The 57,062-nt window shown below is 38.7% G+C and overlaps 1 protein-coding gene across 8 annotated transcripts; it reads left to right on the plus strand.

Annotated features, from left to right (window-relative positions):
• Nucleotides 1-24,810: 24,810 nt before the first annotated feature.
• On the plus strand, nt 24,811-55,971 carry LOC100710239 (LIM domain only protein 7). 8 transcript variants are annotated; one of them, XM_025905678.1, is made up of 30 exons: nt 24,811-24,962; nt 25,236-25,323; nt 29,247-29,317; nt 29,769-29,838; nt 32,479-32,585; nt 33,145-33,175; nt 35,418-35,531; nt 35,614-35,767; nt 36,480-36,627; nt 40,991-41,050; nt 41,771-41,939; nt 42,680-42,816; nt 43,840-44,020; nt 44,221-44,817; nt 45,477-45,791; nt 47,008-47,122; nt 47,786-47,947; nt 48,038-48,216; nt 48,325-48,388; nt 51,091-51,116; nt 51,243-51,350; nt 51,441-51,524; nt 51,791-51,981; nt 52,166-52,210; nt 52,487-52,539; nt 52,623-52,794; nt 52,905-53,087; nt 53,195-53,303; nt 55,044-55,146; nt 55,431-55,971. In XM_025905678.1, exons 2-30 carry the CDS (start codon nt 25,255-25,257, stop codon nt 55,442-55,444), a joined length of 3,831 nt encoding a protein of 1,276 aa, XP_025761463.1. In that variant the 5' UTR covers nt 24,811-24,962; nt 25,236-25,254; the 3' UTR covers nt 55,445-55,971. The 8 variants fall into 8 exon arrangements, with proteins under 8 accessions (XP_025761463.1, XP_025761455.1, XP_005466949.1 ...); XM_025905670.1 differs by having other exon boundaries at nt 24,833-24,987; XM_005466892.4 differs by having other exon boundaries at nt 24,853-25,014.
• The last annotated feature ends 1,091 nt before the right edge of the window (nt 55,972-57,062 follow it).

Raw genomic sequence — 57,062 nt, forward strand, 5'->3', positions numbered from 1 at the left:
GGTGCAGCATGGGGCAAAGAATCACAGATATAATTTGTGTTGCTAGTGCCTGTAGATTTTTCTTTGTGAACAGGCTATAGTCAGCCGATGATAAAATTCACTGCTTTTTATGGATTGAGCCTGCTGAACATTAGCAGATGTTACATGAGCTATTATGGCTGCTAAAGAAGGAATTTGGCAAATCAAACTAAAAAGCATCATCACTTTAAATTTAAATTGATGACTTACATAATCTAAGAGTGAAAGTGGACACCACATATGCGCCATCCAATATAGCCCATTACTGTAAATTTTTCCTGCACTAACACACCAGCATAAACTAACCAGTTTGGCATGTACCACACTACAAAAAAACTGCCTAGTATTGTAGTATAATACACATTATTATTCAAAATAGTTATAAATACATCTTTTTACAGACATGTCCCAATATGAAGTAACCAGATACCCATCATGTACAGATTAACAGCCTTATTCTAAAAAGCTTTGTATTTCACTTGCTGAGCAGTTCTTACCTTTAAAAGTAATCTCTCTATCTTGATCCTGTCCTCTTTTCTCCATTTCTGAGAGTTAATTTAAGACACACTACATTTTTTCCATCCCTGGGGAAATAAAGCCTCTTTACAGCTTTAGCTAGCAGATACATAGTGTACTAAACTACACAAAAACAGCATGTCCTTGCATTTGTTGGGCTGCTTACAAAGTTGTATCTGACATTATTTGATGCTTATGCTCACACCTGTTACTGCTAGCTAGATGCTGAAGTACTTGACTACAACTTTATTGACATCTGCAGCATGAACATCACAGAGATGAGAAGAAAGAAAACAAGCATTGAGGTTGTTGACACACCGATGTGACTGACAGTCACTCAACTTTGTAGAATGAGCGTCTCCATGGCATCAGCTTGAAGCTGATCAGCACATAATTTTTATTATCAGGTTTAGCCACACATTAGGTGTCAGAAGTCTTTTCTTTCTCTCTTCATTTTTTTACTTTTCTTGATCTTTCCACCACACGTTAACCCATGCCAGAGTCCAACCTGCGCAGAGTTTAGGCTGAACAAGCTCTTTGAAAATTCTTCTACTACCAAAAGAACCTGTAATGGTTTTTGGAGTAAGGTTTAAATAAATGACAGTTTCCAAAATCCTTCAAAGTGTAGATTCATTACCTCACAGCCAATGCATAATATGCAACCAAGGCATGTACCATCTTAAGAAATAATCGATGCTTAACCTTATTTTTATACAAAGCTCAGTTCTCCCCCGCATTGTTTTCTGTTTCCTTAATTGTCTCTTTTAATCACATAGAATAAAAACAAATTATGATGTAAATGAAGGAAATTAAGTTATATTGTTGCTGTAGCTTGTTAAAAGCTGAGTGTAGAGTGAGAGGGCAGATACCCCCACATCTTCTGCAGATGTAATCCCCACCAGCTGTTGAAGAAAATAAAATAGAGAAAAGAAAAGATGGGAGAAAGATGTTAAAATTATATTTCCAATTAAATAGTGTTTGGGTACCATCTGCTGTTTCTGACAAATCCATAGCATAGTTGGATCTTTTAAAGTAGGACCTTTCTAAGAGCCGTAGCTCAATCAGGACGGCTTGCCTAGAACTTTAAAGGAATATTTAGAGAGCTGCATTAAGCTGGGAAAGGCTTCAAATCTGTTGAGGGTTCATTAATTCACCATAAGACAAGAAAAAGAGAAAATTCAGGATTCCTGCAAAGATCACACTAATATCATAAATCTATCCTGAAACAACCACATTTTCACATTTTAAGACAAAAGAAACTTGTTATCAGTATAAAATCATTACTGCGTTTTAGACAGAAGAATATTTGCCTTATTGATATGATAGCATTAAATTACGAGATTAATTAAAATTCAATTTATAACAATACTGAGGTCTGGTGTGTTACTACTTCACATGAGCAAGTCTTCAGGCAAATGAATAATATTCTAATATATTTCTGGCCAGAACTGCTTTTTAAGGTATGATAATATAATAATAATAACTTTATTTATATAGCACTCTTCACAGGATAAGAACCACAAAGTGCTTCACAATAATATAAAATAGATGCACATAAAAAACCACAATCGATCATATAGCACATATCTAGTTAAAAGCCAGTCTAAATAAACGAGTCTTTAGCTGCTGTTTAAAAGAATACATACAATGAAGGCAACTTAAAGATGGAGGCATTCAAAGCCTTCCACAACCTGGGGCCACAGCTCTAAAAGATCTTTCTCCTCTGGTCTTAAAACGTGTTCGTGGGACTACCAACAGCCTTTGATTAGATGATCTCAGGCTGTGAGAGGGAGCGTAGGGGTTCTAGAAGATCCCCCACGCTGTGACTGATCTCATTTAAAGTACTCCCTGATTTTGGTGTTGGAACAATAATCTACAGCACATGAACTGTTCCCTCACAGAACAACAGCTAAAATAGTAAAAACAAGAAACAGAGCAAACTAACTGAAGCATGAAGGAACACTGGATAACGGAGGATGTTGGGGATAGATGGCTGCACAATTAATTTAAATTAAACATGCAATACTAAAATATGCATTGCATCTTGTACCACTGATTAACACGTGTCCCTATTTTCCAGATCTGGACCAAGTATTTACTGTTGTCTGATATTTCACTTAAAAATGGAACTATAAATTATAATATAAAAAAAGCAATGACAATATAGATGGTTTGAGTGAGAGTATCATATCATAATTAAAAATTACTGATGTGGTTAAATGGTGGTTAAGGGCTTTAAGCAGCTGCTTGAAAAGCTAAACCCAAGATAAAACATCCCAGAGAGAAAATATGTTTTAAATTTCACGTTTAGTATGTGTAAGTGAAGTAGTGGCTCCATTGTGTAGTGGTTTACATATTATCCTGTCAAGTGAAAGGTCATTGGTTTAATTTCAGCCAGAGACACAAATTCCCTTTGGGATGATGTTAGGAAGGGCATCTGGCATTTAAAAAAAGAAACAGCCGAATCAAACATGTGGAACTACCCTCTATAGCAAGGGAGTAGCCAAAAGTCGCTTCGCTATTGTGTAACTGAAGAGTTACAAAGTTACAGTAATGTATTTTTCTTATTGTTAAAATAAAGTGTTAATCTGCTATCTTATGCTGTTATTTAAAATTCCCAGGGAAAAGACAACATTGGGCACATTTGACTTATGCTCTGTCACTGGATATATTGCTGTGTCACTACTATTGCACTCTAATCCTGCTGCTGCTGGCACCTTGTTACAATAGATTCACACTTTGAATCATGCAATCTCTCATCAGTGACAGTAGCTCATTGGAAAAGAAGGAGCGAAAATGCCCTTCATTTTGTTTGCACTAACACATTCTGCTGCCTGTGAGCTGCAATCACCGATAAAACATCCGGCTTTTTTTTTTCCTTATCATCATAAACATCATTATCGCAAATTTACTTGAACATTTTGAGTCTATACTGCCCAGCCGTAGGTGGGACAACATATTGCTGTAGAAATTCATACAAATCTGTTCTACACATTGTGCTAAATAATACAATAAAGAGTGTCCCTGCTGAATCTTGGGTAATGCTTTGTTTTTCCCTCTGTCTCAGTGGAAGTAGTAACTGTTGCACTCCTCAGGGAAGGACATCTTCAGCTAAGGCCTGTTCATTACCTTGCTACTGTTCTGAGAGCTGTCTGGTAAATGGCTTTATAATGGCTCTTTGCTTCCACTGTGATCTCCCTGCCCATTTCTCTGAATTCTGATGCTTCACCGTGCAAAGAAACGTGTGACTCGAAACTGTTATTATTCTACTAATATGCGTCAACCTTTTATCTTTACTTCAAATTATCTGCCTGTGTAACCCTGTGCAAAGCCCCCGTTGTGCTGGGTGAGAGTGGTCAGAATAACCTGAATATTTCACAGTCATTTGTTGCATTTTTTGGTTAAATAGAATCTGAAGCCAGAATTGAGTCAGTTCTCTATTTCCCAAGGCAACATAAGCAAGAGCAAGCTTACATGTAACAGCTCAGTATCAATGATGATCATTTTACCATGCCTCGTGTTACTCACACATGCACTGTGAATACAGCAGCATCGTTCTACCACCGTCTAACACCATCCACCCACACAGCCACTGACCTCTGGATCACCTTGTGTGATGTATTCATCAGTCAGGTGGTTATTGCCAACTATTGGTGAAGCTTTTTATGTGTGTTGTATGAGAAATATATGATGTGCTTTAGTCGCAAGTTCAAAGTGATGGATCCTGAGCACGTGAAAACCCATTCAGCATTTCTGGGTCTATGATGATAAAAGGTCATAACATAAGGACATCAAACTGAGGAAGTGTAGATGTAAATGTTCTCACCAACTATGAGTGAAAGTATTTTTATTATTTATTTGGTCATGTGAGCTGGTTATTTGTCCATTTGAATCATTTTCTGTGTTGTGGAGCATCTCTCATCTCTTCTTTCACTGCAAGGCTAGATGAGAGAAGCAATCACAGGAACAAAGAGAAGACAAGAAAAAGCTTCATGGGAGTGACTAACATTTTCTTTTCACAGTTGTACTCCTACGCTGAAGTTCCTAACAACTTGTGTGAAGCAATTTGATTTGACCGAGGTGTAAACATTTGAATGTTTTTCAATATTGTTCAATATGAATTGGAGCACAATTTCATTCAAATGGTCCAAAGGATCTATCATTTCCATGCTTCCCATTCACCCATTACCATCCATGTCCATTTTTATGCAAATCACAAGCATCCACTGTAACTTCCCCGCTATGGAAACTCCCAAAAAAATGTAGAGAGATTCAGCAGCTGATCCTCAGATCTTTTTGAAAATATCCTTCGGTGAACAATATAGGAAAAGAGCTGCCATGTTGGTCCAGTTTAAAATCAAGAATCAGACTAAAGGAACTGTTCATCCGTTCAGGTGCAGCCGGCTCGTAGGATGCTGTAAGAGGAGAGCACTTGTCAATCATCTTTCCAGATGCTGCTCAGCGGCCCACCCATGGCCCCCACGACCACGTACCATTACAGTCTTCCTCATGAATATAAATCTAGGAACAGGAAGAGCTTCCAACTTCCAAACCACAGTAAGCGGTTTTTAAAGTTTTAAAGACTTTGAAGTCAGCAATGGGATGGAGCTGCACACTGAATTCCTGATTGACTTGTTATCATTCAGAGGTTACTGTATAGTGCTTAATGTTATCTCACGCTGACTTGCACTTTATGTTTGCTCAAAACTGGGGTGCTGATGCTTTTTTCATGTCAAAATGTCAATTCAACAGTTAAAGTACTGCATTTATTCATGAAAGTTTTAAAAGATGGCACAAAACTTTTTCAATCTTATGGATTACTACTTTTATCTATATTACATGGTTTTTCTGAGTGAATGCATTAAATATTCTGCTGTTATAAGTTATTAACTGTGGTTAGAGGTATATAATTTCATCTTTTTTTATTTTGTCCACTTTGTTATTTCCCTGAAACACTAAATCCTATTTCACTGGTGAAGGAAAAAAAAAAACAATAAAAGATAATATTTCTTAATGCCTAATGTAATCACTAATGGAGCAGATTGTAATACTATTAATGTTCTATACAATATAGAAAAATGCTGTTGTCAAACACTGAAACAAGCTTTGCACAATAAGGTTTATATTCTATATAAATAAAGATATATAGTACTGTTCAAAGTTTTTATATTATGATTACGAGTAGCCTTTCTGGTCATTTTTAAAGTGCTCTTGAGCAACAGTTCTCCAGGCTTTCTGGAGGTCTTTAAATCTTTTTGCTTAAAACAATTAACTGCTTTTTCACTCATTTTCAGTCCAGTCCTTGAAACTGATCATTTTTCAGAGGAACTCTTTTGTTAATTTGTTAAGCAACCTATTGATGACGTATAATGACCCATTTAAAAGGCATAGGAATGAACCAGTGTATAACAGACAACATAATAAAGAGACAATTTTTAATTGTATCTTTAGCCACTTTGGTACTAGCAGCCTCTAACAAAAACACTGAATCTTTTGGTTGAACCCTTAAGTTGATCCATGTACTGTTCACTGAAGCCTCATCATAAATGATTTTAGTGGGTGACTGTCAAGAAGCCATTCTTAGGGAAAGGTAACAGGGACAGGGAGAAAAGGCTCAGATATGCCAAATGACACAAGAACTGGACTGAAAATCAGTGGTGACAGGTCTTATAAAGCGATGAATTCAGATTTGAAATTTTGGTTCAAATATGGTTCAAAATCTATGGAGGAGGTGGGAGAAGTACAACAGTGAGTGACTACAGAAATCACAGTGGATGCTCTGTGATGGTTTTTTGGGGCTGCATTTCACTAGATTATCAAAATTGATGCAATTATGGGTTTGATTCACCATGCAATATCATCCATAAAAGTCTTCATGACCTGGCGATAAAAGCAGAAAAACACACAGTGGAACACTATTAGTCATGGATTGGCCTCCCCAGAGCCAGGACGGAGTGAAGCAGTGTGGGATCATCTAGACAGACAACAGAACAAAAGGCAGCCAACATTCAAAGAGCTTTGAATGTCCTTCAGGAACCCTGGAGAACTATACCTGAAGACTATTTAAAGGAATTACATGAGACTTGATTGAGAGAGTTTAGGCTGTGAATAAAGGTAGTCATACCACCAGCACATGACCCATCAAAGATGCATCTGATTGGTCCCAAACTTAGTCTGCAGAATGAAAATGACCTCAAAATAAAGACTCATGAACCAGTAGAGAAGACATTTTATATCATCAGACATTTTATTTTGCACATACTGCACCTCTGCACTTTTCTCTAGATTCTCAATTCTCTGAAGAAATCTTCAAATTATGACATATGATAGGTAATAATGACAAGTCAAAATATAACCTTAACAAAAAGAAAATGAAAGTTCAAATAATGCTTGCAACAAAGCTGACCATAACAAAGTAATAATCAGCAAAAAGGTACAAAAGGAGACTTCAAACTAAAAAATACAAATACACAAGGAGCAAACAATGCAACCAATCACCTTTCCTACTCCTGTAGAAAAAGGCAGGCACTCAAGACATGGAAGAAAATGACACAAGTTAATGACACACAAAAGAATCAAACCTCAAAACCACAACAATATCCACCGTCCTTCTTTAGTTTTAACTTTCCTTTCTGACTGTAATGGAGCCAAATCATGGTAGTTTCTAAGAGAGCCCATACCTCGATTTATTCCACTCTTGTAAATATTCAGACTGGGTAGATAAAATTCTGTTTTAATCTACTTTGGTATGAATACAGCCTCCATTTCCTCACAATGCAAACTGTACTAATATCATAATAATGATAATAATGGACACATTAAAAAAAAAAGGCAAGCCATCCCTAACACACAGGGGAGCATTTCTTGTGAAGCAGCAGGCTCCATGTATAATGGAACTGGCAAGTCATTGATGCACATTTTTTTTTCTTTTAAGTACACATTCAATATTCTGGTTACACTGTACAACTCCTGCTGCTTAGTGAGCCGCATGGATTTATTTCTGCTTCAATTTTGGATTTGCTTTGCAAGCTTCACTACCTTTAAAGGAAGTATGGGCCCAAGTTCTTTGTACAGTCAGTCGAAAAAAATTTACCAATTTAGACTAGCTCTCCACTAATGCATATTCCCTTTTAACATTAGACAGAGAGCTATAGATAAGTAGCAACTGGAGTAAACCCCAGCAGTTAAAAAGCATTAATTAGGGGTAAAGTATCTAAAGCCACTCACCACCCCAAGAGAATTTCTATATTTCTGTTTAAAGGGCGTTCCAGTTGATGATACACCAGGTAATGTTAGTTTGAAATTTAGATCATTTTGGTGAACATGTAGTTCAGTGCAGACTTCCGAGGACACCTTTTTGTAGCAGAAGAGCTGAGGCACATTGGCTTTCCTGTACACGACAAATAGTGCATCATCGAAATTTCACTCTTCTCATGATAAGTTGTCATTTTTATCATTTTTGAATGGTTGCAAACAGCAATTAGTGTGCGTATATGGCCTGTACACGTGCTTTATTAGGTGCACATGTTCAGCTACTTGTTATTGCAAATATCTAATCAGCCAATCACATGGAAGCAGCTGTATTTACACATATAGACATGGCAAAGATAACTTAATGAAGTTAAAACTGAGCTTCAAAATGGTTAAGAAAGGTGATTTAAGTGACTCTGAATGTAGCAGAGTTGTTGGTGCCAAACAGGCTGGTCTGGGTATTTCAGATCTACTGGATCTACTGGGATTTTCCACCAAAACCTCAGGGGTTAATAGAGAATACTCCAAAAAAAAAAGAGGAAGTCCATTAAACAGCTGTTTTCTGGGCAAAAATGCCTTGTTCGTACCAGATGTCATAGGGAGAATGGCCAGATGTCTTCAGGCTGATATGAGAACCAGTTACTTAAATAACTACTCGTAACAACCAAGGTATGCAGAAGAACAACTCTGGAACCATAAACATGTCAAACCTTGAAGTATGTAACAGAAGACCACACCAGGTCTTAAGAACAGAAGACTGAAGTGATTCTGTTGTCAAACTCTGACAAGAGTGGTTTTATTTTGTTGCTTCCTGTTTTCAAAATAAAACAGGAAGTAACACACACGAACCTGATAGAGAAACTGGTGATAAACAAACATGGATATATGACTGACTGCAGGGATCACAAAGATTACATAACCTAATGAGAAACACAGACTGGAAGCAAAAAGAAACTACGAAGCACAAGGAAACAGTATTGCAACGAAAGGACTAGATACAGAGCTAGAACATAAACCACATCTCAAATCCAAAAGAACAAATCATGAGCTCTGAGAAAACTCAAACCATCCCAGAACTCAAAACTCTGGATCAAAGACCCAGGATTGTGACAGAGAGATTCTCATCATGGATGTGCAGCCGACAAATCTGCAAAAACTGTGCGATCCTGTAATGTCAGTATGGACCAGATTCTCTGAGGAATGTTTCCAGCACCTTGTTGAATATGCACCACGAAGAATTATGGGAGCGCTGAAGGCAAAAGGCATCCAAAGCAGTGCTAGCAAGGTATACCTAATGAAGTGAGTGTATATTTAAACAGACGCAGCTGATTCATTAATCCCTTTTTCAAACCTTTTTCAGACAAAATCAGCATAAAGGACTGTAGAAACAGTTTTTTTCTACCATGCAAATAGCACAAGGTCAATCTGGGGGATAATCAACAGACCGGTGACTGGATTTTCTGTAGCCATTCAAAGATTTACATTATACGCCCACAGAAAAACGATGACAGCAGACTACTGTTAATCATAGGCCTGACCAATATGGGAAACAGACAGTACATACATATACAGTACAGTAGTGTTCATTCCAGTGATATGACCAAGAAATATTTATGATTCATTCACTCAGAAAAATCACAAAGTGATTGATTTGCTAAATGATAAATGGACTGGTTTTTGTATGGTGCTTTTCTGCTCTATCTGAGCACTCAAAGCGACAGTAGTCCAGTAGTTTTATGCTGTTCGATGTTCCCCTTCAGAGGATGGGTGTAAATATCACCTTTGCATTTGGATTGTAGCAACTGGGCTAGGTTTAGCTGTTCTGTTTTGGGGGTTGTTTTTTGTGGGTTTTTGTGTTTTTTTGTCAGGCAGCCCTGCTTTTTTCTGCGAGAGCTCTCTGTCTCACCACCTTCACTGCGCCAATAGATGTGTCACAATGAAATGAAGGCAGGTGCTGCATTTTTGCCTTTCTTCTCACTTAGCGATGCTGTCTGTGTGGCCAGAGGTATCATTCAGTTTGCACTTGGGAAAAAGAAAGGTATTTTTATTGGTTGACTTTTTAAAAATATACATTAGACAGTGACACATAACATTTTACATGTTAAATACATAGCATGTAAAAATGCCTAAGAGCTGCAAAGAATGCTGTAGTGCCACATAGAAGCAAGTGGCCAATTTCAATGTGTCCGTGTTACATTACTACATTTCACAAAGCACAAACCTCTGTGCAGAACAATACTAACTACCAACACTCATGGTCAGTCAGGTCTACAAAGCCTGTGATCATGCGGCTGGGACACCTACAATTAACTGGAAATTGGTGTGCAGAATATAATGGACAAAGAAGGAAAAATGTACTACAGTATAAACCACAAGGACTCTTTCTAGTGTTGGTTTAGTGGTACAGATGAACCGAAGTATTGAAATAGTATATGTGTTGTGCAAACGATTCATCTTTTATTAAGTGCTGTCCACTGTGTTTTAGTCTGTTAGACAGCTACGAATGTGCGTGACTTTTTATGACCAATATTTTGTGCACTGTATTACTGACTGACCATCTCGAATGAATCATTTGCCTCTGAATCTAAAAGATGAACTCTTGTAGCTGAAACAGTAAAATAACTATTGACTTATATTTAACTAAACCCAGACCAAAGGTGCTGACGCATCTTAGTGCCTCCTCTGCTCTTCTTCCCAGGTCCTCTATTATCATATTGAATTTGCATCAATTCCTTGCTGTCCCAGAGCACGAGCAGCACCTTTATCACCATTCCAAACATGTTCTCTCCCAAGCAAATCCTTGCATTAATCTCTGCCCACTAACTCAGAGATGTCACCACTCTCTGTCTTTGTATATGGACTTCAGTACAGCCACATGAATCTTTACTGTACATGCCAACTAGTAAGCATGAATGATAAGACTTCTAAACAGTAATGATAAAACAAAAGCAGTGGTGCAGGTCCTCTTCATCGTGTATTTATTTTGTTTTCAGGCTGATAAATTGCTGCATTGGAATCGGCTTGTTTTGTTGGGTACATTTTTTAATGTCGTTTTTGACCATTCATTATATCATAATATATTGTCGTGGTGTATAATAATTATTTGCACTGCTTAACTGCACATATATTTGCTCCAATGTTTTTAAAAAATGAAAGCTTGTCAAAAATGTCAAATGTTTATCTTGATAATGTGCACAAAAGTGCAGCCTAAATATTTCACATGAAATACGCTGAAAAAACCCACATCGACATTACTACTACTAAGCAGTATTTGGGCCTGAGTGGAGTAACTCAGATTTACAGGGTTACAACAGTGTACATTATATTGCTGTGGTAACTCGTGCTTCACAGCTATTCTTCCACAGAGCAGGTTATCTTTGAGATAACACATACATACAAAACCACCACATACTGTGACCAATTCTCTGGAAAATACTGGCATTATTCCTGGAAGATCCATCAGACCTCACTGCACAGATAGCAAGAGGGTATCTGTGTTTTTAAAGATTCTCTGAACCCTTTCATGCCAGCTGCAAGCAAATGTAAAGCCAACTGTAAGGCAGTATAATTCTAAGAACAGCAAATCCTGGACTCGACATGAAATCTGACAGCATATTTTAACCATTTCAATTCTGATTTTTAATTTTTCTTATTCAATCTCAGACAGCTTAACAACACCAGGGTTATAATTGGAAAAATTATGGCTGAAAGTGTGCCGCAAACTATTGAATAGATCTCAGCAACACGTTAATTTGTCTGTAATTATAGTCAGATGGTGTCATTTAACTTACACAATCCACATTATTCTTCTCCCACCTGTCCTTGGTGGCTTTAAACAGCTACACAAAAAGCACTTTGAAGTATAATCTCACTTATTAATACAGCACATTTTGTAATAAGACTACATACAGTGCTGTGTGCTTGACAAAAACTCATACACTTCTGCACAACAGTTGCCTCAATGCACTTTATATTGTAAGGTAAAACAAAGTAAAACTGAGAAAACCCCAAGAATCAGTTATTCACTGTAAAATTATGAAAACTTTAAATATCTAAGTAATCAAAAGAGGATCAGAGAAATCCGAAATCTCTGTGTTCAAGGGACAAAGCCAAAAGTCAATATAGGATATCTCAAGTTCTTCCGGTACTAAGGTAGCACTGCATTAAAAACACTGCACAGACTCAGGAAGACTTCCAGAAGCTCCGTCATGCAAGGAAGAAGCCAAATGCGAGCTTGATCTAGAAATACCACCGTCTTTTCTGTTCTAAAGCTCATTTAAAATGGACTGAAGCAAAGTGGAGCACTATTCTGTAGACAGACAAACTGAAATTTGAAATTCCTTTTGGAAAACATGGACAGTGCATCCACTGTACTGAAGTGCTAAAGTTCAAAAGCCTACGTCTTACATATTTCAGAAAGACAATGCTAAACCACATACAGCATCTGTTACAATAGCACTGCTTCACAGTAGAAGAGTCTGGTGCTCCTCAATTCCTAGACTTTTCTTGTTTAAAGAAAAGGGGATGCTACACACTGGTAAACACGGCTCTGTCACGCTTTCTTTTTGAGATGTGTTGCTGCCATTAAATTTAAATTCACCAAATGTTTTTCTTAAAATAGTATATTTTCTCAGTTTAAATATTTGATATAGTTTCATTTATTAAATATTTATTTATAATATAGTATATATGTTTTGTTGTGAGTAAAATACATGTTCATTGACTTGTGTGATTGCAAATCATTGCCTTCAGCTTTTAAAAACAGTTTGATTAAGGTGTGCAATTGTTTGTGTGTCTTTTAAAATAGGTTTCACAAGCACTGTTGATGCAAGCCATGGTGACTTGCATTTTCTTATTTTCCTATGTTGATGGGTGAACTTGACATTAAATGAAACATTAATTAAATTAATGTTTAATTAACTAAATTTCACTGTTATGAAGTTTCAATCCTGTGTTAAGTGTTACACTATGTGCTCCTGCAGCAGGTGTCTTGTTATGCACCATTAGTACTAATAATAACTTCAAAATTATAACCTTAGTTATACAAAATGAACTGATATGATGTTGTGTTGTTATTCAGTTAAGTTGAAGATAAACACTTATATTGCTGATGTTTTATGATCACAATCACTGATTAAATTAAAAGGTAAAAAGAGTTTTAAAAAAAAGGTGAAATATAGTAGAACTTCTGCACCCAAAATAGTGCTTTAGTAAATAAATCAATGTATTTATTTACTAATGTGTTAAAGTATTATTTTTATTTTGAGAGGTTTTATTTTAAATGAATTATGACCACTGGGGATTAGTATTTCTTGATTTATTACAATAACAATCCCTGCTTTATACAGTTTTGGGTTTTTAGATTCCACCGAAATCCATGAATTGGTGCATACTGTAACTTAATCACCATATGAACAAATGTGCTTCTAAATACTTCTTAAGTATTTACGCAGACTTTTTAAATGCTACCACGACCCACGAATACCTCCTAAATAACTCATTTGCACCTTATTTTATTTAGAAACAGTTATGCCATCATTTAGAAAGAATAAAAATATTGTTAATAAACATGTTATATATGAAATTATAAATGAAGAATAAACTATTCTGTGCTTATAAATTAGATATTAACATGTACTAATACTGTGTGTGCTGTTATTTTTTATGTCTCTTGGCTGTGACAGTGAAAGTGTGCAGGGAGAGGGTGCAGTGTCTGAACTGGAATTCAGCCAGTGAGTTATTAACCAGCTTGTAATGGGACCACTTAGTGAGAATGCTGATGTTAGGGTAAGCAAAGCAAGGAAAAAATAACCTGAACTTACTTTGTAGACAAGGCATTATAGGGGTCTTGTTGCTGATCAGAACTAATCTTTTGTATCTTATCACAAATCCACATCATAGTAACCACATTTGGGAAAAGATTTGGATGAGTCGAGACCTTTTTCACAAAGGTCTCATTACGGGAAACAAAGATGCACTTAAGGATGACTCATTTCCAACAGTAGTTCCAATAAACCATGACAAAAGCGAGGCCTCCCGTAAGTGAGCTGCAGTCAATTAATACATCTGTGTTTTTCTTGCTCTAACATGTATTAATGTTTGCTGCAAATCATCTACTGCTTCCCAGTGATGACAGCTTTAAGCAAAAATTATTCTATAAAAGCATACATGATGTGCCATTCACAGTTCCTGTAAGTAAAATGTATAGCGTGCCATTTCTTAAAGCTGGATTATAAAGGCATTTATTAAAAAACACTCGATGTTCTGTCCGGTCATATTTAATTTTTATATCAATATTTTTAAAAAATATAAATTTGATCCTTGTTTGTTTTTTGTTTATTATCTTTACAACTTTTAACTTTGCTTATTAGTTGTATGTAAGATAAGTATGTAAGATAAAGCAGTAATTAAATGTGGGTGTATTGCTCTGATTTGAAAAATGCAGGTGAAGATTCAGAGGAAAAACATGAGTCATAACATGGACAAACCCATACATGCAACAAGGCCGTTATCAAATGATGGTTGAACTGCATAGCAAATTGATGAAATGTTATAATTACAGGTGACTGATGAATTTCAATACAGCACACTGCTGGACACATTTATCAAATAAAGTATGCTTATTCCACATCAGACATGCACATATATTATCAATTACCAACAATGCAAACAAACTCAGACTAATTAATAGCAGCCATCACTACAGTCAGCTGAAATTTTTTCGTGTGACCATGATGAATATAAACAGTAACAACTACCAGGCTGGTCAGCAATCACCCCAAGCAAAACTATTTCAACACACATATAGAGTGACAATCAATAAATCACCACAGCATATTTACAGCAACAATACAGTCAACACTGTAATAATCAATAAAAGCTTACTTTGTGCTTTTGCACCTTCACTGGCACATCACAGGGATCCAGGGTAGTCCTGCAACTTTTCAACTACATCTCACTTCCTCTTTTGCTTCTTCTTCTAATGCTTTTCTAAAGCTTATTCTTCTGTCTGACTGGAAAAGTGCACCACCCAACTGAAATTGATAACCAACAGAAGTTAGTAGTAAATCCATTTTTTCCTCCTCTAGTCTAAAAATTAAATATATAGTTGATGCTAAAGGCTATATTTTAGCTATTGGCAGAATGCCAAAGTGGCAGTGGTGAAGGGGTTAAATCGTAGCTTTTGGTCGTCTTGTGTCTTTTGTGTTATGTGTCTCCGTTATCATTTTAGTATTAGTCGTATTCCTCTGTTAATTTTTTATAGGTTACTTCCTGTTTTATTTTGAAAGTCCGTTTTCTCATATGTCTTTTGTCCCCCCCCTTGGTGAGTTCCCACCCTCATTAGTTTGACAAGTTTTTTATTGTTTCCATCTGCGTCTCAACCCCAGTCACTCTGGAGCACATACAGATACTTTAGTCCTTCCCTTTGACCTCTTTAGATTGTCTCCCTTCCTTTTTTGCCACTACTTCCAAGTTCTTTCGATTTGTGTTACTTAGCTTTTTTTCAGATTCTGGTTCATTACTTTTTTGTGATAATGCTGGTCTGCATGCGGTTCCACTTCTGTCTACCCTCCTAACTTCTGAGATGGCCCAATTTGTGATGTAAGGAGATCAGCAGTAGGCTATTAACATTCGTTACTAAATGGACGCTAACAGAAAAGTCCCACTCAGCCCGCGAATCCTTGCTAGCATATATATCACAATAATAATAAATCCAACATGACATAGGAGCTTAGACTGGTGCTCCTATGCAATATTGGTATTTCCACTGTTTGCTTGTCAGTGATTCCTGAGATTAGGGACAAAACAGGTTTTAATTTTCTAAAATATATTTTTTGATTTTTCAAAAACATATTTATATATAATTGTTACACAAAGTTTTGGCTGTCTCACCATGTTTTGGTACAATCTCCCAGGTGTAACATTTTTTTAATAATTTATGTTTTTGCTGGAGAAGTGCAAGGTTTTTGTCAACACCGTCAGACACAAAGAAATGCAAATATATATATTTTAAATTAAGTTGTTTCAGCTATTTTGACTATTAGCAGCTTCTCTATTCTATTGTTTATGCACATATGTTTTCAAAGTAATTATACCACATTTAAAAGTAAGATTGTTTTGGCTTTTTATTATTAGAGTTACAGTCATACATATTTTCAGAAGCTTGTATTTAATCTCTATAAGAAACAATCATATTAAGCAGAATGCAAATTACACATTTATTGGAAGATCATGAGGGAGGAAAATATATGGTTCTCCAAAAGAGAAAAATAAACCAAAACTCCATATTATGGAGTTGACAAGGTGCTGACGGTGTTGACACACTAGTAGAAAACAAGATATTATTTCTTTCAAAATGACCATTAAACCTTAACAACCTTTGTAATATCACAAGACACATCATAACAATTCTGCTTTTGCGCATGTCAAGTTCTACATCTTAATAGTTCACCAGCAAGTAGCTGCCTACCACTCCTTGATTCCTAAAGTACTCTGTGGTTGTGTGTTTAGACCCTGCTGGACTTTCTCTCCTTTTGTCTCTCTGTGCTTTCTTCCAAAACCTTCTGCCTTTTCTTTCTTTCTTTCAGATCACTGATGTTCTTGATTTTTCTCTTTTTCACTCTATTTCTCCATCTTCCCTTTCCTTTATGAGAAACTCTTTCTTCAACTCGGGCTGGCTGTTAATTTTTTCTCTCCTTCTTTTTTGATACTCCCTGTTCCTTCTCTTTCGTTCCTCTACTGACAGGTTCCCCTTTGCTATTCTAGCCTGAAATGTAGCATTTTGTAATTACTATAGTTTTTCTGAACCCGATGCTTTTTTACAGATTAAGGATGAATATTCACAACACAATTATGCATTAAGCAATAGAGATGCTATCCGGTCTTTAAGTTTGATGTCATTAGCCGTTTCCAGGTCCAAACTCCGCTGCAGATCCCAAAAGTCCAAAGTCAAAGGAACTCTGCGGCATCACTGAGAGTTACAAACTGTCTAAATTCTTTCATCTTTAATAAAATGATCAGTGTGGCTGCTCTACCAGGTGTAACATCCAGGCATCCATGAAAACAGAATATATGAAATTTAACAGAGTTAGAAGTTAGATTGCTTGTTTCCACCTGAACATGATATCAGCTCTGCTACCACTTCCAACATAAATGGAGACAAAAAAAACTAAACAGCAGTGACTTTTGTTAGGTTACTGAAGTTGGGCTAGCTGGTATATAGTGATGTGCTACATGATCGCTAGTGAAACAGCTATGTTAGCATAACATAAACAGTGAAGCTGGAGGATGAATGCTAACTTTTTTCCACTTGATAAAAGTTAACATGAGGGTTCCCGATGGTTAGGCTGACAGTGATCACTGACTGTTTTTAGGGGCTTGTTTAGATGTAATAGAACAAGATAAAAAGCATTAAAACAGTTTAACAGCACAACAGGCTTAATAAACACAGAGTAGTTTAGGCCTGGAAGCAGGATTCATACATCATCACTTAAAGACCAGCTCGCGGTGCACAGCTAGCTCAGTAGATGCCACATGATCGGAAGGTTGGGCATTCAAATCCAACGAACAGCGGCTATCCTGGATTTGTAGCTGCCCACTGCATCACTGAGTGAATGGGTTAAATGCAGAGGACTAAGCATTTTCCTACAGGATTAATAATGTATACATAAACAATGAGATTCAAGATGAGGCAAATTTGATAATATTTGACACATCTGTAAAGCAGAAATATCAGTAAAATACACAGGAAGTAATATATCTGAAATATTAGTAAAAAGTAACTTAATATAAATGGTGAATAGCACACTTTTGTGGCATTTGTCAACACCATTAGAAAAAGGGTCAACACCGTCAGACAAAAATCCTGATGGTGTTGACGTCTGATGGTGTTGACAAAATACCCAACTTTCTCTCATAACACATGTTTTTCTGACAGAAGCCATCTTGTTTTTCATCATTTGCTTATGGCTTCAACAATCTACCTAAATTAAGCTCTTTTTACAAAAAAAAAAAATTAAATCTTGGATTAAATCAACTTTGGTGTTGACGCACTATGGTTGTGACACAGAGTTTTATCAGAAAGGTATGCAATATATGAAATAAAAATAAAAAAATTTATCACAGCAGTGACCTTATGGCACGTGTATTAAACAGGAAGTGGTAAAGGGGTCCTCAGAGTGTAAGCTATCCACAATAATTCCTGATTTTTTTGTACTTTAAAAAAAATCTGATGGTGTTGACAAAAACTCTCGACACAATTTTAATCACTTAAAAAATATGTAAAAATAAATTTTCAATTGCATATTTTGATATTATATAAGGTATTGACTTAAATACTTAGTGACGAGAGCCATGATGTTTAATTTTACATTACTTTTAATGTTTTTTTCTGTATTTTAATATTATCACACCTGCTTCTGGACAATGGATTTTTAAGGTATTGGTAATGTATTATACCATTTAAAATAAATATATATGTATAAAAAATGCAAAATCATACTTTTGTTGTATAAAAATTGCCTTGGTTTGTCTTTTAGGCAGTTGGGTTAACACTTGTATGCATATTTTTAACCACAAAATTGGGTTTTATCTGCCAGACATGTTTTGTACAAATTTTATTGAAATGGTAATTAAACTGATTTGAAAATCCATTTAATTTCCATTTTTGTAGAAAACTTTCCTAAGAAACTAGATACTCACCCACCCTTTAATAATTTTGACTCTTGAAGAGGAACCTACAGCAATTTCCCTTTAAAAAAATGTTTATGTTGATGAAACTCGGCTGCAGAATGTAACATCTTGACACACAAGCTACTTATTTTCCTTACATTAAAGGACACTATACTTCAAAACCACTTTAGAGGCAAGCAGTAAGACAAAATAAGATCAATCCTGCCTTTTCCCTCAAATGCCCATGATACCCCCTCTCTTTGGTTCTTTTGAGCTGCAGCACAGCCGGAGACTCAGAAGTTACATTAAAATGCAATGATAATTGGAAAATCTCCCAGGTGACTGGCACTGCAGAGGAAGCACTCTCAGTGTTATCCCAGCCCACATCCTGTTGTGATAGTGTTTCAGACCTTGGCAGAGACAACATACACCAGACAGTAGGGAAGAGAGGGCAGAGGAGGTGAAGAAGCCAGACTGTATTATGGTTAAACCTTGATGTTAAGGAATCATTAAAGCTGGATTATCATGATGTTTTCATTGTTTTGGCAGACATATCTGCAAAATTAATAGAATAAAATTTTGTAATTGTGGACATATTTAAATATTTTATGATTTTATCCACTTTATAAAAGCAAGTGGAAGTCCTCAGTCACCAAAACTTCCAGATCAGTGTTTTAAACCTGCTTTGCTCATCTGGAAATCATTAATATGTTATTTGTAAAACGAGAAGGTAAGCAGTTGTTAACAGCCACTCTTGTGTCTATTAATTGTCACCTTTTTAAGTATCTCTTGTAATCTTTATGGTCATAGTACTAAACTACCTAAAGAAAAGGTCATAACATATTAACTGTAATACTTGTACTCTTATACAATACAACTTTTTTATGTTTTTAAGCAGGAAAAAAAAGCAAAAGCTTGGTAAGGTGGCTAGGTGTGATAACACCTGAATATACTGAATCAGTCTTCTTCCATTTGCTGAGAAAGAAATATATAGAAATGAATTTGTGGAGGCAATACCAAATGAAAAAAACTAAAACATATTAAATTAATTAATGCATTTTTAAAATTCCAGTATGCATGAATATCTGGATAAAATATGTAAACAATCACCACACTTGTAAGGGGAAACTTCTTCCTCTCTCTGCCTTTTTATGCAGTTCACAGAAGAGCACTCTTGGCAAACCCTCCAGCTAATGATCTCAGATTTAAGTGCAGGACCCTAATGATTCACTAATGCAGTCTATACTCCAAGTATAACATTACTACTGTAAAGCTCTCACTCTTTGTGTAAAAAAGCCAATATATAGTACATTAGTTATGAAGACAGACATATCAGGTTGATGCCACCAGTTTCCACCGTGAGCAGTGTGTGAGAGTAACAGTTTGATTCTTGGAGAAGGAGGAGGAGGTATGATGAATTTAGATGAAGTTCCTGATAAAAAGTGTCTGAGCAACAAAGAGAGTGAGCTACACAGAGAGAAGCCTTTTTCCATTGGTGTGATATATTTTACCAATATTAAATTTTTTTAAAAAATATTTAAGATGACACACCTTATTAAATTAATTAAATTTCATGATCGATTAGTTAATTATGTTTAAAAAGACCATGTATAAACATATTGCGTAAAACAGTTATCCATTACAAATTCAGCTGAGATGCCTTAAAAAAAACAGCATGAGGTAATATAAATAATAAATAAAATAATAAATAGAAAGAAGGAGAATATTTTATTGGTACAAAATTCCCTTGGTTTTCTCTTCAGTTCCTGTAAAATAAAAAAATACTGGAGGTCATATTAGCTGTTGACTTCGCAGCTTCTGACAACAGTAATGATGGTGGGTATAATTGAAAATTGAGTATTCTGAGCAGCATCACATTACTCTTAACCTCACTCTGGACTGGACCCAGGGGAACACATAAATGGAAAATATGGGAAATAACTGCGTCATGTGGAGGCAAATCAGACTGTCGTCATTGTCCATTTCACTCTCCCTTTCCCCATCCCCTCCATCCACCCTAAACCACCCCCTCCAATTGAGCCATGAAGATGCAGAGTTACAGCAACACCCAGTGGCAGCCCAGTGCAACAGATTAGTTCACTGGCTATGATTAGTTGATGCATTCATATGAAACCATAACATAAGTAAAATGTAATGCATTACTTTTGCAGTACTTTTTCTTTCTTTTTTTTATATTTAGCTGTTCATGCATCAATAAATACAGGACACATTTGTAAAAAGGACTTACAGACAGAGAGCAGAATCGGTAAATGCATTGTACTTATAAAATCTGAAACCAAACAAACAACTGAACGCTAAATCATTTTTTAAAAGTGATTTATTTTTTCACTCCCCCAAAAATAATTACGTTAATTATGTATATATTATTTATTTAGCATAATGTCTTGACTCTTTATTACATCATATGCTCCTGGATCATTTTACAGTGATTTCAGTATAGTGATTACTCAAACTACTAATTGTAGTTTAGTAAGCATTATACATCTCTACATTCAGTTCAGTTTATTTACACAAGGCCAAAATACATCAACAGTCTCCTCAAAGGGCTTTATACTGGAAGGTAAAGATCTATCTTTGAGAGAAAACCCCAACAAGTAGATGATTTCCTATGAGCAGGTACTTGGCAACAATGGGAGGGAAAAACTCCCGTGTAACAGGAAGATACCTCTCCCAGAGGCAGGTTCAGGGAGGGTCAGCCATCAAACACAACAAGTTAGGAGGTGAGGGGAAAGCAAAAGAAAAAAAGGCAAGCATAGAGAGACAGCACAAAACACACACTATTGCAGAGAGAAGACACAATTTCATGACATTAAGTAGTGGTCTCTAAACACCTGGGAGTGAAAAAGGTGAAAGGTGGAAAAGAAATGCTCAGTGCATCATGGGAAATCCTCCAGCAGCCTGAGACTATAGCAGAATAACAGCAGGGAGGGTTCAGGGTCTGATTTAGCTGTAACTTTAAGCTTTATCCAAAATGGAAAGTTTTAAGGTTTTTGAGGTTTTTCTTTCTGGTTTCACAGGAGAGCGGTCTCAATTTGAGTCTTACCTGTGGTAAATTCAGTTGATTGGACATGATTTGGAAATGCACATATCTATCTAAAGTCCCATAGTTTATAGTACATGTTAGAGCACAAACCAAACCACGATGTCCCAGAAAATGTCTGTAGACACCCAAGACAGGATTGTATTGATGCACAGATCTGGGGAAGGACACACAGAAATGTTTGCAGCATTAAAGGTCCCAGTGAGCACAGTGAGCTCCATAAAATGAAGAAGTTTGTAACCACCAGCTCTGCTAAAGACAGAAGTGAACCTTTCAGAAGGACAACAATTTCTGCAGCACTTTACCAATCAGGGCGGTATGGTTGAGTGGCCAGGCAGAAGTCACTTCTCAGTTAAAGGCACATAACAGCCCACCTGGAGTTTGCAAAAGAGACACATGAAGGACTGTCAGACCATGAGAAACAAAACTCTCTGGTCTGATGAAACAGTGACTGATCTCTTTGGCCTGAATGCCAACTGTCATGTCTTAAGAAAACCAGGCGTCGCTCACTACCTGGCCAATATCATAATGCTGTGGGGATGTTTTTTGACAGCAGAAACTGGGATGATTACAGCAATTTACAGAGACACTTTTGATGATAACCTGCTCCAGAGCTAAGTACAGCACAGAGATAACAAAGGAGTGGCTTCGGGACCACTGTGAATCTCCTTGAGCCACACAGCCAGAGCTCAGACTTGAACCCAATTGAACATCTCTGAAGAGATCTGAAAATGCTCATGTGTGATGCTTCCCATGCCGAGCATGTACCATCATATCCAAAAAGGCTTGAGGCTGTAATTGTTGTAAAAGTAAAGTACTGAGCAAAGACTGAATATTTATGTACAGGTAACTTTTTTTGTTTTTATTTTCAATAAATTTGCAAGAATTTCAAGCAGAAGTTTTTCACTTTGTAATTATGGGGCATTGTGTGTAGAAATTTGAGGTGAAAAATTAATGTATTCACTTTTGGAACAAATCAAGGGTGTAGCATGACATAATGTGGAACAAGTGAAGCACTGTGAATGGATGCATTGAACATTCAATTAGCATATATTAGTATTAAAGAGATGAGCCTTTTGGGCTTTATTCTAATCTATTTATCGAGCAGGTGTTCTTGAACAATCACAATAAACACACATGTTATCATTTTATATACACAATGTAAATGGATCATCAGAGGACCAGTGATGTTATTTACATCCTTGTAGTTGATGAGTAGTTCGTACTTGGGCTTATAATCCTATTCCTTATCTAATCAGTGGATCAGTATGTGCAACAAACCCTCATGCCTGTAATAAAGATGATGAGCCATTCTGCTTTTTCAAGTGTGCAGCACTTGTGAAAGGGGTTGTGTAGTACCATTGTTGTTTTTCATCTTGGATGGAGTACTTTATTCATGAAGAACATAAATCAGTGGCCAGCATCTTACATAAAGCCTCATCAGGGCAGGAATTTAACAACCTAGAGTAATTCAAGCTTCCATCAAGAACCACACAAAAGGTGAAAAACCTTTGGTACATAAATACCACTCTGAATTCTCTGATGTGCAGAAACAGAGCCAGCCTTTTTAGTCACCACTGCTTCTAAGTTTCCTCTTGTTTTCAAAAATGAGTGGAAAATTGATGTCTGTGGCTGTATCCTTGAGTGAATTTCTAAAGATGGTCAGTGCACAGAATTGTGAAAATTCTTCTGTAAAATATCAGAACACTGAGAACAGCCTTATTTAATTCTTACAAAAGGGCGACGGAGGATTTATGTTTGAAGCCCAAAAACAAAGGTGGGGAAAAAAGATAATCCCTATTGTTCTGTGTGCATATCAGGTAGTTCAGGAAATTATCTTTTAATTTCCCAGTTTAGGTAATAAGTGGAAGGTGTGTGAAGATTATTGATTCACATAATGTTCTTTCTTCTTAATAGGCATCTCATTAAGTTTTCTACAGTGTCCTACACCTCTGCACCTCATTTTACTTTACAATTATGTGATTCCATCACAGTTTCCTATACAGTCCACCTCCTTAGGCATTTGGCAGAAAATTAGATTGGAGTAAGCACGTACTGTAATACAAGATGAGGCCGGTCCACCCTGTTCTCATTATGCTTTCAGCAAAAAAAAAAAGAAAGAAAGAAAAACAATTTTCTATTCATAGACATAGCTGGTGAAGAGACCTGCCCTTGATGATACTGTCATGTTTTGCGTACGGCAGAGGGCTGGTGAAACAGAGACTGACAGAAAATAACTTTGACAAATGAAATTGAAGAAGAGAAGGAGATTATTTTTTATCTGTACCCAATGCAAATATATAATTTTGCACATTTGCTATTTAAATATAGCCATCCTCTCAAGTTAATGGATTACATGACTTACATTCTGCATACCGTGTGATCGAACTTGATGTCTGGATCAACTAGAAGAGAGAAAGCAAGCTCAATAAGTGCCACTGAATGCACTGCAGATGATAGTTTGCATTTGGTATGTATCCATGTGGATGACACAGTAATGCAGTGGCTGCAAGAAGAGTCTGGATTTTAAATATACTGTCTGCCGGGGGTCTTCCTGAATGAAGCTTGCATGTTCTCCCTCTGCCTGTGTGGATAACCTGAGGGTGCTCCGTTTCTTTTCCAGTCCAAAGACATGCACGCCCGGCTAATTTGTGATTCTAAATAGGTCGCTGATGTGAGTGTGAGCGGTTGTCTGCCTTTCCTGTCATGAACTGTCCAACCTGTCCAGAGGCGTACTTCTCCTCATGCCCTATGAGAGATGGAATAAGCTCCAGCTCGAGCTGCCGGAGTGATAAGGATATGGATGAATGGATGTAGACATGGATATAGTTACATCTGAGGTGTTAGATTATAGACTCTCAGTGGTGTCACTGAGATGCAACTGAAGTAAGGACCAATGCAAAGTGAGAAGTCAATGGGGTGCTTTTATACTTTAAACACAGTTCATTTCATTTTGATACTTTAGGCCAAGAGAGAAAAACAGTCCCAAACATTTTTATTCTCCATCAGAACTGCATCACTGTGATCACACTGGGAAATGAATTCCACCTAAAAAGCTTGATATGTAAAAAATAAAACATTATACTCTGCTGTATACGCTAAAAACTACCTTATTTAATGTATCTGTCTTTATCTACTTTTTATTATTATTTATGCTCTTTTAATGACTTAATGAATGCTTTCACGTCTTCACTATTTGAAATGTTAAAACCTCATCTCCTGGTGGCGCAGTGCAGCCACTGGCCAGCAGGGGGCCGAAGAGTCTACGCTCCCCTCCTCGGCTTTGGTTTCGCTTCTAACTTTGACTGAAAGTTTTGTAGTGGGCGGAGACCTTCCGCTACACTTCATCCAATAAGCGGAACCTGTCAGTGATGGGCTCCGGGGTGGCAGGAGTACGGACGGTCCGGTGTTAAACTAGGTGTCAATTAGCGGAAGACTTTCACCGGTGAGCAGCCACGCCACAGCGTGAGGTGACCAAACAGGCAGAAATTATTACTGTGCGTGTGCCTTTTCTTAAAGTATCACATGGAATGGCTTTGTGTGTGTGTGTGTGTGTGTGTGTGTGTGTGTGTGTGTGTGTGTGTGTGTGTGTGTGTGTGTGTGTGTGTGTGCTGAGTCTAATTGACCTTATTTGATAGGCTTGCTGCAGGTCCGTGGCTTCCGTGCTCCGTAACTAATGAATGTAACGAATTCTCGCCTCTTTTTGCCCTCTCGTTAGAGTTGTTCAGAAGACTAAGATGGAGTGGCGTCAGCAGACCAGTGTGAGCAGTGCAGACGCATTCAACGAGGCCAAACGCTGGATTGAGGTAGCTGCAGGTTCAACTCTTCTTTCTTTCCTCTCCCTTTATTTACTTCTAAGACGTGCTTCTCTTCAATAATTGCATACAATTAATTACAAGCAATTAAGAAGGTTTGATGTCGCTTTATTTTAACCGGCTGTGAAGACAGGAAATCTAACGTTAACCAGAAGCAGCCATGCAAAAGCACCTGTGCATAATTTGTATCGTTGAAACTCACTATAAACTCATAGCCTTTTAACCTGACTGAGGCTCTACACTCTCAAACATCAAGTGTGGCATCTTTTGCATACTTAATCTTTCGTTTCAAAGGCAAAATATACCTTGATAAGACTCAGGTAAGTGTCATAAAAAGGCCCTATCTAAGAAGTCTGTTTGCTCAGAAGAAAATATTTGACTGCAGGTCTCAGGGCTTCAGAGGTAAATTCAAATACAGGAAAGGCATATAAATCGTTAATATTTAAAAGAAGCTGGAAAATAATAATGTGCACGCTTTACTTGAGGTTTGTTTAGTGTCAGTGTGCTGATGTTATATAAGGCATGGGTTAAATTTGCTAAATGTAACACTTTGCAGCTACCCTGGCATGTGGTGTAGGCAGGCAGTCTTTGCTTTGCATGCATTGTGGAGGATGTGGTTTCAGTGTGGTGCATTTTCTAGGTTATTTCAGGCTGCTCCTGTCCAAACTAGAAACTATGATCCTTAAATCATAACCGATGGCTACAACTTGTAGACTTATGGGCACTGGATGTCGACCAACTCTAAATGGGACCATTAATGTCACTTGTGTCCGAGTAGATCATTATGAGAATTTTTTTGCAGGGGTCTCTTGGCATAAAGCCTGTGCCAATCTTGCACGTCTATTTTCCTGCGCTGATGGATGAAAGAATGGGTGAACTGTGATGAGGCATGCATGTGTTAGACAGGAGTAAAGCGAGGCCTGCTGCTCTCTAACAAGTAAATGGTGCCATGCACCATTCCTTGAGCCAGATCACAATGGGAACGTGTTGGCAGTAATATCTCCAGCTACAGGTTGGGGGGATAATAAGCTTCCATATATTCAAGCATCCATAAACTGTTTTATCATTGGCACAGAACTGGCAGCAACATCATGTAAATGTTTGCTGTACTCGAAGAGAAATTATAATGAATCGGGCTATTTGATATGACGTCATAGTTTCTTGGAGAAGCAGAAGATTCCCCTCCTGCTGTCTCCTGGTTTAGTATAACACCATCTCTTCATTAAGATGAAACATATTGACTCTAATTCGGGTTTTTTATTTTTATTTTTATTTTTTTAACAAACCCCATGTTTGACCAATCAATGTTTGGCATTTTTGAAAAATTCCTGCTTTATTTCCTGATAGCAACTTGCTGCGGATTAATTGGCGGATCATTGCAGCTCTTAATAATACATTATTTTAAAGGCTACATGTAATGATGCTTGTTTTTCTCCCACCCGGGGTCATTTGATCCTTTTTTGGCTCGGAGACACTCTATTTAGACAAATGAAGCAATCTGGCGAGGTTTGCGAGTTGCACACGGATAAAATTCATTTAATTTGTAGTTTCTCGGGGACTATTGTTCATTAAAATGACCACGTTACGCGTTTGATGCTGTAGAACAGACGGCATGCCACGGCACAGACACATTGTGTGTTATTGTGTTAACCTTGCGCTGCATTGTTTGTCTGATTCCACTGAGACGCATTCGCTCTGTACCCAGCGCCCGATTCTACTAAAAATGAATTGTAATTGTGGATTCCTGGGGGGACTAATTAGTGAGAAGAATAGCCTTTTGGGGCCCCGTGTTAGTTATGGAGCCGAACCTTAATAGTCCCATTTTTATGTCCTCATTACAAAACCCCGCTTGCCTTGTTCTTGCTCCTGCCATGTCAAATCATTTCCATAGGTTATGCTATATTTGTTGTTCAGAGCAAAAACAACTTTTGAGTGGTTGTGGGAATGCTTGTTTACATACATTTTATGGCTGCTTTTCTCTGTAGATGTATTGTAATTATTTGTTTTTATGTGGCAGCTAGAGAATATTTCAGCTGCTCTTACCCAACTCACTTAATTTACTCTTAAAGTTGACAGCAACAACTACAAGAGGTAGTGTGTATATTTTTGTCTTTTTAATTAACTTCAACCGAAACTATGGCTTCTTAATGTTTTTTTGCATAGTTGTTTTTGACACCAAGTGGTGTGTATACACTCACTGGCCACTTTATTAAGTACAACTTGCTAGTACTGGTATAACTTGCTTGCAAAACACTTAATTCTTCTTGGCATGGATTGAATAAGGAGCTGGAAACATTCCCCAGAGATTTTGCTCCGATCACACGGTTTCTTGATTTGACGCTGCCGTTCCCGCACATCCCAGACGTGCTCTAATGGTCTGAGAGCTGGTAACTGCCAAGGCCATTTGAGTACAGTGAACTCACGATCATGTTAAAGAAACCAGTTTGAAATGATTTGAGTTTTTGACGTACTGTTTTATCCTGCTGGAAGCAGCCATCAGATAATGGGCACATGATGGACACAAACTCGGGTAGGCTGTGGTGTTTGAATGTTGTTCAGCTGATATTAAGGAGCCAAAGTGTGCCAAGAAAATATCCCCCAAACCTTTAAACCATTATCACCAGCCTAAACTGTTAATACAAAGCATGCCTTCTGCGTACCTTGATGGCGGTAGCCAGTAGTCATTTGAAATACTGTTTCCATCCTATTGGCTTGAAGCAGTCGGGCCATCTCCAGCTGACCTGTGACATCAACAGGGTATTTTCGCCCAGAGAACTGCTGCTCAATGGAGATTTTCTTTTTCAGACCATTCTCTGTAAAGCATAGAGATTCTTGTTCATTATTCATTATTTAGGCACCCATTAGTCGTTACCACAGCAACTGCTATTCTTCATGAGGTCCACAGGAAGGTGGGATTCTCCCAGTAGATCCACAGTTTCTGAAACACTCAGAACTCTGTCTGGCTCTGTCAACCATGTCACCTTTCTTACATATTCTGATGATTGGCTTGAACTTAAGTCTTCTTGACCTTGTCTGTATGCCTAAATGCACAGAGTTGCTGCCATGTGATTGGGTGATTAGAATATTTGTGATAGCTCAAATAATAGATTGGGTTAGGGTAGGGTCAACTATTATCTTCTGTAATAGTTGAACTCTGCAAGCACTTAACATACTTCAATCATTAGTGTGCTGGTCTACACCAGTTTATACAGACAGTGGTGGATATATGCTGGTGGTGTCAGTACTGTAGAAGTATGTGGTACTGTTTTAAGCATGTTGGAACCTTCTTAAAATGTAGCATGAATTATACACAGTCATATGTATACATACATTCACGCTCATTTCTGTTTACTTACTGATTTTGAACACTTGTTCCAAACCTGAATGTCACTGCCTAATAGGCTGTGGGTCCATTGTGTGGTGCCAATAAACCTCTGATTGAGATGGACGTGAACTGGAAAAGACCTCTGGAAGTGTGTCATCTAGCAGTAATCCATTAGCAGCACATGTGAAGCTGAGCTGCCGTGAATCAAGCTTTTCCCAGCACATTTGGACTGGTGTGATGATATAGCCGGTTCTCGTCAAAATGACATACCAGTCAGTCCTGTGCGCCTTTTTTTTTTTTTTTTTTTTCCAGTGTTTTCGATCCATTTTATTGTTCATTCTTTCTAGTAAAGGCGCGCTGCCAAAACAACAAGAAACAAACAAAAGGAGTCTGAAAATGAAGTTGTACACGCCGCACTGCAGCCTATATTTTTCTTTTGCAAAAGGGGGAAATGGTGTTTGTAAACCCTGTTGGACCTCCAGCTGTGTTTTTAATTGCACTCTTGTTAACTTCAACTTTTCCAAAAAAAAGTCATTAAGCAAAGAAATGCAAATAATTGACTTTTTTTTCTCTCTCCTCCCTTCTTTAGGAAGTGACTGGAAAGTCGTTTGGATGCAGTGACTTCCGTGCCGCATTAGAGAACGGAGTCCTGCTTTGCGAGTAAGTAATGATGCTCAAACTTTAAGTGTTTTGCAGTTTTACTGTGGTCAAACTTTTATCTGTAAGAATTAATTTGAAAGATAATTATCATGCAGACCTATCATTAGTGAGTGTATGCAGGCTAATTTGCCAGCTTGCCTTCAGCAGCCTTGAAACAATTTTTTAAAAACAGTAGCATCCAAAACTGCAGTCTGGAGGTTGCTGAGTATCCTTAAAAGTAAGCAAAGATAAACACCCATAAATTAAATAACAAGTGCAGACCCACAAATCTGATGTTTGCTGGTTAACCCAGAAGTTTATTTTAGGATGATGGCTTAAAAAAGAAAAAGTTGTGGTTCTTTATCTAAAGTGCCGTCTGCCAATGGAAGTCAAAATTAGGACTGTTTACCAGTTCTTATCTTTTGTGGTTGGAATATTTTGTAATCTGTTTGCTAATTGTCTTCACTCGCAGCCTAATTAATCAGTTGAAACCCGGAATAATCAAGAGGGTGAACAGGCTGTCTACTCCAATCGCTGGTCTGGTGAGTTTACACTTCAGCTGTATGACGTGTGCATAATCCAGAGTATGCAAGAAAACAAAAAAGACACCTGTTAGCCAGGAAGTGTTGAAACGTGTGGTTTCCTGTTGCAGGCACAAGGAGACAGTGTTGTTGTAGTCTGACTAAACATGAAGGTGCATTTTAACCAACTGTAAAGTTTCAGCTTGTTTTTATTGGGCGCTGATGCAAATGAAGATTTTTATTTTGGCTTCAGGCTGTTTCTCAATAGCTTCATACAAGTATAATTGCCAAAACAGCCCAAAGCAAGACCAGGAAAAGATCAATTTCAGGCTCCCAATAGGGGCCAATAGATGGATCCCAGCGGTGGATGCACTGGTGGTGATGGCGGGGTGGGAAAGGGAGATGCAGCAGAGGTTCGGCTCTTACTTTCACAACCTAAAGAGCACTACTGGAGCTTTTGTTTGTTTTTAATCTGATAACTTCAAATTAAAAATCAGCATCCACACCTATCAAGAAGCTGTTTGAATAACAGAATAAATATCCTCTGTCAGGCCTTTGAAGCTTTGACATTATTTATAGTGAATTTTCTGTCTTTATTATATTTTGTTACATGCTAAAATGCACAAATGGGGACAAAAACATTGATCATTATCTTAAATAAATTATGTAGTTTGTTTATTTACCAATAGAGGCTGCTAAATTATCCACCTCTGACTGTTTTAATAAAGACATGTTGCAGTATTGTGCAAAGTCTTTACCTTTTCTCATGTTTTCATATTTTGTTTGAGAAATGGTTGTAATGATCTGTTGAAACGTTTGTAATCATACACAGAAACACGACGTATATAAGGCAAAAACCGAGTCAATTCTAACATGCTTGAAAGATCATATTTGGTACGACCACCTTTATTCTTCAGCATAGCCTGAGTGCCTTTAGGCAAACTTTTATTTGACTGGTCTTCAGGAGTAGTTGTCCAGTCTTCTTGAAGTCTTCCAAAGTTCTTTGGATGTTGGCTGCCTTTTTGTTCCGTTGTGTCAAGATGATCTCAAACTGCTTCAGTAATGCTTTCTGTTTCCAGAAAGAGAGCTAACTTTACCTGAGTCGATTACTATATATAAAGTCTGTGAGCTTAACTTGGCAGCAAGCAGATTTTCTTCAACAAACTGAGTTTCTCTCTGACTCCTAACCTCCTGCTGCACATGAACCTGCTGTGACACCCCAATTCATTTCCTCATTTATAAAGTCACAAAGCTCAAAGTGGAGTAAGCCAATCTGCTGAAGTTTACGTTTTTACAAACGCTGAGGCCCAGTTAGATGTTAGTGTCCTATTTTTGTGTTTAACGTGAGCGCTTTTAATGTGTAAGGATGGAGAATGCGATTACCTTGCATATTTATTATCAGCTCACAATAAAATCTATATAATCCGCCTTTGTAGCTCCGACTCTGTGCTATCAGTGTCAGCCAGTCACAGCACACTGCAAACACTTACTATATGTTACGCACTGATCAATGGTAAATCATTTATAAGTGGTCACACTCAAGCAGTCAAATGTCTCACAGTTGGACCTTGGAGATGAAGCGAGTATGAAATTGAGGTTGAAATTACTTTAAAAGTTGAAAATGGCTCTAAATGTATTTGCAGACGGTTTGTTCTGAACATTTCATCTTAAGATTCAGTCGTTAAATTATGTCAAACACTTGAAAAAGGAACGGTGTCTCAAATTTCGAGTACTGGTCTCGATGTATGTTTCTTCCCTGAAATATCTTTAAATCAGTTGGTGGGTCAACCCAGAACCAAAGGGATTAAAGGGTCTTGCCTGCCAGGACGGATCCAAAAATGATAAAGATTCAGACTGGACCAGGCCCGAACTGAGACATTTATAATGCGTTTGCCTTTTCTGATGCTTTATATTTAAGACTTGGAAAGCTGCAGTTTTCTGCCTCCTACGTTTTGTCGCTGTGAGATTATTGCTGAATAATTAGAATTTAAAAATCAGGTGTAAAATTAGATTCCAGCTTCATTTGATGAAAGTCCAATGAAAGTGCATTTCTCAGACCCTGCTGTAAACAAACATTTTCAAATTGCCTTGTGGTGCAAAAAAGGTACAAGAACTGAACTGAAAATGAGTGGAAAGAAAACCTTAAGACAGGAAAACAAGAACTTTCCAAGTGACAAGAAAGTCTTGGAAGCAAAATGTAAAGAAATGAGTGGTTTCTCAAGACTTTTGAATAGTACTGAACTACTTTAAAAATGATAATGGTGACCTTTAGGAGTAGCTGTATTAACATTGACGGACGACTAGATAGGGTATGTTAAGCTAATCTAAATAGACCTGTTTGCAGCTCTAGAGTTGTGCTCGGCTGTAATCCTGCCTGCTGCAGTGGTTGAACAGAGCAAGTATGATTTCTAAACAAATGGGTTACTTATTAGATAATATCTACTGAGTGTCTCTTGACAGATGAATAGATGATTAATGATGAATCAGAATTGATTGCAGGTTGTACTCCCAGCTGTTCTCACTTGGAGAATTGTTTGGATGAGGTGGATTTTAACTGTTTAACGCTGAAGTTGGTCATTACTAGTTTATCAGAACAAATATGAACTGTTTCTCTAGTTTTTCATGTTTTTTTTTTTCCCATCTGTTGTTCTGATATTTCAGGATAACGTGAATGTTTTCCTGAAAGCCTGCGAGAAACTGGGACTAAATGAATCCCAGCTGTTTCATCCAGGTGACCTGCAGGACATCTCCACTCGTGTGACACTCAGGTGAAGTTGCATGAACACATACCTCTGCAGCTGGACCTTTAACTCTTACTTTATTGCCATTGCACAGTGATACTCTGTACAATAGTACAGTGAAATTGTTGTACGGTCCCACATCGGTGCTATAAAAGCAAGAAAATCAAAATAAATGGCATATACAGAATAAAATTAATACAATATGAGCAGAACCACTGTGTATCGGCAAAATACACAAGGGCCTAATGTTTTCTGCGTAGGTTATAGTTACCACTGACTCAGTTTCCGTGCCTGTATTTAAAAAGATAAAAGTGAACGTGCTGCTTTGCATTAATAAATGTCTGCGCTTTCGCTAACAAGCTGCTCCTTTATATGAGCTGATGGCCTGTTCTCCATAAAACCTGATAAGTTGCTGATTAGTGAGGATTGCAAATGAGAAGGCTTAAGATGTGACTGTAACTTTTTTCCTTCACAGTTATCTCATTCACCGGGGCTTTTCAGTGACGCAATCAAAATGTAAATTGTAGCAGCAGATGCATGGCTCTTTTGTTTAAGTACTTATTTCTGTCTTGAAATTTTATTTTAGGCGTGACGAAGGCAACAGACGACTCAAAAATGTAAGTCGTTATTCTCTTGTTGGTGTGTCTTTTCCTTTCAGGGTAAATGAGTTGGTTATAAAGCCATAAAGGAACCAGTGGTCATCAATATATTAGCTTTAACTACTGATGCTGACTGATGATGACTTGTCCAGAAGTATGACGAGTAAGGTGGCCTTGAGGAGGGGCTGCTGAGTTTGCTGAGGTTGTGGCAAATCCCAGGGGTCTGGTGTTAAAGCCCACGTAGAGTTTAAAGAGCGATGGAAATATAAGAACACATAAGTGGCCGTCTGGAAACATCTCTACTGCCTCGAGTCTGTGTGTGGAACTGAGTGATGCACATGGACATGTGAAACCTCATTTGAATTGCACAGTAGCTGTGAACTTTAACCCCTTAATGAGGGTTTTGTTTTTTTGTTTAGTTTTTTCCTCCAGAGTACAGTCTTTGAACTGGGTGTAGCTTTCTTTTTATTTTTATTTGTTTTAGTTAATTATTCTTTTAAGCGAACCGCTTGGGGTGAATTTGGGCCAATTGGAACAGTTTACCAAAACACTGCAGCACACCAGCATGAACTGTTGCACTCCATTTAATTAAAATAAAAATGTTATTAGAATACAATACAAAATACACTTGGTCTTTGTGCATGTAATCCATCAGATCTTTTCTTTAAAGTTCTCGTTTTCTTTTTGTGAGTACATTCAAAAAATAGTATGACTTTAAAAAAAAATGCTTTATTTAAATATTTAAATAATGTTTATTTAGATGAGATTCAGATTTGTGATAAATTAGCCAGACTCAAGGATTTCTCTTGCAGAATAAATGTTGACATCAAGGTTTATGTACATTCATTATTACAGGGTAGTTTTTTTATTAATCCAACCTTCTGTTAATTTTCATCTACTTTCCCCTTTTTTATAAGGACTTTTTGAAAAGCCAAGAGTAATTATGGGTTTCTTGCTTTATTAAATAAAATAGAATCATGCATGGCTAATATAGGATTAACCTGTGATCTGTTGCAAGCAGTGAAGTAATTTCCTTGGCATGAGAGAGAACTGGAGAGAAAGAAACACATTTTGTCCTTCTAATTAAGTTTGACATAAGCCCCGAATGCTTGTTTACGCTCTGCTTGTACAAATTAGGGGAAAATAAAACTAATTGCAGCTATAATGGCACCAACCGTCTAATGTGGCAAACAGAATTGCTTGCTTTTGAAAAAGGGATTATTATAGTGAGTCGTGGAACATCGTTTTACTTGGAAAATCAAAGTAGCTTCATTGGTGCACCTTGATACTGACACTGATGGCTGAAATTCAGAAGTGAAACTAGTGATTCCTCAAAGAAAATTGATTCCCAAACACGCATGGTAATTTAGAGGTGCATATTTCAACTCGGTCTTCCTCCTCTTCATCATCGTCATCTTCTTTCTCCCACTGCACTGCTTTAAAAAAAATAAAAGTACATTTGATCATCACAGTTTTAAACAAAGTCAGTTAAATTTCAGTTAGGAAGCATAAACGGTTGTGAAACAGGTTAAGGCAACAACAAGAGAACCAATGAAACGGGGAATGGTTTTACAGGTGGGGCCTGTAGACCACTACTCACTCCGTTTATCCCTCCTGACTGAGTTTCCTGTAGTTTAGCTCTCCGCTAGTGTCCTTGACATTACTGGTAGCCCACGATGGACCTGCAGCTCGTTCAGGCTGTGCTGTCACAACAAGGTTTGCTGTTTTTTAAGTGTGGAGGAGATCACAGGAGACGGGTGGTTTACACCAGGAGGGCTAGACGGGGCCATAGAAGGGCATCAATCCAAGTTGCTTTATGTGAGGAGGAAGAAATGGTGTTCTACTTGCATAAGCACAAAATGACAGCCAGCAGGCAGCTCATGAGCACAATTCTGACCAAACTGTCAGAACTGGACTCCATCAGAATGGCATGAGGGCCTGATGGTAGGACCTGAACTGGCAGTTCTTTCAGTGGCATCCCCTTTTACATTTGCTACAGCATCACCGAACTCTTCCACATATTCAGAAGAGACGGGTCTTAACAACACTTGGAAAGTTGTCTTGTTGGTGTCTCTGTAGTACACCTGTTTTCACTTTCAAGTTTAACTGACTTTGTATGCAAGTGATGATCCGCTGTTCTCTTAATTTGTTTTGAGCAGTATAGTGTTTTTTTTTGTTTGTTTGTTTGGGCTTTTTTAAGTGGTAAGGAAGTAGGTTGGTGTGTTTGGTCATATTTGTAATTCTGTCTTTTCTTTCTCAGGTTCTGATAACAATTTACTGGTTGGGTCGCAAGGCTCACCTGGACACATTGTACAATGGTCCTCAGCTTAATTTTAAGGCTTTTGAGGGCCTGTTGGGGCTGGCCTTGTCCAAGGTATTTTTTTTATTTTTCTCTTTAAGTATTTAAAGATTGTATTACTTTATTTTTATACTTCTATTAACCCTTCCTACTCCAGGCTCTAGATGAGGGTGGCGTACCTGTGAAAGACGGCAGCGATAGTTTGTGTCAAAATCCAGAAGAGGAATGTCAGTACAAAAATTACATGAGAGGCAACTCTGCAGACAGCACTGACTCCTTAAACTCCCGGGCCCTGCAGCCAAATGTTGAAGGTACATTTGTGATACAATGACTGGGGTGTGAAGGAATCTGTTTGGTTTCTGCTAAATATTTTGACACTGCACAGCAATTTGTGGAAATGGAGATTATAGCTGATGACACCATTCTTTCTTTTTTTTCCCCTCGTTTAGTTTATTGCTGTCTTTTGGTTTTGAAATGTAATTCTGCTCGTTGATTTTAAACTAACAGCTTTTGAAACTTTTGCAAAAGTGAAACTTTTTTTTTACCCTTGTAAGATCAGCCTGAAACTGCTAAAGTGACAAAAATGTACCCCAAAAATGTTTTCACAAACTTAGAATAACACATTTTCCATGTTAATGCTGTTATTCGATGTCATTTTGGTGGATCAACAAAGTTCTGACCTGCTGCTCTCTTATGCCAGTGTTTTTTGTCCACAAGTGTTGATGTCAGGCTCAGTGCATGTCAGTGATGGATTCTGCACTCTTGTGTGATAACTGTGTGTGTGTGTGTGTGTGTGTGATAACTGTGTGTGTGAGATGGGAGAGGTTAAATACTTGGCCTGATACTCCCTAAAGGCTTGACTGTGTGAAGGCTCAGTCATCCAGGAAAGGTTTCTTTCTGATGTGCAACCTTCCTTGTATTTTGATGAGGTTTAGTTCAGCGTTTGTTTTTCAGACATTTTTTATTCTCCCCCATTTTAAATGTACATTTTTGGGGTAATTTTCGTGTCTCTGTGATATTTAGGTTTTGGAGGCGGCGCAGAAGCTGAGCAGGTATTCAAGATGGAAAACAAGCAGATGACAGCTCATCAAGACAAAGCCTATGTCCCACCACTCAGACGAAAACAAGGACCGGAGCAGAATGGAAGTGGCTTTGCGAGTCCGTTTACCAGGTGCTCCAGATGTTTCTATGGCCAAACAAAAGTTCCTCACACACTGCTGCTGCCTAACTTACCCGTAGGCGACCTTTAAAAAAAAAATAGCTTTTATATTTCTAACTTCTTGCTTATTTTATGTGTGATGTGAAGACGAGTGCATAATGTAAATGATTAAAAGAATAACATACTGCTGTCTTTATATGAAACTGGAGTTCGGATTCCTTAAATATGAGCCTGAGTTTAGTCAGTGGAGTACAGTTAGGTTGTTTTTCTTTCAGGCTGGGTTTGGATTGAATTTCACACTTGTCAGAACTGTTAAAGGCTGCTTGGTTTCCGACAGTTTGGAGTTTCTAATTTGCAGCTGAGTGCCTTTTTCCTTCACACTAAACCCTAATCCAAATCAATTAACAATATGAACAATGTCTGCATCCATTCATGGGCACAGCCATCACAAGTAGTCACTTTGGTATGACACAAACAAGGTGGTTATTGTTTTCAATTTTTCAAGGTATTTAAGCTGTTTTTTTGCCTGCCAGACTTGTTTAAAACGTCACTGTCAACACTAATTGCCTATTTTTTTTTAATTTTTTTTTTAAGTGTCTGTTAAAACTTAAAAAATAATCCTTAGAAGAATAATTTGAGCTTGGATATTGTCACTTTTTTTTAATTCCTTGTCAGTGAAGGTCAGCTGGGTTCTCGAGTGTCACACTTGCTAGTGATTTTACACACAAAGTGTAGCAGTGGCTGAGTGCTCGTGAGAGGAGCACCAGACTTGGTAACACGTCACCGCAAAGGGGCAGTTTGGCAAGTGAACCTCTGCGTTCTCATGATAGCAGTTCCTAAACTATCAACATGGGTCATTTGCTATAAATTCTGATGCAATGGCATTTTTTTTTTTCTATAAGTAAATTACATTTTGCAGTCTTTGACAAGAATGTTGGTTTAAATCATTGATGTGCAGTGACTTTTACAGAAGGGCAAGCAGAGATGATGTCATATGATGATGTCAGGAGCCATGTTCCCTCTCCATTAGCATTGCATTGTTTGCTAAAGAAGTGATTAAAATGATCTTTTATTGGATGCTGGTCGAGGGTATCAGTAAGAGAATTTATCATAAGTGCTTGTTTACTTGCTAGTGCTAGCTCTGTTTCCACACAACAGGCAAATGGTAGCTGATCTCAAAAGCAACGAAAGCAGAGCCGCAGGCAGCTTGTCCTCAGTTTGCAAACAACAAGAAAAAGGTGCTTGTTTCCCTGCTCAGTCCACTGTTAACAGGACACGGACACACCCATAGACTTAAGAAAGTGGAGGCAAGTGGAGTTGAGACCACTTCCAGATACTGTAGCCAACTGTGGCGACAAGATGGCAGTAATATAAAGATGGAAGCAAATGGATGAAAGCTTTTTACAGAGTGGTGCTTGAGATAAAAGGAGATTGCTTTCACTTAGTTTTAACTGATGCGTGGTGTTTTTGTTAGAATTCACTGGGCAAGCACCATCTGCTTTGCTTGCCCTGATGGAACCTCGATGCTTTAAAGTATGTTCTTGTGCTACTAATTCATAGACTTGCCCTCTGTATTCTGCATTTTGAAGGCTCAGTTGTAGCGCTTGGGTTATCACCATGTTGGCTATTAAAAGCCATGGTTGTCTATGAACCGGATAGTTTATGGATGTTTATACATGCATCACACAGCCCCTGCTAATAGGTACGAAGTAACTGACAAAAGTTTGCTTTGTAGCATCCACTCTTTGAGAAGTTTTGCAACTCAGTTTTGAGGAGTGAAATTCTCCAAACTGGTTGACTTGTTTTTAATAAGACATCTACAGTACAGTTGTCACAAAGGGAGACACCCTCTATAAAGGCCTACTCCGTTTATTAAGGCTCTTTTTTTTTTTTAAACATGTTTTAATGCTTTGTATCTTACTTTATTTAACATAAACAAAACCCTAAAATAAGCTAATAGGCCTCTGTCGTTTTTATTAGCACTGTTATTGTGGCATATTTAAGCTTAGGGTTCAAAATCTCACAATCTAACTACAGCACATGTGCTCACAGTTTGCCGGACACCAAAAGTTTGAATTCTTCAGAAAAGAATCACTAAAGCTAATGAAGATTTGAATGGGTCCATGAAGCTGAAGATCAGGAATTTTTCATAGCGAGCAAATGGTTTAGTTTAGTTTTGTCTCCATTTATGTCCATAGTGATAGCAGAGCCATATGTTTTAGTTTTCCAGAAATCTCCCAGTCAGAACACAGTATATCATCTTTACATGGAAACTAGGAAGCTAACTTCAGACTCCATTAAATGTCATGAGTCCACACTGATACTTTCATTGAAACTGAGCGAATTAAGGACATCTTTAAGTCTCAATGGTGCCACAGTGTTTGAGCTTAGGAACCAAAGAAGAGTTTTGTCACTGAAAAGAGCGAAATTACTAATGACGTCAGACTTGAGAGGTCGATGGGGACTGACATATCTTTGGAGCCAGGCTCTTGTAGCCACTCTAGGAACTGTAGTTTTAAGCATTAACAATCCTTTTTTTTTTTTTTTTTTTTTTTTCCTCTTTTCTGAAACTAAATATGGATGCAAATGCTCTGCTTTACTACTATTTACTCGGCCACAATAAAAAGCATCTTCACTGCATGAACAATGAAAGTAATTTTGTAAATCCAACAATATCCTCAACAACTAAAGAGTGATTTGCTTTTAGGCATTAATCGAACGTCTGCTTGGTAACATGTGGAGCTGCTTCCATTCAAGCTCGTTCCAGCTGATTTATCTATGATCACTATCGGCTGTGGCTAAACATAGATTTGGATATATCACTGTTTACTGCAGCACTGCAGATGCCCCTCCGTCTCCTCAATGCCACTTCACTATCTGTTCTCCTGAGTGTGCCACTGAAGAGCTTTTCCCGCAAGCTCTGTGCGAGGAAGACTCAGAGGATGATTATACTGAGGCAGACCCAGTGCTAGATGACTTGCATTTCAGACGAATGCAGCAGACGCTTCATCAGACCTCTACCAACCTGCATTATGACCGCTTCTTACCCCAATATTGGACGCCTGAAGAGGAGGTTCGTGTACGCAGGATCTACCTTGGCTCCCAAAGACGTCCCTGGTATCATAAAATGCAGAGCCTGAGGTCTGTCTCTGTTTTCTATCATTCAAAGCAGTGTTAACAAAGAAATATGCTTAAAACTAATACAAAACAATGGTAAAATTGCAGTATTGTACTACTTAAAGCTGAAAATAATTCATGGATTGCTTTGCAAAGCAGAAATAAAATAATGGCTGCCTTTACTGGCTTGAGCTTAGTTTTTACTTACGTTGAACTCTAACATGAAGATGTGATGCTAAAATAACTAAAAGTGTGACGCAGCGGTAGATTTATATATCAGCTGTAGCAAACTAAATCTTAGTTTGCTAAGCACAAGGAGTTAGCTAGCAGTAGTTTGCAAGAATAATAATGTTATTTAAAGCTGATCTAGGATCTTGCAGTGTATATTTTTTAATCCTGTTTCCTTTCATTGTAAGACCTCCTGTGTCTATAAGGTCTGTGGCTAATTATGTTAATTGTGTTGCACACATTTCATCTATTTTCTGTTCTTTTCTTTGACTGTAGCCGTAAAGCTTTGGCTTTTGCAGAAGAGTTTGACATTGACTTCGTATCTGGAGAGGCCCAGAAGTCTGAACACGAGCCTGAACTTTTGCAGCTGTCCTGAAGATCCGTACATAACAAGCACACGATCATAACAATCCTAACCACAAACTGCTCTCGTTGTGGATAGAAGCCTTTCCACACACTTACAAATATTCAGTGTTTCAGCTAATGAGAAGATGTTAAACATGCAGTTTTCTCATTTACTGTATGAAATTATCAAGATAATTGTTTTGTTTTTTAAAACCAGCCAAATGTTTTATCTGCCCTGCCACATTGCTGAGTGATGCATTGGTTAGTTTGTTCGCATTCTTTATAACATGAGCTGTGCCTCCATAATTTTTTTTCAGTTTACTGCCTGTGTGAATGTCATTGCTTTTGAAAAATAAAATATGATGCCACAGGTCAAGAAACTGCGTGGAGTATTTTATATGCAGTACAAAAAACATTGTGTGTGTGTGTGTGTGTGTGTGTGTGTTAGTGAGTGAGATGGGTTTCAGTGGCTGTGGTCTTGAAGTCATGTGTATCACAAAAACATGGTCTCATTCATGCAGTACCTCTTCTGTTGTGTTTTGTGGTCTAACCTCTTATCCCGACCACTTTTCTTTTTTTAATTCATATTATGCAGCATGTTTCTGGGTTCTTTATCAAACCAGGTCCACTAGATGTAGGCACACAATGTTCGCCAGTCCTCATGTCTGTTTCTCTGGTTCTTTAGAGCCAGTCAAACCCAGGTCAAGCCTGAGAGACCAGTTCAGGTCAATCCTGGCTGGATTTGGTAAGTTCCAAAGTTCTGAACATAAAATCGTAGCAAAAATGTCTGAGGCCGCTTTGACGTGACTGCTTTATTGCTGCTTCATCCAGGTATGCTTTTATTTGCATTCAGTTTGTGTAAAGAACCAAAACAATGCCACCAGAATAGTTTCCCTTTTCATGAAGGTGGAGCGTGTGGTGCACATCACCTCTATTAATTTTCTGGGCACAGGCTTGACAGTGGAATTTATGACGGGACTGTTTGTAATCAGTCTTGGTTCCTCCCATCAGATTATGTCATTGTTTTGATAGACCGCCTGCTAAATGCTGCTGTAAGTTATTTGAATGTCATATATGACATCCTCTGTTGCCCAGAGCAGCGCTATTACCTGTTACGAGCCATGACTGTTGTGTTATCCAGACAGCAGCATCTGTTACTTTTTTCAATACTTTTGCATAACTTGACTGGCATGCTATATTCGTGCTTGCACTTTGCTGAGGATTCTGTCATTTCATTGCAGAATGCACTGCTACAGCTGGCAGAACTGCACCCTGTTGTGTATACATGTGTAAGCGTGTGTGTGTGTGTGTGTGTGTGTGTGCGCGCGCAATGTGGCTGTTATCATGCATACCCTGCTACATGGTGCTCAGAAGTGTCACTTTCATGCAATATGACGCTGCAGTGTAATCATATAATGTCATCCATCATTGTTTAAGTGCCTTGCCTCTCGTGTGTCTGAACCAGGAGCAAATCTCTCAGTGACATCCCGATGGTGTACCCTGTGCGAAAGGCTCCTGATGCAAACACTACTCATGATGAACGTCAGGACACCGGTTTGACAAGACTGTGGAATCAAGACAACAGAAGGAAGTGTAGCGTTGCTGCCAAGGATGCTGAAGCTCAGTGGCAGGATGTAAGTTGATGCATAAATGCTGACACAGCAGTATGTTTCACGGTCTGTTTGGTATTTTGAAGCTTTTGAGCATTGTTGTCATCAGATGGTAATTGTAGATCTTCACATTTTGTTTTTTCTGCACATTTAAGTGACTTCTCTTTCGTATTCTTTTAAGTTGAAATTTAAAGCTTATTTTTGACATTTCATTTTACAAATTCAAGATTTGCTAAATCAGACATTTGTTGTAAGAGAATGGCAGATGGAGTAAGAATATTGACAGCAGCTCGTGGGTTGGGAAGATCCTCGGGTACTAAGGAGAAACCTGAGAGCTAAGGAGGGTGGGACATGACATTAATAAAATAAATAAATACATTTAAAGAACAGCCTGTAGAGCAGGAATAGAATAGAATTCAACTTTATTTTCATTGCACACGTCACAAGTGCAAGGCAACGAAATGCAGTTTGCATCCATCCAGGAAGTGGTTTAGCAATAATGTGGCGGTCTTGCTCCTGAAATTTGGATAAATCATCTCTTAAAAAGTGGAAAAATAGTTGAATGTCCAGAGATCAAAAAACTCGATGTGTTAAGAGCATATCTGAATATACTCATGCTAGTAATTGTATTTGTAAACCACTATTCCCCAAGTCAAGAATGCAGATGTGGTCTAAATTGAAGTGGCTTTTTTTGGGGGGGGGGGGGATAATTTTTGATAAGCACACAGGCAATGCTGTAGTTGGTTGGTGTTTATTTCTTTCAGGACTTGAAAAAGTGGAAGACCCGTCGTAGGAGCACAAAGTCTGAACTTCGAACTAAATCACAAGACAGAGAGCATGTAATGGATAAGATGATCAACGGGTCTGTGACCACCATTGAGAAGAATGAAGCAAAACTAAAGTATGTTTGTGCTACAATTGTTTTAAAAAAGAAAAAAATTCTTAAGTATTTTTAAACCCTGTCTAAAGTATGAAAACAGGTATTTGCAGTGGCATGAAAAAAATATTTTTTTCCCCTTTATTCATTTATTTTTGGCTTATTTGTTTCAGATCATTGATCAGATTCTAATATTAGACAAAGATGACCTAGAAAAAAGATGTTTTTAAATGATTTCATTTATTAAGGGGACAAAGCTATCATAACAAAGCTGGCTCTGTGTGGAAAAAGTAAATCATGACTTTTGATTAATCACATTTATTTCAGAAAGCAGAGTTCAGTTTCACTGAACTGGGCTGTTGCTGCTTCAGGATCTGGATGACTTGCTATAATTGATGGAACCATGAATTTTGCTCTCTACCAGAAGATCCTGAAGCAGAATGTCCGGCCATCAGAACTCAAGACCACTTGGGTTATGCAGCAGGACAGTGATTCAAACACACCAGCAAGTCCACCTCTGAATGGCTCAAAAAACCAAAACAAAACATGAAGGTGTAGGAGTGGCCTAGTCAAAGTTCAGACTTAAATAATATTAAACAGGACAAAAACCCTCCAATGTGGCTGAATGAAACTTATTTTACAAAGATGAGTGGGCCAGAATTCCTGTACAGCGATGTGAAGGACCCTTTGCCAGTTATCACAAACACTTTATTGCAGTTCTTGCTGTCAAGGGTGGAACAACCAGTTAATAGATTTAGGGGGCAACTACTTTTTCCACACAGGGCCAAGTAGGCTTGGATAACTTTTCATTTAACCTTGATTTTATTCATACTCTGCTTATATTTGTCTAATATTAATATTTGTTTGATATGAAAAATTTCATATTTGCAAGAAATGTAAGAAATCAAGAGGTCAAATACTGTTTCACAGCACTGTATCTTTTTATAACTGTATATATACTGATGAGTTGTGATGCCTGTCCTTCCTCCATGTTTTCTGCTACCTGTAATCCTTTGCTTACTCTTCCCCTACTTATTAATACCCCAGATACCAGCAGTCACCTTGGACCAGGAACACAGTGCCTCGTCCTTACTCAACAACTTCTCCATCAAAATCAAGCTCTGATCTCCGGCCACATACTCGAGCTCTGCTGGCCCGCAGCTATGCCACCGAGGCACCTTTCAGCCCCACGGTTCCACTTAGCTCCCAGTCCTCAACCCATGCTCAAGTAGGTGTACACTGTTGAGTTTTACCTGCCTGATGTTAATGAGCACCACACACTGTTTGAATAATGGGATCAAAAATGCTTGTGATTTTAAAACATTTCTTGAGTACAGTTGAGTTGTGAAAAGTGTTATAACCTAGAAGGTGTTTTTATTATATTGACAGATGGCATATCTGTACTCATTGTTGGCCCTTTCTTCTCAGGGTGGAGCAGTGGCTGTCCCTGATGGAAAAGTCTTGGGAGGGGAGATCCACTTTGCCTCCACGGCTTTAGACGAAGCAAGAGTTGGCACGCCTTCTCTAGGCTTTCCTGTGATCTCTCAAACCCAAGTGAAATCCCAGAGCAGCACAGCTCCTTTCCAGTCCACCTGTGAACTTTCCCAGCCAGAAAATGGTCTTACAAACCAAATCTCTACTCATTTTACAACTTTACAGCTGAACGAGACCGCAAATTCTAAAAGCAACAAAAGTCCCACTTTATCCATGTCTAGTGAACGGAAAGCATTTTTTAATGTTGATCCGGAGCTTAAAACTGCTGGTGAGTATTTATCGCATCAGTACGACAACTCTCAGGAAGATGGACAGAAGTCCTCTTGGGAACCAGCGGCAGAGCAAAGCACGGCCCCGCAGACTCCAGGCGTCTACAAGTTCTTGCCCAGAACTGTTTCATGGTCCAGCTCAGCCAGCCTTCCCCGTGGTTACCGTCGGTCTGAGGGCTCATCCCGTCTCTCTTCTGCTATCACAGCCAGACCTTTTGGGACCAAGCAGTCCAGAGTGTCATCACTGCCCAGAATGTACAATGTGAGTTCACTGTTTGCTGCGGCTGTGGCCCTGTTGCTCTTTGAAAAGATTAGTTTTATCAAACAGTATCCATTTAACTGCATAAATCCAGCCTAACACCCATCTTCCTCCTCAGCTGCCTCAGTTTAAATATTAACAATGTCACTTTCAAACCTGCAATTCATTCCGGTTTTTGATCAAGTTTAAAAACCATGTTTGGGCAATTGTAAGAGCTGAAAATGCTTATGGTGATGAACATGGATGCCAGGAAAACTTCTAAATCCAAACTTTTAAAAGTTTTTAGTCTTTTTTTACAGATAAACCTGTCATTCTGACTTTATTTTACAGTCAGCCTGTTATTTTTCTGGCTAAATGGCATTTTAGTGTCCAAGATGGTGTACAGGGATTTGTTAAGACAGCCTAATGAGCTTAAGTAAGTTGGTGTAATGAGAGTGTTGTGTATGTGTGTGTCTGTCTGTGCACACTGTGTGAGCTAACTTGTTACCTTTTGTTTTGATTGCCTTCCTCATTAATAAAAGAAGTGCTGCTGCACTGCAGAGTTCATTCCAGGATTACACATTTCTCACGAATCTGCTGGTTTTACACATTACACACAAGTCCTTACTTTAACATGTCAGTGCTGCAGATTCTGAGCACATGTTGTTTTTCTTCATCTCCAGGTAGATGACAATCAGGGTGTGTTGTTGAACAGTGAGAGAGAGGATTCTCCATCTTCACCATCTCTAAAGAGACAGACTGCAACCGCCCAGCTGAGCGGTCAGTATCAGACCAACCAGGGGAAGCAGACTGGTGCAGGACAGGAAGAGCAAGTGACTAGCTCCAATCTTTCCAGCCAGACCTCCTTTCAGAGCAGTGGCTGTTACTATCGACCCTCCATTCAAAGCCAGATACTGCCTCAACCTTATTCAAATCTGCAGTCTCGTCAAAATAGAGGCTTGACCTTCTCAGCTGATGGAAGCACAGATCTTCCAAAGGTATGCTGGAGTTTTTTTCAACTTGTAAGATTTTCAACAGTTTAAGAAACTGTTTCAAATCAAATCAAAGGCATTTATGTGATTACTCACTGTTCTGTAGAATAAATGAATGAAACAAACCCCTATAAAAATTTGCTGCCCTATGGCCAAGTCTCACTTGGAAATGAGATTTAAATCTCAATTAAACTTTTCACCTGGATAAATAAAGGATAAGGATTAGGAGAATGATAATATAAAATCAGATTTAAACTGGCTGGATCTGGACCAGTTCTAGACCCACTGCCCTTTTCAAATCACTCCCTCAAAGTCACTTTCTGACCCCCTGCAGTTTTTCTGTAGTTACACTATGGACCCCAGACTTGTGCAGAGAGCAGACATCAGCCTCTGTATCGAATGTACTTGACTTTCATGATCCTGGGCTACAGTGAAACCTAACAGCAGTTTCAGTGGAAAAATCCACTTTCCACTCAAAGTGCATTAGTTCAGGGGCCTGACCAGCTGCATGTGTGTGGCTCTTTTGTTGTTGTTGTTGTTGTTGTTGTTTCAGAGCATTGACAGTCCACTCCTGGGGGTTTCCTCAATCTTTGTCCAAGTTGGAAGGTCACCATTTTACACTAGACAAGATCGACCCAGAGTTGGTATAAAACAAATGGAGCTTCTGGGTTGGAAAAATGAAGCCAATGCAGAAACATCTTAAACCTGCATTATATCTGAAAGCCACCAGGTGGCAAAAGCTGTGGTTGCAGAAAGACCTTTGGTCCCATAGATGTCTGGGAAAGCAGCTTTCTGTCTTTACCTCTGTAAACACTTTCCTGCTGAGTTTATAACCCAAAATTAGTTTGACTCATTTTGGGTCGTCTTGGGAGGGAAAAAAAAAATTGTTTCAAAAATTGAGAATTATCTGTGGTGGGTTAAATGGGTGTTGTCATGACAACTTCTAAAATCACCCCCCCCCCCTCCTTTTTTTTTTTTTTTTTTTTTTTTGGAAATACCATTCACTATAATGTTTCACAAACTTAAAGTAAAGCAGCACAAATATGGCATTTCTGACAGTAACTGGTCATTCAGTGTATCCCTTACTACATTTGTGTAGCAGGCCTCTCAAGTCTCTAATTTCCACCAGGAAGCATTGACATTGGATCACACGGTGTCACCTTTACACATATGTATGTGTGTGTGTGTGTGTGTGTGTGTGTGTGTGTGTGTGTGTTTCCAGGTGGATCACAGTGACATGAGACTGAGCCTTACTCTTAAACCCAACAGTCTAGCTGACTTTGGTTTCCATACTCACTGGGACTCGACGGGGGCGAGAGTTAAGCTCATTCAGCCCGGTAAGACTCTTGTTAAATGTAACTCTGGAGTGCTGAAGTTTTGTCAAAAGAACAGAACGTTACATTTAGCATCTTTGTGTGAGACAGGAACAAGTCGGTGACAGATGTTTTCTTTTTTGCTTTTTATAGAGGAAATTTGCTCTCACAGGTTAGCGCTTAGGAGAACAAAACGGTAACAGATGACAATGACAGTTCAGGTCACAGACTAAAAAGGCATCAAATTTGTTAGTGGGTCGATTTTTGTTGTGAGGGAAATTGTATGCAGCAGAAGGGGAAGAGTGCAGAATTTCAAAGCTATTTTTTATTCTGGTGGAGGGGGAGAAATGTCAAAACGGCTACATTTTGATTATGTTTTCTGAACATGGTAATTATGTATACGGTTACTTGTAGGGAAGAGAAACTTTAACCTACGAGTTTTACAATATTTGAGGGCTTCTGAGTCTAAAACTACCAAATGTAGCCAGTGATTTAAAACGCAACCATGAATAATGAATTGGACATGAGAGAGGTGTCACTTACTCGCTGCTTAGTGGCCCACTTTCAGCTTGGAACAGCTCCTACTGTGTTTCTCACTTCATGCTAAGCAAATAATTTCTGAATTGGTACTTTCTTTTTTCATGTTATGCCGTACTCGTTTTCATCATTCTTCATTTCTTCCCTCAGGCAGTCCAGCCGAGCTCTGCCAGCTGCGTGTCGACGACGAGATCATGGCCGTCGATGGAGCTGCGGTGGCACACATGAGCTACGACCAGTGGAAGGATAAAATGGCATCTGCCCTGCAAACCGGCAGTTTGACCATGGACATTCGGCGCTATGGCAACAAGGGTAGGATGATGAGTAAAAGTGGCTCTGTTTTACCACGTCCTGAAATTATTAGCGTGGTCTTAGAGTTGATGGCTAGTTGTTTTTAATTAGATTGGAGCACCGGCGAGGGGACTCATCACAGCCAGCCAGGCCAGAGCAGGGTGACCCTCAATCTGACTGCTGCTTCTTCGCCTGTCCTGATAGGGTGCCCTGATCACCATGCCAACAGTGCTGCCTTTCCAGACACACAAGTCACACAAGGGTTCAAAAGCAATGGGCACACAGACAACGTGAGCACTATTTTAGCCAGCTGTCACAGCAATTAAAAAAAAAAAAAAATGCTCAAAGCTCTTCTTATAGTTTGTGGTGTCTTTGTTTTTTGTTTTTCACCTGCATAGGTGATGCAGGGTAAAGTCATGGGTGGAGAACTTTGTGAAACACACAGAACAGCCAGAAATAAAGGTAACACCAAGCATAAAGTGTGTAATTGCAGTGATATTAAAAAAAATCATGTCAAACACTTCCTCTAAAAATAACACAGGTATAATATGTGTAATTTCTCACTTGGTCCATACTTCCTCTTCATGTAGATTGTAGTACTATTATTAGAAAAAATCAGAAAAGGAGGGCAGAATTTTTCAGGCAGCAAGGTAAAATGGCAGTTTGAACTTCATGTGAAGCGGCTTCGGTGGCTGGTGCTTGGCTTGGTTTGAGTTGTCATTAGAATTAAATACGCATTTTTAGTAGGCTTGTTTTTTTTAAGAATATTTAGGAGATGCTAATTATAAGGAATCAAAAGATGCATGGTGATTAGCTGATTGCCTTTTACTAGATAACCACTGTGATAACATCAGTCTATTATACTTTATAGCAGTGCTTTAATCAGAGCAGTGTAACCACAAATTACAGTAAATCAGCTATTAAAGGATTTCTATAAATTGCTGTTCGTTGTACAGTTTGTTCATGAAAAATCACAGAATAACTGAGGGTGTACTGCTTTTCACACTACTTGGCCAATTTTAACCAAACAACCACAGAGATACAGCACTGATCATGTCCAAAATATAGAGACCACAATAAATATAAGCCTGTATTAAGATGATCTCCTCTCATTTCTCGGTTTTTGCATTGATTTTCTCTTATCCTCTTAGTTCCTATCAGGTGCAGGAAGGGGTCAGGAATTTGAGGCATTTAACAAAATGACATTGATGCAGCTTTGCAGCCATTATCATGAAGTCATTGCAGATGAATAGTTATGTGAAAGGTTTTCTTGACCGCATAAAGTCCTGTGGAAAGCCCCATGATTCAGTAGCTTTATAGAATCACCTTAAGCAGCAAAAACTTGAATTCATCGTTTTGGGGATGATATTGGTCTTTCACATCATTGTGGATGAACATTACTTTAGTTCACTTAAGTGTGAAGGCATTCGTTTCCGCAGAGGTCCCTCAAGGTCTGACCACAGCATTTCAATCAAGTTAAGATCTGGACTTTGACCGGGCCTTTGCAACACTTCTTTGGCCGTGGTCTCACATTTGACTCTAGAAGAGTTCAGTCGACTCGATGACTGCGAGGTGCTCAGCTCCTGTGGCTGAAAAACAAGACCAACACGTCATCCTTCTGTGCTGATGTGCTTGTGTGTTTTCATGCATTTGGTTTTCACCGAATGTTACACTGTGCATTGTTGCCAGACGTCTCCACTTTGGTCTCATCTGTCCAAAAGACATTGTTCCACAAATTGTGCGCTTTGTTCAGATGCAGCTTTGCAAACCTTTGGAAGCTGTGCTGCTGTGTTCTGAGAGAGAAGAGCCTTTCTCCTGGCAGCTCCTGTAGAGTCTGAGATGCATCTCTTGGGCTTTTTGCATTTTCTCGGAGCATTGCACGGTCTGACCTTGGTGAGAATTCACTGGGATGTTCACTTCTTGGAAAATTATGGCATTGTGTTAGCACACCTTAGTGCTCCAGACCTGCAAACTGCCAAAACCTCTGCTTCTATAAAGGTGCTCACACGTGCTTGTGATCCGTCAAACAAGTGGAGTTGATCACCAACACCTGCTGCTGCTGCTGACCTTTACCTAGTTTTTTATAGGTCTGTATGTAGTCCTGTGAAGTCCTATGTATATAGTCCCCTTTCTTTCATATAATTATGTGATGTCTGTTTTGTTTAAGCTTACCATTATATTTTATGGCAGCTTCTATACTTGAATCATATACCAAAGATGCATCATGATGGTTCTTTGAAATATATCGAGAGTACTTCCTCACTCGTAAGTCTCTCCAGCAACCTGCCTCTCTGCTGGCTCCTCTCTCTTTGAGATGCATTTTGGAAATTAAGGCATCCCTAAATAATGACAAACTGGAATTGATTTCCAGGTTACAGGCAGGAGGCGGGAGGAGATAAGAAGGCACAAAACAGAGAAATGAGAAGAGCCCACTGTGTGCAACAGTTTTGTTTTCATTGTTTGATCAGTAACTTTCTGGCACAAAGACTGATATCCTCTGCTGTCCTTTGTGGTTGTTGATGATTCTGTGTGTCCTACGATGGCTTTTCTCTTCAGGCTGTGCAGGATTCAGCTCGTGGGTGTACTTATGTGGTAAATATTTGCACTGTGTGTAGCTGCTGTTGAGATGCTGAAATCTAAAGACCCACTGTGTGTCATGCTGCATCATCAAGCAAACACAGCAAATTTGTGCTTGCTTTACCGCACACTGTGATACCTTTCTTGCATTTACCAGTTCTTGAGGCTTTGTTCTGCAGCTTTTTTTCCAGAATTTGCAGTGCGGCATCTTTAGCTGGGGATACATTAGCAGAATAGTGTGCTGATTTTGGATAAACTGTAGGCATGTTGGCCCTGATCATTGCACAGTGATGATACTTAATGAGTGCTGAGAAGTGTTTCATTCAATCCTACTGGTAAGTCTTCAGTGACCAGTTTGGGTCATTTTGTTATAGCTTTTCTAGAATTGGCCAGATGAAGGCCTCTCGCAGAGCTTTCCTGACTGAAGCAGGAACAAAGTCAAATATCGACTACATTTTTCTCCAGTTTTCCTTAATCTTCTAATGTGTCCCCAGTGATTGCGTCTATTTAGACCTGCATGATGTTACTGTACTCTAGGAAAAAACCAAAGCACTACACAGGTCCTAAACTATTATTCTTTCTCACAGGAGGCTCAGAATCTGCGATATCTGATGTAAGTTTCTGTACCACTTATTAAAGGATGTGCACGGTCAGACATATGTCATGTGCGCGTGTTGAAAGAGTTGATGTACTGCATTGTGATCACATTTGAGCTTACAGTCTGTCTGTACATCACCAGCTCCAGGTGCCATCGCTCAGCCCCCCCTCACCCAGCTGGTCTTGGGACCTCGAGGAGGATCGCAGGCGACAGGAGAAGTGGCAGGAAGAACAGGAGCGCCTCCTACAGGTGAAGCCTCTTTCAAACAGAACTAAGGAGCGTATGCTTGAAGTTTAGTGCAATGTTAAAGTGCTCCGGTGCGTTTGGATTTGTTTTTAGGAGAAATATCAGCAGGACCAGGAGAGGCTGGAAGCAGAGTGGCGGAGAGCCCAACAGGATGCAGTGGACCCCAAGAAGTCAGGGGTAAAGTCGCTTTCATGCATATTCATATTCCATATTTGCTTTTCCTTAATAAGGCACCAAAGAAGGGAAGGTCTTTTTTTTTAATGATCCTAATGTATGACATTTTACTACATTTTGAGATTACACCGGTTACACTATAACGTTACGTTTTCAGTCAGCAGCTCTGACACTGACACCCCACTGAATTATTTGGCTCACTTTTATCAGTGTGTTACATTGTTTTTCTTTTTTCTAAATACTCTACATGTACAATATTCATCTTTCAGAACCAGAAGACCTTTGCGATGACCCCTGGTGATGTGAGCCTCGCCAGGACCCAGCAGCAAGAGATCGCAACGCCGAAGAAAAGCAGAGCAGAGCAGAGCGCTGATGGGGAAAAGCTGAAAGAGTTTTCGGGGCCAACATGGCAAAGTAATGCACAGGGAGTGCAGAATGAGAAGGTTGCTCAACAAGACTGGTAAATAAATCTTTTCTTTTTTTCTTAATGCTGCCCTCATCCATGCGGTACAAAGAGCATGTTTATTACAAAGAGTCTGATCTGCAAAAAGTTCTAAAGCATTTTTTAATCATCATTACTGCTGTTTCTGCTGTGCCTCCTGTTGCTTTTGCTGGGCCTTATTTCTGCTAATGCTGTACCTAAGGGCTGATGGCTCATGTGGCTTTGCTCAGCTGTCCCCTGCACACAGGTCAGATCAAGCCTGGTCCAGTTTCCACTGTATTTGTAGTTTTAGTCACGCAGGTCCAGGTTTTGCACACCACTTCAGTGATTTTTGTAAATTAAGCTATTATGAAGGTAGATAATTGTTTGTTTTTCTTTTGGGGAAAAACACTTTTAACAAATGCTTGATTTATGACTCAAAGCACAATTTCTTATAATAAAGGAAAATCACATCAAAATATTGTGGACTTGAATTAAAAATTGCTCTCAAGGTTGAATAATGCAGACTTTATTGTTCCCATAGGACAAAGTCCTTGTCTTCCCCAGTATTAGCTGGGCCTCACAAGTATTCAAGAGGTGAGTTTAGCTCTTTCTCTTATATTATCCATTTCTGTGTTGGAGATGTACTTCTCTAACCTTTTCAACGTGCTTTTGTTCAGGGGATCAGAGTAAAAGAAAAGGACTGTCTGTGTCCAAGGCTGAGAAAGAAAGGCAGCAGATTTTAGAGGAGATGAAGAAAAGGACTCAGCTTGTGACTGACAACAGCTGGATACGTCAGCGCAGCAGCAGCTTTTACAAGGATCCCATGATTGTTGGGCTTCCTCTGAAAAGGTGAGACCTCAGCCAAGCTGCATTTAAGGTTGGACTCATTGCCCAATGGCCTGTTTTCTAGTCCGTGTGTTTTCAATTGTTCTTCTACTACTGTGATTTCTTGCCTGCAGATATGACTCTCTGGATAATCTTGATAATTTGCGTCAGCCCCAATCCTCAATCTATAGTTACCCTCGACCACACTCGGCTGCTGCAGGTTACGTTACACCGAGTAGGAATGCCTCTTCGCGATACAGCACTGGATCAGTATTATACCTGAGAAATCCTTACATACAGTCCTGTCATCAGGCCAGGTACACACTTATGTAAACTACAAGCTTTCATCTCTTGTGCATGTACTTCAAAAAAAAAATCTTTACAGACATTTTTGGCCTTACCTTGTACCATGTGCCTGCCCCAGGATGGTCAATGGCAGGAGGAATTGCTCTGTCTGTGGGCGTATCCTTGGTAGTAGACCAGCTATGGTCATAGAGGCCCTTAGTCTCTACTTCCACCTTGGCTGTTTCCAGGTGAGAGGGTTTACCTGGGTTAAGGTGCAGTCACAATAGCTCCAATACCTGCAAATAACTGCAACTGCTCCTCATTTCTAAGAAATCTATTCCCATTTTGACATGAGGTCCTTCAGTTTTTCATAGTTAAAATGTGATCAGAGTTCATGGTTGGCCAACAGAAACACAGAACTGAGGAAGTTAATTTTCTTATAGTTCAGTCAGTTAAACTCTGAATACAACAACAAAATGGAAACGGCAAATAGATACACAAAACACACGATGATGTATGAGCAATAATTTCTGTGCATCTGCATACGATGCTGCAGAATCTGTAGGCAAGAGACAAGAAAGCTGCCACTGGAAGCTTTCTGGTATCGGTTTGTTCACATTTGAACTGGCTTAGGGTGCAGCTGATTCACGACTGCATTTTGTCGTCTGCCATTTCAATATGATTTTTTTTTTTTTTTTTAGACTTAGCTGGTCATTGTTCATGAATGTAGATGACAGACTTGGTCCTGATTTCTGACGTGTTGACCGAAGTTCATCGAAGTTCTCAAAAAGCATTCTAGTAAATGCATAATTTTGAAACTTAAAGTTCAATACTGTCGCAGAGTAGGATTGCCACCACAGTAGTGAATGGAATTTTTCTTTAATGTGGATCTATTGTGCTTTTTTTCTCATTTTCTGCCCTATGATAGATGCACTTATTTTTTTTTTAAAGAGGTGAAGTTTCGGACTTAGATATGCATACATGCAAATCCCTGTGAGCTAAATGCGCAGACTCCTTTAAACTTTAGATTTATGACCCCTTTTTTTCTAATCTATGATCTAATCTGGGGTATATCTTAATATGGTGATATCAAGCGCACAGCTCTGGCTTAACAGAAGCCACACCCATCTGCTGTTTGAATCCATTTACGAGGGACAGCCAATCAGAAGAAAGTTGGTTTAAAGGGAGAGGTGCTAAAATGACATGTTTTATGCAGAGGGCTAATATGTACATGACTTATGCAAATTTTCAGCTCTACTCCAATTTTCAGTTTTTATTCTTGCACCCTACTTTTCATGAAACATAACAGGTCCCAGTTAAAATGAACATTTAAGAAAAACAAAAAAAACATACACCCAGTATAACTGAACCCTGTATGTGTTTTGGGGGTTAATTCTGAACAACATTTTAGGGTTGAGACTAATGTGACTGCAACTTGCCTTGTGAGGTTGGCAGGAATCTCATATTTGTGGTCCGTTTTCCAATCATAGTTATCAGTTTGCATCTGCTAGGAGGAGTGTTTCTATCACTTTCATGAATCTATTTTTATTAGCCAGTCTGTCTCCTTGTCTGTGAAGCTTCTGGGGGTGGTGGTCAAGCCCACTGTTATGTTTGTCATTATTTTCTCAGTTACTTATTATGCGCAAAGAGTGGAAGAAGCCAACCTGCTGTCCTGCTTTGCTTTTAGATCCTTGCTGTGAAAGTCTCACTGGCAGGGGACCCCTAGATTTAGCTGGCCTTGGTTCATTAGCATGTAGATGTAAAAGCAATTTCACTTCTGCCTCCCTGTGAGTCACAGATGCACATCACACTTGTTGTGATATTTATGTCGTGGGGTTTTTTACGCAAAACAAAGCTTGGTTATTCTGTGCTTGGGTGGCGGACCGTCTGGTGAAATAATTTAGACGCTAAAGGCCCACGTCACAGATCGGCTGGATTTGTCTTAGATCGTCCCTAAATCCTTTCTCACTTCCCCGTCCTCCCCTCAGTGCGTGGGCTGCCGTCAACATCTCGGAGGAAGAGAGAATGGAGCCCAGGTTCGAATCCGAAACAGGAAGCCCTTCTGTGAACGCTGCTATTTCCAACTCAGGTGTAAGTATTGGTCATTGTGAGACATGAATATCACACTTTAATTTCTGTCCTTCTATTAACCCTCCAGATTGCTTTTTCCACATTGCATTATGCATGACTTTCTTAGTCTATAAAATCATTTTTTTTGTTTAATGATTGTTCTGTAGAAAAACTGGAATTATTACCCATCACTCACTGAAAGCTAAATTTTCTTATAATACTTTAATGTGTCTGAGATGTCACATATTTACAGCTTTACAAACTCGAGCTTGTTTTTCAAGGTACCATGTTTACTTGCATTTTAGTCACCCCCATGTGAGCAGCTTGCTGTACTCCAGATTGAAGAGTAAATGCAGTGACAGGCAGTCTCTGAGCAAAGCTATGCTGTACAGAGGAAATCGCAGCCAATTCACAGCTTCTACTTCCTGAGCACTGGTAAAACTTTATAATCTTGTATAGAGTTTTGGCAAAGTATAGAACCTTTACTTCTATTTTTAAATGAGATAAGCGGTGCCTCGTTTGACCGCCTTTCTCCTGCTAATTTATTTCCAAGTTAGATTTAATATATGAAATAAAGATATGATGGGAACTGTTTGATTTATGCCTTCATTTTAATGCTAGTGTCTTCGTGTGCTGTGTTAAAATTATCAGATATTTCTTGAGGCTGTTCGTGTAACTCTGGTATGGAAATGAATTTTAACGTGTACTGAAGCACTTTCTGTTCTGTTGTAATGTCACCGAATACACACTGGGGTAAATCACTGGTGTATATATATGTATGACTGTCTCACATACAAATCAGCCTCTTAATTGAAATGTCTTTGTAAATAAAGTGGACTGAACATATACAAGTGTTATTTGTTGTTCATATGTATACCACATGGTGGCAGCATTGATCTCACATTGATCTCATCGTCACTGTAGGCAGAAATGGCTTCACAGTGACTGTCTTTACATGTTGGTGAACATAATGACTGTTCAAGTGCACCTTTATTACTGGACGTACTAATGTCCTAATTGGAGTAAAGTGTCATCAATAAACAAAAGAAGCAGAACATTTACACAACGTGTTTTACATTGGTAAAAGAAATTTGGAAGGAGGAACAAATTGAAAGCCTTCGCCCACCCTGACTCTGGATGAGGTTGCACTTTTAGTCGATGATGAGGTAATAGAAAGCAGTCCAGTCATTTCTGTTAAAAAACAACAACAACAAAAAAAAAACCCAAGTATATCCTCGCTGCTGTCTTAGTAATTCAGAGGGTAAGTAGCAGCCAGGTGCTGCTAATAAAAAAAACACTTGATTTAATTGATCATTGGGAAGTGTGAGCACTTCTATAAAAGCATAAGCTTTACTGGTTTGGAGTATTTAGATTTGTTAACACAGTGCAGCAATATTCCCAGGAGTGGGCACCATGCAAACAAAACCAAACCAAAAGAAAAACAAAGCTACATCTCAGACTCTACATGCTTCAGTCAGCACACTGAATACTGACAGTACAATTAGAAAAAGACTGAAAGTATGGCTTGTCTGGAAGAGCTGCCAGGATGAAGCCTCTTCTAAAAACATGGCAGCGCAGCTTAGGTTTGCAAGGTTGCATCTGAACAAAACCACAAGACTTCTGAAACGATGTCCTTTGGACAGACAAGAAGACCAAAGTGGAGCTGTTTGGCAGTTGTGCACAACTGGTGAGCACAAACGCCTCATACCAACTGTCAAGCACAGTGAGGAGAGGGGTGATGATCTGGGCTTGTTTTTTCAGCCATCATGGGCACCTTGGAGGCAGCTCGACCATGAATGCTTCTGTATACCAAAGTATTCGAGGCCTCAAAGATGAGGCCATTTGTCCGACAGCTAAAGCTTCAACCAAGCTGGGTCATGCAGCAGGATAATGATCCCAAACACCAGAGTAAATCTACAGAGTGGCTAAAAAAAAAA

This window comes from Oreochromis niloticus, linkage group LG1, assembly GCF_001858045.2.
Source record: "Oreochromis niloticus isolate F11D_XX linkage group LG1, O_niloticus_UMD_NMBU, whole genome shotgun sequence".
Taxonomy (NCBI): domain Eukaryota; kingdom Metazoa; phylum Chordata; class Actinopteri; order Cichliformes; family Cichlidae; genus Oreochromis; species Oreochromis niloticus.

What these genes read in the sequence shown, in the direction of transcription:
- LOC100710239 (XM_025905678.1), top strand. Translation starts at nt 25,255, where the DNA reads ATGGAGTGGCGTCAGCAGACCAGTGTGAGCAGTGCAGACGCATTCAAC. An exon ending in GTCAATCCTGGCTGGATTTG is followed by an intron (nt 41,051 to 41,770) that starts GTAAGTTCCAAA and finishes TGTCTGAACCAG; the next exon opens with GAGCAAATCTCTCAGTGACA. An exon ending in GAAGCACAGATCTTCCAAAG is followed by an intron (nt 45,792 to 47,007) that starts GTATGCTGGAGT and finishes GTGTGTTTCCAG; the next exon opens with GTGGATCACAGTGACATGAG.